The 72,089-nt window shown below is 41.9% G+C and overlaps 3 protein-coding genes across 3 annotated transcripts in view; 2 read left to right on the top strand and 1 right to left on the bottom strand.

Annotated features, from left to right (window-relative positions):
• Nucleotides 1–18,459: 18,459 nt before the first annotated feature.
• Nucleotides 18,460–52,653, top strand: vat1 (vesicle amine transport 1). Its single transcript, XM_061711527.1, has 6 exons — nt 18,460–19,073; nt 25,559–25,766; nt 41,553–41,723; nt 42,915–43,004; nt 45,710–45,951; nt 52,326–52,653. Exons 1-6 carry the CDS (start codon nt 18,645–18,647, stop codon nt 52,596–52,598), a joined length of 1,413 nt encoding a protein of 470 aa, XP_061567511.1. The 5' UTR covers nt 18,460–18,644; the 3' UTR covers nt 52,599–52,653.
• Nucleotides 52,654–58,499: 5,846 nt separating this feature from the next.
• si:busm1-163l24.3 (uncharacterized) lies at nt 58,500–64,453 on the bottom strand. Its single transcript, XM_061711507.1, has 4 exons — nt 64,252–64,453; nt 61,465–64,152; nt 59,071–59,279; nt 58,500–58,604 (listed from the first exon to the last, which is right to left on the bottom strand). The coding sequence occupies exons 1-4, from the start codon at nt 64,270–64,272 to the stop codon at nt 58,535–58,537; spliced, it is 2,988 nt and encodes a 995-aa protein (XP_061567491.1). The 5' UTR covers nt 64,273–64,453; the 3' UTR covers nt 58,500–58,534.
• A 5,485-nt stretch (nt 64,454–69,938) lies between these two features.
• Nucleotides 69,939–72,089, top strand: part of phb (prohibitin) — a 4,711-nt gene continuing 2,560 nt past the window's right edge. Inside the window, exons 1-2 of the mRNA XM_061711063.1 lie at nt 69,939–70,007; nt 70,510–70,603. Of these exons, the coding sequence (XP_061567047.1) occupies nt 70,519–70,603 (85 nt within the window). The 5' untranslated portion in view covers nt 69,939–70,007; nt 70,510–70,518. The remainder of the gene's footprint in view (nt 70,008–70,509; nt 70,604–72,089) is intronic.

Here is a 72,089-nt window from a genome sequence, read left to right as displayed (position 1 = left end):
AAAAGAGAAATACGTGCACAGGCACTGCAGAGGGCTCTGGGGAGAAATAAGTTTTTAAAAAAATAGTTAGAAAGATAATGTCACCTCTTTAACACTACAGGTAAATGAAAGTTTACTTGGCACAGCTTTTCCTAGGAAAGAAGATATCATACAAAACTGATGTCAACTGTCATTATTAATCTGTTAAATGGCTAAAACTGGTGGTGACTTCCACTAAACAGACTGTTCTGGTGTAAGTACCAAAGATACAAAGATACAGTTTGCAAGTGCAATACTGTCAGTGATGAAGTTTCTGCTGCACGCCCTGCGATGCACTGGATGGATGGATGGATGGATGGATGGATGGATGGATGGATGGATGGATGGATGGATGGATGGATGGATGGATGGATGGATGGATGGATGGATGGATGGATGGATGGATGGATGGCCCTTCAAATTATATACATAGTCAATCCATCATCTTATAATAAACAGAACAGCAGGTGGCAATGTTTGTTCCTAACCAGAACAGGCTTTTATATCTTTTAGTCCTGGATCAAACACAAAGAAAGACTGCAGGAGCTTATAGTCTCTTTTGGAGTACAATGAACAAAAAAGTCCAATAAATGCACATTTGAATTATTATTGAATTATTGAATTGTTCCCACGCCACAAACAGCTGAATACAAGAGAAACAGGCCACTTAACAGTAGACATCTGCAAACTTCCTGAACCAGTCACACAACACATATCTGCTCACACACTGCATCTGTTCTTCCAGTAAATAGTGAGGGGTTTTCACTCACACTCGTAGTGTCCTCCCCCTGCCAGCAGATGGCTGTAGTGCTTTATATTTCTCACATATCGCATATCATCCCCAGATGATTTTTTTATTTTTTTGCAGAAGGCTTTCTTTCGAGAGTAAAGTCATCTCACACGTGCACAAGAGACTTAAATCAAGATTACTACAACAATTAATGTCCCTTCAAATATTAATCAAGTGTTTTGAATTGAATTAACAGAGAAGGGTTTCTTGCAAAAAGATTAGTAAATGTTGATAATTAGGAACATGTCTAGGGAGGAGTCTGTGACTTCTAGTTTATAAACCTTTATAAACCTTTCTACACATTTAAGCCATAAAAGTCAAGAATATCCTAGATGCTATAATATTAGAATATTACTTATAAAATGGAAAAGAGCTACAAACAATTTGAGCTATTAATGCCTGTACAAGCCTTTTTTATGCAAAAAAAAATGTAATAATTAATTAAATGATTTTTCAAAAAGTACTAAATTGTCATTTGGAGAAGAGCTATCATCTGCAACACATTTAACAGGCAGGAGGGTCTGCTGGAGGAAATACGAGAAGATAATGTAAATAACTGAGATTTAGCAAATTCTACTGAGCCCCTCTGACATTTGAAAAAAATAAAATAATGCGTGGCCACGCATTAATAACTCGTGGCCAAGCATTAATAACTCGTGGCCACGAGTTAATATCTCGTGGCCACGAGATAATCAATGCGTGGCCACGCATTGATTATCTCGTGCCCACGCATTATTTTACGTGGCCACGAGATATTAACTCGTAAAATTCAGTTATTCAAGTTTTTAAGTCATTACCAGTGAAATTGCATCTCAGCCATAGCCGATAGATGTCATTAGAACAAAATTACAAAAGCAAATGAGATTGAATTGTCACTTGTTGGTTTTTCTCAGTAATGCTCTACATTCTGGTCCTGATACAGTGTTTAATTGATCTTCTCCTGTGATTGTAAACTACTTGGTGTCCTAAAACTAAAACAAAGGTGCTTCAAGGGCGAAGTTGCCACAAACCTGACTCTTTTGCATGTATAATGAGCTAAATTGTCCCCTGTCAACCCCCAAGGGGACCGGCCTGTGAAACGTGACAAGCCTGATCACTGCAAGTTCTGCAGAGTCAATGCAACCACAACGATCCGTGAGAAACAGGAAACTCGTCCTTGTTTCAGATGGTACGACTTGGCTTAGGCTGTATGCCAAATATGTTCAACAGACCTGAGGATGTGCAAACTAAATGCCTTTTTTCAAAACAACGTACGTTTGTTTCTCAGTGTCTCACAGTGAGAGTAGCTGCTTGAGAAGAGTTTGGATGTTTCTGCATTGTAAAATGTTGCAAAGAATTTGACATTACAACCAACTTCCAATTTCTAATTTTCATAAAACATTGACTGATGTACTAATTGAAAGTAAATTAGCATTACTAAACAAAAATGGTCAATGCCAGTTTATTTTGAGACATGTTTTCTTAAAAATGAAAACATATGTAATACATACACACTGGACTCTTTTAAGACTGGCCTAAAAACCTTTTTATTCAGGAAGGTGTTTTTAGGTTGAGTTTTATGACTTTATTATTGTTAGTTTTAACTATGGCTCGGTGGAACTCTGAGATTTTTGGATGAAGAAGTGCCTTACAACTAGAATGTATTATTATTATTATTATTATTATTATTATTATTATTATTATTATTATTATTATTATTATTATTATTATTATATATCCCTAGTACACTTCATCTGTTAAAATTGTCTGTTACATGGTTTTCTTTAGGTGTTCCAAGTCAAGTTGTCCAGTTAAAAATCGTATTGGTCATGAAAAAAATATAAATGACAAAGATTATTTTCCTGAATTATAAATACTCTCATTTTTCAAACCATTTCATACTTTACATTTGACTCATTTCTTGTAAAAAGTTTAGTTACACCATAAAATGAGCTGTAAATATCTGCTTCCACATGTAGGTACGACTATCATTTGTGTTGGTAAAGGCATCAATGCCTTTATGAAATGAAGTTTATATGTGCTATAATTTAACAATTCAGCATTGAATAAAATGTACACATGAAATACATAATATGTCATTTTAACTTCAAAATAAACATTTTACCTTCCATTTTCAACATCTTAATGACTCTGTTAGATAGTGACAGGTGATGAAACAATCTTTTCAGAGATACAGAGATACAAACACAATGTTTATAATCAATATTATCCATACAAATACAATACATTAGTTGTTGTTGTTGTTTTGACAATTTTTATTTATGTGCTTGCTGGAGATGTTCTGCAGTGATGGATTCTTTGAAACAGCTCCATGTTGAAGATTCAATTCAATTCAATTCAATTTTATTTGTATAGCATCTAATACAACAAATGTTGTCTCTGGGCACTTTCCAGAGACCCAGAACATGAGTCATGACCCCCGAGCAATTATTATATAAACAATGGCAGGTAAAAACTCCCCTAGTGGGAGAAAAACCTTAAGCCAAACAGTGGCAAGGAAAAACTCCCCTTTAGGAGGGAAGAAACCTTGAGCAGGACCAGGCTCATAAGGGGGGACCCTCCTGCCGAAGGCCAGACTGGGGGGGGTCGGGGACGTCAGCAGCACACAGCAGACATCCACACAGGCATAAAAAGCATCAGTGGGATGACCGGGGGTGGCAGGCATGTGGAAGCAGCAGCGGGATGACCACAGGGGGGGGGGGGGGCGCAGGCAGGTGGAAGCAGCAGCGGGATGACCAGAGAGGGGGGGACCGGGACCGCAGGCCAGCACGCAGCTCCTGAAGCTCACGCCTGCAAACATGCACAAAAGAGAAAAAAGGGGGCCAGCACAAGAAACTACAGGAACGATGGACAAAAATGATGGCTATGATTCCTATAATTCCAGCTTCACCGTCACCACCCTTTTTAAAATATTTGTGTCGAGAATCTCTGAGGCCTCTATTTTCTTCTTCTCTTCTTCTCTTTTCTCTTCTTTTCTGAGCACCGGACTTGTGCTGACTGGACATTTTGACCATTCTAATGGTTGAATTAAATGATAACATCAAATTTTGATCAGCGGCCAAACCATTTTTGTGTTGGGAGTTCTTGACCACAAGGACTAACTCCATCCATCCATCCATTCCATCCATTGTCCACCGCATTATCCGAGTCCGGGTCGCGGGGGCAGCAGTCGGAGCAGGGATCCCCAGACTTCCCTCTCCCCGGACACTTCCTCCAGCTCTTCCGGGGGGACTCCAAGGCGTTCCCAGGCCAGCCGAGTGACATAGTCACTCCAGCATGTCCTGGGTCTTCCTCGGGGCCTCCTCCCGGTGGGACATGCCCGGAACACCTCACGAGGGGGGCGTCCAGGGGGCATCCTATACAGGTGCCCGAGTCACCTCAGCTGGCTCCTCTCGATGTGGAGGAGCAGCGGCTCTACTCCGAGCTCCTCCCGGGTGACAGAGCTCCTCACCCTATCTCTAAGGGAGCGCCCCGCCACCCTGCGGAGGAAACTCATTTCGGCCGCTTGTATCCGGGATCCCGTTCTTTCGGTCATGACCCAGAGTTCATGACCATAGGTGAGGGTGGGAACGTAGATCGACCGGTAAACCGAGAGCTTTGCCTTTCGGCTCAGCTCCCTCTTCACCACGACGGACCGATACAATGGCCGCATTACTGCGGCCGCCGCACCGATCCGCCTGTCGATCTCGCGCTCCATTCTCCCCTCACTCGTGAACAAGACCCCAAGATACTTGAACTCCTCCACCTGAGGCAGGAACTCTCCCCCGACCTGGAGGGTGCAAGCCACCTTTTTCCGGTTGAGAACCATGGCCTCAGACTTAGAGGTGCTGATTCTCATCCCAGCTGCTTCACACTCGGCTGCAAACCGCCCCAGTGCATGCTGAAGGTCCTGGCTCGAGGGAGCCAACAAGACCACATCATCTGCAAAAAGCAGAGATGAAATCAAGTGGCTCCCGAACCGTACCCCCTCCGGCACTTGGCTGCGCCTAGAAATTCTGTCCATAAAAATAATGAACAGAACCGGTGACAAAGGGCAGCCCTGCCGGAGTCCAACACGCACCGGGAACAGGTCTGACTTACTGCTGGCAATGCGAACCAAGCTCCTGCTCCGGTCATACAGGGACCGTACAGCCCTCAGCAGAGGGCCTCCGACCCCATACTCTCGGAGCATCCCCCACAGGATGCCACGTGGGACACGGTCGAAAGCCTTCTCCAAGTCCACAAAACACATGTGGACTGGTTGGGCAAACTCCCATGCGCCCTCGAGCACCCTGCGGAGGGTGTAGAGCTGGTCCAGCGTTCCACGGCCAGGGCGAAAACCGCATTGTTCCTCTTGAATCCGAGGTTCGACTATCGGCCGAATTCTCCTCTCCAGCACCCTGGAATAGACTTTTTTTCATTTTGAAAAATGATTCCATAATTTAATGAGAATATATATTTTTTTTTTCAGTTCTGGGGCCCCCCCCCCTACCCTGGGCCCGGCACAACAGACCCGTTTGTCCCCCCCTATTGGCGGGCGTGGCTGCAGCTGTGACTACTGACTCTAACACACTAGAGTTTACACTAAGTAGAGATTTACTAACACCAGCTAGAGGTTTACTAAACACTAACTATAGGCTTTACTAAACAGAAAGGTTTTAAGTTTAGTTTTAAAGGTGGAGGTGGTGTCAGCCTCCGTGGTCTCTCCTGCTGATTCCTGTCAGGAATTTTTTCTGATCGTGCTTGGTTGTCCCTCCTTTTGAGTGGATTGTTTTTTGTTAAATGGTTAGTCCTTGTTGTCGTTGTTTTGTTTTTTTTTTAGGATTGTTTTGTGTTTAACAGTTTGAGTCCTTGTTTGTTAATAAAATACCTCAATTTCGTTGACACTCCCAGCCGTCATCTTTTCCCTTCCCGGGTAATTTCTACTATTACTCCTGAACCTCCTAGACTGTTCGGTGCATAACAGCTATTTTATAAACCTGATTAACATATGGTTTAAACGACAAATCCTGATAGAAAACAACACCAAGGTTTCTCACAGTTGCACTGGAAGCCATCGCAACACCATCTAATCACTTCCTAAGATGCTCTGGACCAAGAACGATAACCTCTGTTTTATCTGAATTTAGAAGCAAGACATTTCCGGACATCCAGTCCTTGCTGTTCAGGTTTAGTCCTCTCTGGTTTTGCTGCTTTTAAAGCAGACTGGTGGAAGATGTTTACTCCCTGCAGGTATATCTGTGGTGACCTGAAGACCTTGATTTTGCCTCCTGCTCTTATATTGGCGACGATGCGGTGGTGTCAAAACCTTTTTGAAACGCCGCCAAAGGGAAGGTTTCTTTTGTGTATTTGGATCTGATGTAATGTCGTCTTCTGCTTTTGGGGCAAATAAGTTGTCTGGAGGAAGTTCTTCAGGTTCCTCAGATTCTGTGACTTCTTCAATGACCTCAAGTTGGTTAATGAGAAAGTTGTTCTTTTTCTGCAGCCCGTTTCTTACAGAGGAAGTAACAGAGGAAGAAGGAGCCTCAAGTTGGTTGATGGAGACCTCCTTGAGATCAGATGCATCATCGGAGTCCAAATCCTCAGTTTGGGTGGGGATGGTCTTTGATTCAGACACACCTTCAGATACACAAGTTTCAGTTTGGGTGGAAACAGTCTCCATTTCTGTGGATTTTTCTGCTTCAGATGACTTGTGTACATCTGCAGTTTGGTCAGACTGGTGCTTGATGGTTTCTGAAGCAGACTTCATCTGTATGACGAGGTCTGCCACCTTCAACTCCAGACTCTCTATGATTTCTTCTTGTGCCTTAACTTTGGAGGCCAGTTCAATATTGGAACTGGTCTTCTCTTGCAGCTGCTTTTTCACATTTTCCAGCTCATTGAGGACCTCTGCAGGTGTTGATTCATTCTTTCCGCCAGATTTAGGTGCTTTTAAATCCAGACGTAACTCATCAACTGTGCGTTTGCACCATTTCAGCTCCTTTTCAATCACTATCCTGCGGTGGTACTCATCGTTCAAGAGACTTTCCACCTCTTGAAGTTGCTCTGATTTCATCTTCAGCTCGTTCTCTGCAGCAAGTCTCTTGTCTTTTTCCTGAGACAGAAGGATGTGGTTTTCCTGGAGCTTGTTGGTCAAATCTTGCACTTGGTTTATCAGCTGGTTCATCTGCCGCTGATTAGACTCTGATTGTTTATTTATGCCAGTGGCAGAGTCCTGGAGGCTTGTTCTTTTGTTCTCTGTTGCTTGTTCCTGTGCTCTTGGTCGGGAGGTCATTTCAGGATCAGTGTTGATCTTTTCTTGCAGCCTCTTTTCAAGTTTTTCTAGATCCTCAAGGAACAAAGTAGGGGCCTCTGCACATCTAGATGCACCTTTAATGTCTGCTTCAGGAGCTCTATTGGAGTTACGCAAGTTCTCAGCAATGCGGTTGAGCTCCGTCACACAGACTAGTCTGAGGTGACGTTCATCATCTAGACTTTTCTTCACCTCTTTCAGATTTTTTCTCCACAGGTTACAATCTTTCTCTGATGCAATTCTCTTTTCTTTTTCCTGAGTGAGAAAGTTGTTCTTTTTCTGCAGCCTGTTTCTTAAATCATCCACCTGATTGTTCAGGTAGTTCACCTGCTTGAGATGAACATCTGGTGGTTGTCCGGGGCCAGCTGTATTCTGGAAACACCCGTGGACGTACTGCGGTGTCTGGTTGTATCCAAAATGGGTAAGAGCATAGTTAGCAGAAGCTTGGGAGTAATTCCTCCGCTTCTGAACATACCCCGGGTTAGTAGTTGCATAAGTCTCTGTGTTTTTCCTCCCGTTTTTCAAGTATCTTGAGTGGGGAGTCACAGAGGAAGAAGGAGCCTGGGATTTATCCTTATTTGTTTGGATATTTTTTGGAGCTGCATCTTTGAGATGGATGGGAGGCTGCTCATTTCTATTTCCCCTGCAGGTGTCATGAGGGACATCAGGCTCATTTAGCTGTTTCTCAAACATGTTGCTCCGAAGAGTTGTACCAGAAGATGTTTCCAGTTGACTCATATCGCTTGATCAGTCAGTTATGTTCTTTCAAAGCTTGTCAAAGTGAGTTTTCAATTGCAATTTGAAAATACTCTGTGGACAGTTTTTTAGAGAGGCTTTCCAACCGGCGAGAAAACGCTAAACTGAAAGAATTCAGAAGGGCAGCTTTGACGTCATTCCTTTGATGTGTTCCATGTTAACGTCAGATTTGCGTCACGTAAATTTCCCCTGAGCGCACCAAGTCTCGCGAGAAGTCACGTTGTAAAACGAGATTCATCATTGCGACGCCCGGTCATTAAAAGTAAACAAAACATGCCCAAACTTTTTTTTGTAATTATTGAACAATAACCAGCAGCTATTTCACTGGTGATAGCTGTCTGAGACTGGAGGAATATGGGATGGAACTCCACCAGCGGGACAGAGTGACCAGAGTCCTGACTCACATCAAACACTAACTGGATTTACTGGTGAGTGCACAGATAAATAAAAGAGATGCAAGTCCAACCAGTCCCGTCTCCACCGTCACATCTGTCAATTAAAACAGGATTCTGTCATCAAATAAATTCAGTTTTATGACGATTCAAACTCCTTCAAGACCTTTGAAACAGTTCGCCTCCCACCGAGTTCTTCAGTCTTTAGTTTTGAAGTGAACAGAATCACCAAACTGGAGCAACAAAATAACAGACTATCAGAGCTATAATTATATGTACAAATATATATCATACATATGAAAGTATAAAAAAAGGATAGATGAAATATGATTATTATTTATTTTATTACTATTTATTATTTATTGGATCCCCATTAGTCTGCATAAATATGAAGACTATTCTTCCTGGGGTCCACATTAAATCATACAATTAATCAACAATACAGCATTTGTACAAAGAATTACATAGATCAATTAACCTGAAAATATTAACATAAATTTCTCAGTGCATATGAACAAATACTAATAATAATAATATGAACATTGAAAAATTAACATGAATGGATTCCTTTAACGTAGTTTTCTATTTCTATATTATGTATGTATAGCCTAATGGGAATCCACATATTTTTCATATATTAGCAAAATGTAATGACATTAATTATTATTATTAGTAATAGTAGTATTAGTATTATTATTAATTAGAAATATTAGACAAATTATCCAGCCGCCAAATTGCCATTTTATTGCTTTTAATAATCGTCACTGATCATTGACATTGACTATATTGGTTGATAGTTAATATGGACACAAATGAAAACCATATAATGTCCATGAAAAAATACCTTTTTATAAGCAAAATTCAGTATTTGGTGTGACTTATCAGTACCAATTACAGATTAAGACTTTTTAGGGAGACTGAATCATCAAATGTGGATAAATCTCCAGCTGTATAAAACATTTTCACAACTCTCCACGATGTGTGTGATATGCCAGTGCATATATGCCACTTTTTTCTTTCTTTCTTTGTCTTTGACAAGGCTTCACAAAGCACTTTACAATGTTTGTAAAGTGCAAACCTTCACACTGGCCTCTTGTTGTAAATACAAACTCTTTATACTTTACGTGATACTTTTGTCCCTACACTCAAACGCTGATGAATCTGTTCGGAGGCAACATAAGGTTCAGCGTGATTCCCAAGTTTAAGTTTTGACAGATTGATTTGAAAACATTCTGGTTGACAGCAAAAAGGATAGAAACAATAAAAACCCTCACGTGTACAATCACATGTAAACATGCCAGCTGGACACTTTTTAATAAATGTAGAAATTCAAAGGAGCTTAGCAGAAATAGAAATGGAGAAACACAGAAGATTAAAACATACGAAAGCATTAAACACAGTTATACAGATTTGAGAATACCGCAATTAAGGAAGTGCTAAGATGACCATATTAATGCATATATATGTGGTTTTGGGGGGGGGGGGGGGGGTAGAGAATTTAAATTTATTTGTGTAGGTTGAGTAAAACCTAATTGTGTTGTAGAAAAGCTTCTTTCAGGTTGTTGTGGAGGTCACTCATTTTTTATGACAAAAAGAATGAAAGCCCTCTTTAGCATCCCCTAGATCCTTCAACACAACTAAACTGCAAAAACATTGTAGAATTATTTAACTGACAAGGGCCAACAAAGTTAGAATTAACCACAAAACATTGGCCCCCGTTACAACCAGCAAATCAGAGAGAAGACTGCAAGGGAAACAATATATCCAGAGATGTTTTCTATACTGTGGGAGAGAAGGAGAACATTGCTTTGGTACACAAAAGCCTGCAAATAAACTAATCTATGTAAATATTGTTCAATATAGTGTGTAATTATGTAATTAAATCCACACTATTTTTTTTATATTTCCTCCATTTCAATAATTAAATGGAGGAAACATTGAAGATGAACATATAAATATACATAACACATACCTATACAGATTTAAGACTAATCATATAGTTCAATTAATTGATGCCACTTTTCTTTGCAAGTAAAAAAAGTGCCTAATATACTAACACAGTTGGCCAGTAGAGAGCGCTGTAGTAACAACATTTAGGTTTTTTCTAATGTCTTGGTTGTTAAAGATGATGGAAAAACTAATTTCCTCTGAATCTCAATGTGACGAAGGCCCATCAGGACAGGCAGCACATGGCATACTCAGTAACACAAAATGGTCCCTCATATTCATTATTTCCCTCTCATCATCATCAAAATCATTGTGGTGAGTGCACGCATCACAATAAAACAACAATTGAACATTTACAACATCACCTACAGTCATATATATTCCAAAAAAACATAGTCACAGTTGAGTCAAGTCAGGTTTTTTGTATTCATACTCATCCTTTTTATAGTGTACTGAAGTATAATAACTGCTGTCTCTCTCCTCCGGTCACTGAGTGAACCAGAGCTGCACAGGACAGGTGTGCTGAGAGTTGGGCATACCATGCGTGGCTGGGCTATTATTTAATTAAGTTGTGTTGTGGTATAATTTGGGGATTTATTTGATAGGAGGTATTGGTATTGTTTGTGGGGCCATTGTAGAGAACCTCTAGTGTTTTTGATGTTTGCCGGTTGCCTTTGGTTGGTTACTTTTACTTGATTTCCAATTAATTATGGTTTGGTCCAGAGGGGGGGGCTTGGCAGTTAAAGGCCTCAAGGTTTTTTTGTTTTTGTTTTTTTTGTCCATGTTGTCTTTATTTTTTCAGCTTTTCATTAAACATTCAGTACAATTTAATCCCCCCAAAAAACAACAAACTATTTATGTAGTTAAAGAAGACAGAAAGTTGGCGTAAGCATGTGCATCTGTTTAAATATGGATCAATTTAGAAAAAGTCTGAATTAAAACTGGGTAACACTAATAATGTATGAGTCAGATAATTGATTGTATTATGTTTATTTGTTCATGAATTACTGGAAACACTTGGACAAGCAGCTGTGATCTTTTCTCAGTCCTGCCATGGAAATTGTCCTGCTGCCCTGACTGGGGGACGTGTTGAGGTAAAGGTCAAATAAAACTCTGGGGTCAGTAACATCATAGTTTTGGTCAGAATCAACACTGGCTTCCAAACCCTGAAGACCTCCAAAAACCACCAAGAGACGTTTGAATGGAGACAGTGTGGTTTGGTCCTGTTGCTGCCCCTCTCCGAGGTCTCGATGGTCAGATCGTATCCTTCTTTATACGGACTTTCTTAAACGGAACTGAGACAAGATGAGACAAGATGCCAGGCGGACGGTATAGCACCAGTAAAGACCATCTTGGGTTCTCGGCACATGAGGAGCCACGGCGACTCTTTTATATAGTTTTCTTTCTGGAAAAACTGTTGTAATTTAATATAAGTTACACCATAAAAATGAGCTGTAAATATCTGCTTCCACATGTAGGTACGACTATCATTCGTGTTGGTAAAGGCATCAATGCCTTTATGAAATTAATTTTATATGTGCTATAATTTAACAAGACAGCATTAAATAAAATTTACACATGAAATACATAATATAATGTCATTTTAACTTTGAAATAAACATTTTACCTCCATTTTCAACATCTTAATGACCCTGTTAGACAGTTAACAGGTGATGAAACAGTTGACAGAGACACATGACAATAAGAGAAATCTGTTCAGAGATACAAACAATGTTTATAATCAATATTATCCATACAAATACAATACATTAGTTGTTTTTTTATTTACATGACAATTTTTATTTATGTGCTTGCTGGAGATGTTCTGCAGTGATGGATTCTTCCACTCAAGACTCTCTATGACGGATGGATGGATGGATGGATGGATGGATGGATGGATGGATGGATGGATGGATGGATGGATGGATGGATGGATGGATGGATGGATGGATGGATGGATGGATGGATGGATGGATATTCAACTTCATAGTCAAACTACCATCTTATAATAAACAGAACAACAGGTGAAAATGTTTGGTCATGACCAGAACAGGCTTTTATATATTTTAGCACTGGATTAAACACATTCTAAGACACAGACTGAAGGAGCTTTTAGTCTCTTTAGAAGCACAACAAAAAAAGTCCCATAAATGCACATTTGAATTATTATTGAATTATTGAATTGTTCCCACGCCACAAACAGCTGAATACAAGAGAAACAGGCCACTTAACAGTAGACAACAGCAGACTTCCTGAACCAGTCACACAACACATATCTGCTCACACACTGCATCTGTTCTTCCAGTAAATAGTGAATGGTTTTCACTCACACTCGTAGTCTCCTCCCCCTGCCAGCAGATGGCTGTAGTGCTTTATATTTCTCACATAGCGCATATCATCCCCAGATGATTTTTTGCACAAGAGAATTAAATCATGATTACCAGAACAGTTAATGCCCCTTCAAATATTAATCATGTGTTTTGAATTGAATTAACAGATAAGGGTTTCCTGCAAAAACATTAGTAAATGCTGACAATTAGCAACCTGTCCAGGGAGGCTTCAGTGACTTCTAGTTTATAAACCTTTATAAACCTTTCTACACATTTAAGCCATGAATATCAAGAATATCTTAAATACTGTAATATTAAAATATTACTTATAAAATGCAAAACAGCCACAAACAATTTGAGCTATTAATGTCTGTACATTAATTTTTGTTATGCTAATGAGAATAGGAATATTACAAAATAGTAATAATTAATTACCGTAAATGATTTTTTTTAAAAGACAAAATTGTAATTTTGTTAAATACACACAGAAGAGCTATCATCTGCAACACATTTAACAGGCAGGAGGGTCTGCTGGAGGAAATACGAGAAGAAAATGTAAATAACTGAGATTTAGCTGATTCAGTTGTTATTTTAAGTTATTCAATTTTATTGAGTTAAATTCAGTGCAAAGCTGAACATATGAAAATAGAAAATACGTCAAACTCATTAAATTATTATTGAATATTACCAAATTGCATCTCAGCCATAGCCGATAGATGTCATTAAAACTAAATTTTGAATTGTCACTTGTTGGTTTTTTTCAGTAATGCTCTACATTCTGGTCCTGATACAGTGTTTAAAATTCATAATTGATCTTCTCCTGTGATTGTAAACTACTTGGTGTCCTAAAACTAAAACAAAGGTGCTTCAAGGGCGAAGTTGCCACAAACCTGACTCTTTTGCATGTATAATGAGCTAAATTGTCCCCTGTCAACCCCCAAGGGGACCGGCCTGTGAAACGTGACAAGCTTGATCACTGCAAGTGCTGCAGAGTCAATGCAACCACAACGATCCGTGAGAAACAGGAAACTCGCCCTTGTTTCAGATGGTACGACTTGGCTTAGGCTGTATGCCAAATATGTTCAACAGACCTGAGGATGTGCAAACTAAATACCTTTTTTCAAAACAATGTAAGTTTTTTTTCTCAGCGTCTCACAGTGAGAGTAGCTGCTTGAGAAGAGTTTGGATGTTTCTGCGTTGTAAATGTTGCAAAGAATTTGACATTACAACTAACTTCCAAATTCAAATTTTTATAAACATTGACTGAAGTACCAATAAAAAGTAAATTAGCATTACTAAACAAAAATTGTCAAAGCCAGTTTAATTTGAGACATGTTTTATTAAAAATGAAAAGATATGTAATACAGTTTAAAGACCTGGACTCAAATGTGGAGATGGTGGAGAGGAGCATCTGGACGTATCTGTGGGGGAAGGGGAAGGAAAATGTTCACAAGAGACAGACCTTCACTATGGCATGGAGATATCAGCACTGATAAAGAAACATGAAGCAGAGCTGGAAGAGGCAGAGATGAAGATGTTGAGGTTTTCTTCGAGAGTGAAGATAATGGACAGGATTAAAAATGAGCTCATTTTCAGAACTGCCAGGATTAGAAGTCTTGATAACAGAGTAAGAGAGTCTAGAATGATGTGATTTGGACATATACAGAGAAGGGATAGTAAATATATTGGTGGAAGAATGCTGCAGAGGGAGTGACCAGGAAGGAAAACGAGGGGTATATCAAAGGGGAGATTTCTGGATGTGATGGAAGAGGAAATATTGTTGCTTGGTGTTACAGATGAAGATCCAGAACCACTATGGAAACAGCTGGTCTGCTGTGGTGACTGAAGGGAAAAGACGAAAAAAGAAGGATATTTCAAAAATATCACATATCTATGAAGATGTGCTTTTCTGAAAAGTTGTTTTGTGAAAGGAAATTTTCTATTTCAGTTTTGCATTCTTTTAGTACAGCGTTTTGTGCAATGTGACATTTCCAGAGTGTTTTTTTCTTTTTTTCAGCAACATTTTTTTGTTGTTTTTCAGAAATGTCATTGTGCTGGGAAATGTTCCAGCATTTTATTAAATCAGCAGTTTCTATGTTTCGTATTGTATACTGTTGTTGTTTCGGTAGGTCAGGGGTTCATGCTACAGCATGATAATGACCTGAAACAGAAGTCCAAGCAATGCCTGATCTGACTTAGGAAAAAATAACAAAGTAGTAAACTTGGAAATGTGGCTTACGCCAACTCAGTCTCCAGACTTCAACCCCAACACGCTGGTTTGGGATGAACTGCACAGAAGAGTGAAAGAAAAGAAACCTACAAGTTTCATACATCAGGAAAACCCTTTTGAAGATTTCAAGTGTAGAAAGAATGCCCAAGAATCAGTGTGTTCACCGGTTATCTCAGCCAAACGTGGCCTTCTTTGATTTGTCAAAAGTTTAGAAGACATTTTGGTTTATAAACGTATTCCATGATTAATTTTTTCTTTTTTAAAGTCAATGTTTATACTATATTCTTTCATTTCAGAGCAAAATGAGACATTCAAATTCATGAACTTCATTAATAAACTAGAGCACTTGAGGTGTTTCTAAAACTTTTGACTGGTAAAACAGACACACACACACACACACACACACACACACACACACACACACACACACACATATACTGTATAATATGTGTGTGTATATTGTGTATATACATATGTATACATATATATATTCAAATATATATTCAAAACTAAACTTAAAGTGTTTCTTTTTAGTAAAGTCTCTAGTTAGTGTAAACTCTAGTGTGTTAAGGCCAGTAGTCATAGCTGCAGCTACAGGACAAGACTAGAGCAGCTGGTCCTAAACAGAGCTTCATCCTAGATATGCTGCTATAGGCCTACGCTGCAGGGCAACACCAACATGATCCCCTTAGCTGTGCCACTCGCTCTCCTCTCCTTCTCTTTCCTTTCTTCAGCTCAATCGACAGTTATTATTTAGAAGTATCTTATAACCACAGTTTTGCTCCAATGTTCTTGTGGTGTATTGTGCAGGTCTGTCCCCTCCTTTTCTCTCCTGTGCATGTTTTCAGGCCAGAGCTTCAGGAGCTGCATGCTGCCCTGCAGTCCCCCCCTCTGACCATCCCACTGCTTGCTTCCATCTGTCTGTATAGATGTCTCTGTTGGATATCTACTGACTTCCTGCCCTGCAGTCCCTCCCTCTGACCACCTCAGAGTCTGCTGTCCAAATCTGTTTATAAAGTCATCTCTGTAGTACATCAACTAACCATGGATAAGTAATATGTACACAGAACTCTTAGCTCTCCTGCTCACACAGATCATTAATATTAATATATCTTATCTTGCCTTTGACAATTTATCTGTGCCTCTCCTCTCTCTGTTTTCTCTGCTTTTCTCTATTTCTGATCTCTCTTTTCCTGCTCTGCCCAGCTGGCCTTTGGCAGGACGGTCCCCCCTTATGATCCAGGTCCTGCTCAAGGTTTCTTCCCTCCTAAAGGGGAGTTTTTCTTGCCACTGTTTGGCTTAAGGTTTTTCTCCCACTAAGGGAGTTTACCTGCTGTTTTTTATGTAATAATTGCTCTGGGTCTCTATATACGCTATATAAATAAAACTGAATTGAACTGATTATAGATAGATAGATAGATAGATAGATAGATAGATAGATAGATAGATAGATAGATAGATAGATAGATAGATAGATAGATAGATAGATAGATAGATAGATAGATAGATAGATAGATAGATAGATAGATAGATAGATAGATAGATAGATAGATAGATAGATAGATAGATAGATAGAGGACTGTCTCAGAAAATTAGAATATGATAAAGTTCTTTATTTTCTGTAATGCATTTAAAAAAACAAAAATGTCATACATTCTGGATTCATTACAAATCAACTGAAATATTGCAAGCCTTTTATTATTTTAATATTGCTGATTATGGTTTACAGTTTAAGATTAAGATTCCCAGAATATTCAATTTTTTTGAGATAGGATATTTGAGTTTTCTTAAGCTGTAAGCCATGATCAGCTATATTAAAATAATAAAAGGCTTGCAATATTTCAGTTGATTTGTAATTAATCCAGAATGTATGACATTTTTGTTTTTGTAATTGCATTACAGAAAATCACAACATTCTAATTTTCTGAGACAGTCCTGTAGATGGATGGCTGGATGGATGGATGGATAGATAGATACAGTAGATGGATACGTTATTGATCCTGAAGGTGTATGTATTTCCAATCATTCATGACAGCAGATATGTGGGGGATTTGAATAAGATTTAGTTTAACATAGTTTTTTGTAAATTCCAATATTTGCCCATCTTTAGCAGAAAGGAAGTATTTGTGTGTTTGAAATTCAGACAGGCCTGTCCTCACGGACTCCCTGAGGACTCAGTCTATTTGCCAGGCAAAGTGGTGACACAGTATTCTATCCAGGCTGATTACACCACTGAGCAACATTAGATTCTGTAACCTACTTAGATGAAAGAGCAAGTCTCAGAACTACACCAGGTGTCCGAACCAGAATGTCTTCATCCAACTCTCTCCATGTGACAGTCCGAGTTCAAAACCGACTTCAGCTATTGGTACATCAGTATTCTGAAATCATCCTCCTGCTCATGCATTTTCCTGTTAGCCTCCCCTCTAATGCTTTTTTAGGCTTTATACAATCTGCAGTCCAAGACAGTTTTGTGCCTCAGTGATATATCACCACACTGTACCCGTAGGAGGAGAAGAGGACCCACCCTGTGAGCACCCACATACTGCTGTGTATTAACGGTGGCTCCGTTAGGAAGAATACAAGTCCACCTTGTAACATTTGTCTATGTCAAAGCAGCAAATCAGTCATTCCTGCATCCAACAGCATTAAGCCCCTGGGGGAAATGGACTGGGACATTGCTGACAGTGGCCTCAGGAGTGCTGAGTGGCACTTTACAACCACAAGGTGTCTCACCATCGCTGTGTTCACAGTCTGAATGGATCCGAGACTGATATCAGCTCTGTGCTTTCTGCTTTCTCTCCCTGACAAATGAAAGCAGAACTTTGAGTTGCCATCATCACGTAAAAAACAAGTAGGCCTATTTATGTTTGTCACAAGACCTGCAAGAAGTAGCACTGGATACTGAGAGCTCATCCCCTGAAGCAATAATCTGTACAGTCCATTATTTCATCTAAACTGGCATGACCTTAATGTAAACTCATATTTTTCAGAGCTGCCTGTGCAAGGAAGTTACAACAATGAGCAGGCACAAAGTTCCTGCAAGACCAGAATGGGCAGCATAAACAGACATTTCCTTTTATTCCTTGCTTGACAAACTACATGCAGCAGTAAACAGCCAGCAAATGCAGCCTGAAACCAGCCTGAAATCAACTATAATCATTAATGTAATTAGCTTGGGAGTTGGGATGCTTTACTTGTGAGAGAACCAAAACATATGAGACAAAAAAAAACAACCGAAATTAAAAAAAAAAAATACAATATTAACTATAAGTTACATTTAATGTAACTATCTTTACTTGTGGCTTTTCTTGAACCGTTTGGAAGCAACTTACTATTTATGCTCATGTGGTCTTGCAGGAATCAGCACATTTTGAGGAATGCTGTAACTTTATTTGCTTTTCAGTCTCCGTGGACATTTTTGCAAATCACTTTGATGCAATGTGGACCTAATTTATTGCCCTACCCAAACGGCCAAAGCCATCCAATCACATCAGCCAGTCCCTGAGTTTCATCAGCACTCCGTGTTTTCCAGTCTCCCTCTCTCTCGTCCCACTCAAGCCTGATTTATGGTTCCGCGTTAAAGCGACGGCGTAGGGCACGCGGCGACGCGCACCGTACGCTGGGCGTTGCCGCGTAGCTTACGCCGTATGCTCTGCGTCGGTGTAACGCGGAACCATAAAACAGCCTTCACACTGAGAGTCAGAGCGCGGCGTTGACAGCCACTGGCCACTGATCAGCCCACTTCGTCGGGGTTTGCGTCTCCGTGCAAGACTGCTGAGAAACAAGGTCCGACTCTCACATTGTCTTACTTGCAAGGCAAAGCGCAGGCAGGAAAAAATTCACAAAAAGTGAAAAAAAGCCTCTGAGCAGTGATTTTCATCTCGTTTATAACCATCACCGTCTCGAGATGTCTGGAGAGGACGCACCTGCCCAGCAGCAGCAGAACGCCGTGGACCAGAAGCAGGAGACCAAACCCACGGAAGAGCCCAAAGCCGAGTCTCCCACTAAGACGGAGTCGGCACCGGCGGCCGCAGAGGGAGGCGCGGCCCCCGCGGGGGCCCCCGAGAAGGTCCCCGAGGAGGACACCTTCTCCTACCGCTCCCTGGTGCTCACCGGCTACGGGGGGTATGATAAAGTCAAGCTGCAGGTGAAGAAGGGCAAGCCGGCTCTCAAGGCCGGCGAGGTCCAGGTGCAGGTCAAGGCTTGCGGGCTGAACTTCGCCGACCTGATGGCCAGACAAGGGCTGTACGAGCGGCTCCCGTCCCCGCCGGTCACCCCGGGGATGGAGTGCTCCGGGGTGGTGGAAGCCGTGGGGGAAGAAGTAACAGACAGAAAAGTAAGAAAACGTGTCATTAAACCTTTTTCTTACACTTTGATTCTACATTTATCCTTTTATATTGTATTGTTTAAGTGATGAAGTGATGAGTATTGTATTTTTGGGCGCTGAACAGCTTCATGTGGATATGGGCGTGTCAAGCTTCGCTCGCCTCTCAGAGAGGTGGAAGCGCTGCTTCTGTCAGGCTCATAATTGCATTATTTTAATGCATTGGCGAGGAAATTAAATGATTATCTTACGAATGATAAAATTGGATTATATATTATGATTGACATATCACGGTCGAGGCAACGCTTTTAGCCTTCTTGTGCGTAAAATAGAGACAAGTGCTCTTTGCTTTGAAAGTGAAAGCAGTGTGCCTCTTTTATTGTAATTTTTCATCCCCTACAAAAGGCATGAAAGTGTTTTAATGGCACAAGTTTAGTGTCATGTCGCCCACAGAAGCAGGCGTCGCCGCGTAACCTACGCCGTAGGCTCTGAGTTGGTGTAACGCGGAACCAAAAATCAGCCTTCAGAGAGAGATGGAAGCGCTGCTTCACTGTCAGACTCATAATTTAATTATTTTAATGCATTGGCGAGGAAATTAAATGATTATCCTACGAATGATAAAATTGGATTATATCTTATGATTGACATATCACGGTCGAGGCAACCCTTTTAGCCTTCTTTTGCGTAAAATAGAGACAAGTGCTCTTTGCTTTGAAAGTGAAAGCAGTGATGCCTCTTTTATTGTAGTTTTTTATCCTCTACAAAAGGCGTGAAAGTGTTTTAATGGCACAAGTTTAGTGTCATGTCGCCCGCAGAAGCAGGCGTCGCCCCTCTTGTCTTACCGGCTTTCAAACTGGGCTGCCGATGCGCACTTGCCACATTGAGCAACTTCAAGTGCAAAATAGTTACTATGACGAATTTCTTGTTAATACCGTGAACTGTGTTGAAAGTATAAAGCTTAAATGAGCTCATTCGATTCCGTTAACTGTGTGAAACTGTCGCTGCACCCACGCTGCTATGCGCTGTGAAGTGCGCCACGGTGTGGAGCGGTGCGTCAAGCTGTCCAGCGGAAGACGGAACTCGATTCCTTGCCTTCAAAATTAAAAACGGGGCGGGGAGGTGGGGAGCGTCTCTTGATTTATCTATTTTGCCATGGACACAAAAATATATAATTGTAAATAAGCGTGTAAATAAGCGTACAAACAAGAACAAAAACACCCCATTGTTACATGGCAGACTATATCCAGGGTTATTTTATGGTATATACTAAAGCTGCTCTATAAGTTGTGCTCCATCCTATGAGTTTAATTCTAAAAATGTAATTTTTCAATCACAGAAAAAAGCCCACCGAGAGCCAGCTCATAGCTATATATCAAGTGCCACATTGGAAATTGTAAATTGACAGTAAGGGATTTTATTTTGGAGGCTGCTGGAAAGAAGCCACAGTAAGTCATTTATCTTGACACCGGTGGCAAAGACAGGAGTCGCCGACGCCTATTGTTAAGCCTGAATTATGGTTCTGCGTTAAATCGACGGCGTGGCCTACGGCGTACGGTGCGCGTCGCCGCGTGCCCTACGGCGTAGGCTTTGCGTCGGTGTAACGCGGAACCATAAATCAGCCTTTACTCGGAGAGACGGCGCACGCACTCTTGGAGTGGAAAGGGCGAGGCGCGGCGCACCAGACACTGGGCTCATCTCCGGATATTGCATTTCTCCTTTGTATGGTTCAGAAAAAAAATATTTGCGATCAAATATCAAAAAGTTCAAACCAGACAAGATAATGAGGCAAAGTGGAATAAAGGCCCCTTTTTAATGTACACCCAGAGATAATGATGCGATTGGAGGAGGATTATAAGATCTTTCTAATATTGCATGATGAGTCACATGCCTCTCCCGGCAGCATGGCATCACCACGGTAACGCCGAGAGGCACTTTAAACTGCAAAACGTTATACAGTGATGAGTCACAATGTTTCTTGTAAGAGAGCACCACATTTTCTCACATTGGTCACTTTATATCTGTGGACAGACACAAAGTGCCGCTGATCACGTGGGCTGCAAGTGCGGAGTCAGTGGATCTGGCTGGGAGTGGCTCCTGCCTGTAAAGTGCATCTTATGGAGGGATGGGGAATCTGTGCGTGTTATATTTTAATTAAATGATGGGTCAGCTAACTGAAGCTTCAACATCCTTGAAGGTTAAGACCCTCGTGTTTCCAGGTTACTTTATTGCTTCTTTCTGCATTGTCAGTGATGTTGATTGGATTTAAAGGTCACAAGCCACACAAACAAGCTGCTCCGGATCTCACTTGCAGTCTTTTCTCTTATAGAATTAAGACCCAATCTTCCTGATGAATAGCCATGTCTAAGATCTTCTGGCCTGCTGCTTTAAGGGGATATACTGACCCTGATAGAGTTTTTTGGGACCCCCACTTGCTGCTATTTCTCTATACCCCTCACACACACATATACATACACATATGCACACATACATGCAATACTGGGTGTGTCTGAGTGTTTTCTCCTTACAAAGCTCGAAAACAATTTCTTTTAACCACATAATGCAACATGCATTAGTGACTCAGTGTGACGATTTAAATGTTATCCTTGTAAGATTTTGTTCATATGTCTCATTTTCAGACAGATAGAAGAGCATTTGTAAGGCTTCACTGAGTTAAATTATGTTTTTAATAGCATTTCTAATCATTTTTTTACATGGTCAACATCAGTAATACACTTAAATCTGTGTCAGATGGTTTCAAATAACAGACAGCACTGCACTTACGTTCCTTGATAATCCACGGCATGTCTTGTATTATGTGTCAATATTTTATTTTTTTTGCAAAACAAGATTTCCTTCAGTATGTTTGGTAAAGTGAGAATACAGTGAGCTTGCCCGAGATAACCTGAGGAGGAGAGCAAGGCATGGGGAAAGTGTAACAGTGAGTAAGTGGAAAGAGGAAATATCACAGATCGCACCAATGGTCCCCTGATGCCAAATATCAGCACTTTCTTTCTTCCTCCAGGCCTGCTTAAAATAATTAAGCCTCCCCCTTGGTAAGTTTTAGAAGGATCTCACCCATATGTTCTCAATTACCTCCCTCTGGCCCACATTGTCAGTCTGGTATTTCCTCCATCAACCCCTCCCTCCCCTGATCTATAGCTTCTTTGCTTCCATGTAATCTTATAAACCACCTTTAACCACTGGACCGTCAGTGAATCCTTCTTCCTTCTACTCATCTGTGACAGTCGGTGCAGGGTTAAAGAATACACTTCAGTCAGTGTGCTTCTCCTTCTGAAAACTGTTCAGACAAAGTGTGGATGTTTAGTCATCGTCCTGTCAGATAGTTGGAGACAAGTTCCATGTGGTGTCAACCGCAAATTTATATTTTTTGTTCAATATGAAACCCCTTGAACCATAAATCTGCAATATAAGCCACGGGAGAAATTAAGAGGATCGATAAATTCTTTATTTTTCAGGTCCTGTTTTTCTTCTTTTATTAAACATATTGTTAGATGAATGAAAATGTTTTTCAGTGTGAACAAATGTTTATAAAAAATCACTCAAAGAGCATAAAGTATATTCAACTCACATTTGTTTCTATTTGATCATGTAAATTAGGTTTGTGTAGATGACAAAGAATGAAAAAAAGAGGAAAAAAGTCAAACTTGAAGGGGAAGATTTAAAAAAAAAATGTGATTTGAATCACAGCTTTTGCTGTGTGTGCACTGAACGTGTCCTTTTATTCCAACGTTATCTAAACAGTGTTTAGATATAAATGCACTCGGGGCACCACAGTGGTATTTTTCATCACATTTACAGGAAGAACTTAAGATCTGTAAGTGCTTTACTCAGCTGTCATCTTCCTTCTCGACCTGACTCAGGACCACTGTGAGAGGAATTTTGTTCACCCTGGTGTTTTTTTTTTTTTTTTTTTTTGCTGAACTCGTCAAAGCTCCTGGCCATGAAGCGAGCTGACTTGGAGGCCTGCATACCCCAAAATTGAATCACCATCTGATTAAGTCCATTCATATACAGTTTACTGGCAGTGTCTTTGTCCGCCGCCCCCATGCTCCTGACCCCAGCTGTGACCGCATTCAATGCGGTATGAAGGTTGAGAGAGGAAATGCAAGAAGCGCCTGTGTGCTTTTGTGTCACAATGTGAAGATGTTGAAACCGACTTGTCACAAGGCTTGTTTACTTTGCCTTGGACGCTCCTGCTCCAGCGTCTGAGTGACTGACGGTAACTCACATGCTTTACACAGGCACAAGAAGAATAACTGCAGATGCGTTTGACTGTGTGAGTCATGTTTGTTTCTTGTGAAAGCCTGAGCTCCCCCGCGTATCGATTTGTACCACACTGTACCCCCGATTAAACCAGTGAGCTTGATGAGTTTGAAGCATCCAACACTAGAGCAGACCTGGGGATGGATGGAGGGGTTGGGGGGGCGAAAAGATGGTGATGCGAGAGAGTTAGTCAGCGTGACTACAAACAAGGAGCGGTAACTCAACGTAGAATAAAAGTGAAAGTGTAGTTTGAAATAAACCAAATGACTCGGCCTTAGAAAGACGAGGGGCATGAAAAGAGAGCGAGACGTGGATCTCTCTAATTGGAGTGGATAGACAGCGAGACGCATGGCTCCCTCCAGACCATTAGAGAGCCCTTGGTGGATAGGGTTTGTTCCCAGGAGGAGAGAGCCTGTTTTATGCTCAGCCATGGGGAAGAATCTGGCAGGGACGCTGATGAGTGGAGAGAAGCCAGGGGAGAAGATGGGCCCCATTGTCCTGTTTTTTGCTGATGAGGATGAGTGGACGGGGACACTCCTCGCGAAGGGAGAGAAGAAAGCGATGACAAAGACAGAATGAAAATCTGGGGGAATGAAAGAGAGAGTGTCAAAGACGCCAGACACAGACAGGATGACACCGGGGGGACTAGAGAAGGGGAAGGAAGACGTTCTAAAGTTGTAAGAGGAAAAGGAGTCAGGAAGTGAAAGAGAAAGAAGGGAAGAGAAAAAGTGAGGCGAATGGAAACGGGGTGGGAGGGTCGGATAAGGGGGAGGAAGAAAACAGGAAGAGAGTTATAATGCTGCCGTCGTCTCTGTTTCCTGAGTCCGTCGAGTAAATTGTCCTGATTGGTTAGTGAGGAGGCTGGGGGGCTCGGGGTGTGAGGGGTTATATCTTGGCTCATTCTTCTCCAAGGAGACAGTTGTGCATCCGAAGGATCCTGCTTTGATAAGGATGTGATGGGAGCATGGGCTGATAAGATGATCAGGACTTGGAGCAGGTTGCAACATGCAGCAAAGTGATTCTAAAAGATGCATAACAAAAGTCTTCCTCATTGGGCTGTGCGATTAATCGATTTTAAATCTAAATCGGATTTATTAATCAAAACGATGTTAAAAAAAGGAATATGGGAAAATCGATTTTCCTTTTTTGCAGCTGGCTGCATGCGTCTAGTCATCTTTGTTTGAAAATTGTAAATGTTGTCACTTTACTAAACTCGAGGAGGATTTACAGTATCTTTTTCAATTGCACTTCATTCCCAATAGGGAAATTTGTTTGCTATTTTTCTTTAAAAATAAAGATAAAATATTTGAAACAATTTATTCCATTGTCTTTTGTACCAAAAAAATCGAAATCGAAAATCGGGTTTTCAGAGAAAAAAATTGGGATTTTATTTTTGTCAAAAATCGCCCAGCCATACTTCCTCACGTTGTTTTCCTCATTGCTTTTGACTCCTTTAGTGCTCACAGCTGCACATGAATCAAGTAAACCACGTATCAGTCAAGTTCCAATCCTCACCAACGCCGATGTATTTTACAGGATCCAATTCTTTTATCTTTGCCCATGAATCTTGTAGCCGTCCTCGCGCTCCTGCTCGGCCGTCACTCGCCTTGTTTGCTCACACTTCTCAAGAGCAAACACTTAAGGTTCGCTGGATCAGATGGCCGGGTGTTTGCCGGCCTGCTGCTGCTGTAAGCAAAGCAGTAAACTTCACCCCTGCTGTTCCTGCCACACAATTTTAATCATTCAAGCTGCAGCACAGAAACCACGAGCAGGAGACCGGCGTGAAGACTTGTCACTTCAAGAATTCAGCTAATCAGTTGTAGCAGAGTTCTGTTAGTGGTTTAAAAACTCCCTTTTGCCCACATCGCTGAAATGCTGTCATGTACTGTGGGTATATGATTGACTTGGACACACACTTCAGCTTTGATGCAACGTAGAGTAGGAGGCTATTGTATTTTATTTCTGTCTCAAATTGAATTCACTTTCAAGCCTGTCGTATGTTAAGCATAGCTTTTCAAGATCCTGAGATATTTTAACTATATATTTAATTAAATTAGTTGGTTTCCTTGCATTGTTAAATCCAAATTATGTATTTAATCATTTTTGAATCATACGTGCTGGTTAATAATGGTCTTACAGTTCCAGTAGGTACAGACTCTCAGCGCTTTGCTTTTCTAAAGTTGATCTGACCCGTGTTGTTCTTTCTGCCCCAGGTTGGCGATAAGGTGATGGTGCTGAACCGCTTTGGGCTTTGGCAGGAGGTGGTCGTGGTGCCAGCCGGCCACACCTTCCTCATGCCAGAGGGGATGACTTTTGAAGAGGCGGCAGCCCTCCCTGTCAACTACATCACCGCCTACATGATGCTGTTTGACTTTGGAAACCTGCGGCCCAACCAGAGCGTCCTGATCCATGCTGCTGCAGGTATCCACATACACACACGGTGCACGGTCACGGTCACGACCGCATGTCATACAGAGAACCATGGATAACTGTTACTTCTATTGTAAGAAAATGTAAATAATTGTAAAAACTGGAGTTAATCGGTTTATCTTAGGCCACATTTACACATACTCACAAAAACGGATATTTCCCCCTCTACGTTTTGAAAAATACCCTCGTTTACACGAACCCGCATGAATACGCTGTTAAGGTGCTATGAGCATCCAAACCTGCAGGGGGCAGTGTAACGAGAAGATAAAGTCATGCTAGCCAATCGGAAAAAAACGTCAACAAATGACACGTGTCAAGCCTGAATAATATGGCTCCGCGTTAAATCGACGCCGTAGCCTACGTACGGTGGGCGTCGCCGCGTACCCTACGCCGTAGGCTCTGCGTTGGTGTAACGTGGAACCATAAATCAGCCTTGACTGCCAGTTACTTCCAAGACGGAACGAGAGTCTTTCGTTTGGAGTGACAGAGAAGTGGAGTTACTTTTAAGTGTGACTTTACAATATAAAACAGGTAAAATACAAGAAAATATTGATGGTGGCCAAACAAATTGTAAACACAGGTCGAGCACATGACGCTGGTGACTTTTCTGTTGCATAAGTAGTAGTAAGTAGTAGTAGTAAATATTTATTTCGGTCAATCACAAACAAAAATCAACAAACAAGATAACACAGGTTTTTCCCTGGTCAACATTGTGATTATTTGACCGAAAAGGTCTGGGCTTGAAGCATAAAGCTTATCTTGCCCACCTTTTAACAGAATAGAATATACAAAAAAACAAATGAAGTATCATAAGTCTACACATAATAATAATAATAATAATAATAATAATAATAATAATAATAATAATAATAATAATAATAATAATAATAATAATAATAATAATAATAATAACAATAATGATGATGATGATGATGATAATAATAATAGTAATAATAATAATAATAGCAATAATATAATAATAATAATAATAATAATAATGATAGCTCTGAAAACAGAAAGTGAAAAGATGGTTGTCATTTCATCTCATGCATGTGTACATTCTTCTTTGTTTGCTTATTATTATTAAAAATAATGTGACATTCTGAAGCCTAAATCTCCGTTTCCCTCCGTTTACAAGCAAACGTGAAAACGGAGTTTTTGAAAATCTCCACTTTGGCCGGAGTCTTCAGAAATTATCGTTTTTGGTGACTTTGAGCTTCGTTTCCGTGTAAACGAACGGCCAAAACGCATGAAAACGCCACCGTTTTTGCTCCGTGTAAACGGGGCCTCAGAAAGCAGCAGCCTCATATTGACCTCAATTTGGTATTCAGAGTCTCACAACTGAAATAATCATTAAGTCATACTTTGAAAAATTTTAAATTCTCTGCAAAAACACAAAAAACAGCTCATATTCTCCCTTTCAGGAACATCCTTGAATATTTCCACTACTAGCCTCATTCCTTTCTGCCTATGCACCCCCCTTAAATGACTTATGGCTGTTGGAGAAGGTCCAACTCTTCATTTGTGTGAGATAAAGCTCCGTGCTTTGCTCTCACCAGAACTGCAGCCCTGCTAGCACACCTGGCACCTGGGCTGTGAGGTCAGAGTTCAGAGTGAGTGGGTGGGTGGGAGAAGGATGGGGATCGAGGGAGGAAAGGCACCTGTTTTTGGGTGTCATGCACAGAGCCTGAGAGCACTTGATTATGCTGTGTTTAGTCAGTCGGGGCCAGCTGGAGAGAACTGGACAACATTTGCCAGAAGAAATTGTTCCCCTCCGCACGGGGAGAAAGTAAGAAAGTGATCCTGTACATTTGGGATGGTATGTGGGTGGAAATGGCTCACAGGAGTCGTCACGTCATGAAACGTGGCCCTATTGTCGCTGGGAGACCCAGAAAAATGACAAAAAGTTTTGGGAGCCGGCCATGCAGGTGCATGCATCCCTCGACATTTACACTAAATAAATGGAAATGTAACACGGGGAGGGGGGGGTGTAGTTTGTGCACAGCTGACAGCTAACAGCATCACATCTGTGGGGCCGGCGGTCTACAGAGGAATCCCAAATGTTTGCCTTCATCTTCATCACATCCACCCCGTTGATGTCACTCAAACATGTGTCGTCCAAAGTTTCCTCTGCAGAGTATTTTTTGCTAAAAGAGGAATGTTGCGGACATGCGGTGGGAGACGCTTCTTTTCCTGCCGGTCTAGTCGAGATGGCACCTCGTATTTGTCGAGGAAAAGCTGCCAGTCTTGGTTGGGCAGCTGTCTGCACCTTGCTGAAGCTGAGAAGGGAGAGGTGGGGGGGGCGGGGGGTGCTGAACAGTCACGCTTGGATTCTTTGCATGTGTAAATGATTTTCATGCAGTAAGCTCTACGGCAACATGCTCCGGTGAGCCATTTAGAGCTTTGTTGATCAAAGCCGTGGCACCACCCAGCAGTGGAAAAACATATAAGACACATCATCTCCCCATATCATGTGAATGCATGTCTCACATGGTGCTGTGTGTGTGTGTGTGTGTGTGTGTGTGTGTGTGTGTGTGTGTGTGTGTGTGTCCCACCCAGAAGTCTGTCAAAATTGTCCCTGATGTTCATTGATTAGACAGATCAAAGGTATCTGCGGTGACAGGGCCAGATGAGGTGGGGGTGGAGGGGCCGTCTGCACTGTCCTTTCAAGTCTGATATCCTCTAAAACTATCAAGGAGGCCTGCTTGAATATGTTTTCCTCCACAGAGATTTGCTGTATATTTTTTCCACAACTTGTCACACAAAAAATGATATTTGTATTATATTGAGTGGTTGTAATTCACCCATATGAGCCCCCTAAATGTAAATATTTGCTACATTTTCTATTTATGTTTCTTATATTAAAGAAAGTTGGTCATTGGTCTTCATAAATGTATACATTTAGCTTGTAGCTTCAACAATAAGCTTTTAAGGCTGAAAATAAAGAAAATGGTGTAAAATCTGTTACAGAGTGGATTGTAAAAGGCTATTTGTCAGTAAGAAAATACCCTTAAATGACAGACGGAAGGCAGGCTTGCAAATGAAAAGTAAAGTTTTAATGTGGTTCCAGGCCTGGACAACTTAAATCTATAAACAAAAACCAAGCAACTCAAAAAAACCAGAAATCACAATTAAGCAGAGGTGTTGGCATCAACCTCTCCCCATGGCAGCCCTCTTCTGTACTGAACCATTTCCCCTTTATATTTGCTCCTGACTCCACCCCTGGCTAAGCAATCAGCAAATCACAACATCACTACAATATACACAAGGTGCTCCCCATAAAGCCATCAGAGCTCCTCTCAGGCAATCATGGCCGCTCCCAAATTACTGATAGACACAAGTAAAGTAGTTAAATTACATGTCACAGCAGAATGTGCACCTTCTGTGGGACTGAAATCCAACTCCTAACTTACCTCTTCGTTTGCTCATGAAAACAATAAAAGAAACTACTCTGACAGAGTCTGCTCTGTCACAAAATCCATCACCAGATTTAATCAGGAGTCAAAGTATAAGTAACTTTTTTTAAGCTGAAAACAAATAAAATCTTCATATCACCAATTAGAGTTGAAAGCTTAAACATCTGTGAGTATAAATCATTTATAGTTTAAACAAGAGATGAAGAATGAGCAGACTATTTGTGGGAAAAGTGCTAATTTCCGTGACTGTTTTGTTTGCTGTAAAGGGGGTTTTCTCCTCCTGTGGTTTGGAGCTGCTGATCTAAAGTATCGCCAGTTCTCAATAATGGTACTTTTATTCCCGCGCTGGCTTGGATGACACGATGACCCGGAGTACTCCACAATATCCGTCAGTCCGAATTCCACAAATTCCTCTTTCATTACAAAAGCTTTCTAGGAATGTGCCTCCTTTTTTAATGGAGCCAACGAGTTTTGTAATGTTATGAAACTGTAATTACGCGTCAGAGGAACTGTGTTACAACTCGGCCTCGCCCACAACTTCAGCAAACAATTTCACCACTTCCAACATCACTGGTGTGATTAAGGCACTTGAGACTAATGAGATGAGACTTTGCAGCCAAAGATTCCACCATTTAGTTTTATATCCAACCAGCCATATTCCTGATGGATCTTTATTATGTTGAATAAAGATAAAATGGCCAGCTTTTACATGCGATGAGCCGGCGTCGATTTGCCCGTATGAAGAGTTATGGCGATCTAAGACATCTAGCGTTTTGCTTTACAGCCTCAGTCACAGTGTGCAGTGGTAATTATGATTTAAAGCAGTGCGACCTTCCTCCGAGCCCGAGATCAACAGCTTCTTATCACAGCAGCCACACAATCTGATGAGTAAATCTGCTTCTGCTTTTCAGAAAATGGTTTAAGGGGTTCGTACTACCTATCTCTCAAGGCTGACCTCTTTAGTCCAACGAGGATTTAATACGCAGATTTAATCGCTTTTAGAAAATAATCAGGCTGAATTACTTTAAGTTTTCTATGCCCGCCGGGGCTTGTTGTTAAGCTGCAGCGCATTAGAAGTAGAATAGAAAATGGTATCTTCATCTAATGATGTTGTTTCCAAAGGATTTCAGTGGAGATGCGTAGGATAATTCCTAATTTTGCGAACGTAGATGATTTCTTTATTACAGAAGTGCAGAAATGGAAATTAGCATTTCCTTCACTGAAAAGGAACCCGAAGATTTGAGAGAGAGAATTGAAATTTTAGGGTTGAGCTACATATTTGCTGTACTTTTTTTTTTCTTTACTAAGATACTTGACTAAAATCTTGTTGCGTAGAGGCGGCATGAAGACTTTGAGTTGGTCTTACTGACATAAAAAGCTCTAAACTGCAAAGATCCCATTGAAGGATGACAGGTAGTGAATCTGTTCCCTTCGGCCTATCATTGTTCCATTGTGCAGGTTAAAATAAAGAGCATCCTTTCCTGAAAAGTACGGTGACCCATGCCCATCAGGATCAGGCGACCACTCGAGAATGTCTGGCTGGTGTTTTGCATGAACGTGAAAGCGAACTAATCCTCAGCTGCCTCTCTCGTGGCTCCATTGCTGTCCTTTCTCTCCAAACAATAGCTTGTTGTATTTCCTCCCATCGTGCCTCTCCTCTTCAGCGCACCGCACATCTGCATCCTCCGTTGTCCTCCTCCCCCTCCGGCCCTCCGTAACCTCCTCTCCCTCCGCGTGACCTCGCTACATCCGCGCTCCAGTCCTCGTCATCGGGGAACATGTGCATGCTTCCCCTTTTGTTTTCCCCGGGTGGCCTGGGAGGAGGAGGGGGGGGAAGCTCGGTGACATTTGGATATATCTCGTGGGTCTTCCACTGTACCCGGCCAACTGCTTTTCCTCTGACCTCTCCCTGAACTGGCCCTAATGTTTATGAACCTCGGCCAGCCGACCCTCCACCACACCCACGCCACACATTGCTGCATATTGTATGTAATGGGCTCCGCTGCTCGCAGTGATGACGTCTACTTGTTTTATTTATGAGCTCCGGAGTGAGTGCGGGGCCGCCGTTAAGTGTCACGCATTGTGTCGCAGATGTGGAATGCATAATATGATTAGGTGGTGTTGTGGGAGTGTGCATCCCCCTTCAGGTCAACACTTTTGACATTTTGGCACAAACATCGCCAGAATTGAAACTCTCAATCTGCGCAAACCTCAAGAATGACTAACAACGTGTTTCAGCTACTCTCTTAAAGCTCCACAACACGTTTGAGGTTTGATTCTTCCCACCAGACAATTATGGAAACGTCTAAACTCCTGCAGCTGCTTGGTTCTGGAGCGCCTGCGTGTGGGACGGACTTGCACCAGGTTATGATGAGGACTAGCTGGCGAGAGCTGAAGTGGGAGGTTTTTCAGCTGTTTCTTGTGGGGGGAAATGCAGCCTTGAGAGTAACGAGTGCTGCAGTTGAAGAGTTAAATCCTCGTAAATGGAAATCTGCAGAGCTCAGCGACTGTTTTTTTTATCTTAAATTATTGTTTGAGAGTTGTCTTAATCTTCAGGATCAAAATGAAATTCTCTTCTGGATCATTTCAAATGTCTAACACAGGGGTCGGCAACCCGCGGCTCTAGAGCCGCATGCGGCTCTTTAGCGCCGCCCTAGTGGCTCCTGGAGCTTTTTCAAAAATGTTTGACCTTTTTTTTTTTTCCTTTTTTTCCTTTTTTTTTCTTTTTTCCCTTTTTTCTTCTTTTTTTCCTTTATTTCTCTTTTTTTCTTTCTTCTTTTCTTTCTTCTTTTTAATCTCGACATTTTGACTTTTTAACTTTTTTCTCGAAATTTTGACTTTTTTCTCAACATTTTGACTTTTTTCTTGACATTCCAGCTTTTTCTCAACATTTTGACTTTTTTCTCAACATTTCGACTTTTTTCTCAAATTGTACTTCAAAATTAATCTTGACATTTCGCCTTTTTTCTCGACATTTCGACTTTTTTCTCGAAGTGCATAATGAAAAAAAAATCTTCCCCAAGTTATAACTAATATAGAAAAATGCAGCATGTGTTGTCTTCATTCTAAGGCTGATACAAGACTTTTCATTTTTCATTCATTGCGGCTCCAGACATTAGGGCTGCACGATTCTGGACAAAATGAGAATCACGATTTTTTTGCTTAAAATTGAGATCACGATTCTCTCACGATTTTTTTCCAATATAAAATGTATTGCACTTATTACTTTAACTTTGCAACAGCTGAACAAAAATATAATAACAATAAACATCTCTTGTCTTCTTTACACAAACCTTTGAATAATTTAAACAATAATAACAATTTTGAACAATATTTGTTCCTCCCTGAGTTGAACACCCTTTCAGAAAAGGGACTTGTAACAGATCCTGTAGTTCTGAGGCAACAAATGATTCCTCTGGCTGGGATGAACCCCCCATTGCCTTTTGCTGCTATTAAGAAGCTGCCGATACAAAAGGTAAACGTTACAAAAAATATGATGGTGCCTGATAAAAGACTGGCATCAACTTTGTAACAGCTGACATTGAACATAAAAACAATAAACATCTCTCTTGTCTTTAAATAATTTAAACAATAATAACAATTTAACAATATTTGTTCCTCCCTGAGTTGAACACCCTTTCAGAAAGGGGACTTGTAACAGATCCTGTAGTTCTGAGGCAACAAATTATTCCTCTGGCTGCTTTTTGCTGTAACAGCTGACATTGAACATAAAAACAATAAACATCTCTCTTGTCTTTAAATAATTTTAACAATAACAATTTTAACAATATTTATGTGCAATATGTGTCAGGTGATGAGAAAGGTAGATGTTTCTCCAAATGTAATCCACAATCATTAACAAAATATAACAAACATGACAACATGATAGTTGACCATGACAGGACTACAACAACCTAGAACATAGGCCTAGTCCTTTTTTTATGCAGCCATCTTTAAAAAAATTTTTTTTTTTTTTTTTTTTTTTTTTTTTAAATCGTCGTCATTTGGAAATGAGATCGCGTTCAAGCATGAATCGAGATCGCGATTTTTTAACGATTAATCGTGCAGCCCTACCAGACATATTAGTTTTTTGTGTTTTTGGTCCAATATGGCTCTTTCAACATTTTGGGTTGCCGACCCCTGGTCTAACATAAAGACAACTATTCAAAACTTCTGGGAAACATTTCTTTTCTTCTTCTTTTCCCCATTTGACAAACTTTAGCCAGCGTAAACAGCAAAATGTTAATCTGTCTGTTTGGACCTTTTTTTTCCCCCTCCCTTCAGCGTTTCCTGCAACGTGTAATGAAAAAAGCAGGTTACATTTTTAACCCAGTTGCCGTATTTTCTTGCTGCCTTTGAAACCCGTCTGCTCTCGTAACATGAAAACGGCTCTCACTTGGAGAACGACGTGCTGAATTTTTTCAAAGAAGGTACTTTTCCAGCTCTAACTGCATCTGTCACCACCTTACTGTAAATGAACTCTGGATGTGTAAAGTGAGTGAAACAGGTGGTCGGATCTCTCGGGTGTAGGGAATGAGAATCCCATCCTGGTGCAGATCATCAGTCAAGCCTGCGAGCGGGGTCTCGTGAGTGTGCAGCTGATTGCAGCCGGGGCGGAAAATCACAAGCAGAGACTGATTTTTGAGGCTTGATGATTGTAAGAGACTTGAACTGTAAGGGGAGAAAAAAAATACTTCTATGTGTCTTATTCCTCCCTGGACTCCCTCCCAGATTCTTGTTCCTATGCACAATTTAGTCCCCCGACTGTTTAAGTATCAGCTCATTTGTACTTAACAGTATTTCTCTGGTAAGTCTGTGCTTTTTAAAATGATTTCTTTGATGTCGCCTGAAGCAGTTTCAGTCTAGTTTAGAGAATGCTAATTCGCTCCGACCACTGAGCGGGAGTCTGAGCCGCGTGGTTAGGCCGTCTCTGTTCCCTGGGCCTGGCGTCGCCGGCGGCAGATCGCTGCACCGATAATAGAAGGAAACCGGGGCAACCTCCACCCTCACCCGCCAATCGCATGGCTTGTTTGCAGTCTCATCCCTGCAGCCGTTGACGGATGACCCCGTCTACCCCGTCTACCCTGTCTACCCCGTCTACCCCAGCCACCACGAGCACTCGCAGGTGGATGGGAAGCTTTCGCTGGGACACCTGTTTTTGTGTGGCACGGCAGATTGAGCGTGCACCAGCTTTTATTTCATTTTGCAACAAGGTTTATGATTGGTGTGTGTAGGTGCATGACACATTTTCAGTGTAGTGTGGTTTTTATTTGTTTGTTAGCACTGTACGAGTCCTTACTCGGAAATCACATGGACTTCCTTCACACATGAGCAAATTCACTCAGTCAGTAACTAAAAACGGGCCTCCTCTATGAAATTCACCACCAGAGAGCACATTAAAATACTCTCCAAGCCCACCATGTGTGTACACACACACACACACACACACACACACACACACACACACTGCACAGTCATCCTAGAAAAACACGAATGTTACATAATACGGCGTAATACCTCAGGAGTACACGTTCACAGCCAACCACAGCTCCTCCAAACATTACAGGACTCGGATCTGAACTGTGACGGAGCTTCTAAAAGTTCAAGTAAAATGTTAATTCATTGCTTGTTGACTTAGCTCACATCGCTTTGTGGTTCTCGGTTAAAAAGAGATGCGTGGCTCCACGTTAGTATTCCATTCTTTCGTCGGCCCCCGCCACAGTGTAATGATAGGTTAGTGGAGAAGTGAGTCCTTGAGGAAATGTGCACATATGTCGAAGAAATCTAAGCAAAAAAAAAAACCCAAGATGTCCAGGAGACGAAGGAGCGGTCGTAACCGTACGGCCGCCGTCTACCCCCGTACCTCAGACGAGGTCCCGGCTCGTGCACCGCGCTGGGATGCAAGGTTTATTTAACCAATAAACACAGATATAGACGTAACTTTTGAAGTGGACTGACATGTTTTCATACATGGAATCCATTCCTGTTGTCCCCACCCACCCCTGTTGCTGAACTCTGGGTGTGGAGCAATAATAGTGGCCTCAGTGTCAGTCTGGATTCCACTGTGTTTTGAGGAAAATTCCTCTTCGCTCCTAACAGCCGTGCTACGGAAGCCAAGTGCAATTTATGCCAAAATCCGATTCCGAGAGAGACAAAACCCTACTGTGTATCAGTTTCCCCTAGAAAAGAGTAACCCAGAGCAGATAGACGGACGTTTTTGACATTTTCCTTGTTTGCAAGTGTAAACAATTCAATTGAATCTTGATGAGAACAAATGCAATTAGCAGCAAGAATTTGCTTACCCTCGCGGTTTCTTCACCAAGTATTTGTGCCGGGTCTCAAGTCACTTGAAAAAAAGACATATCTCTTCTAAAGAAGCTGACATACCAGGAGAAAATGTAAATCAAGAGAGCACGAGAGCTAAGGGTTAATGAAAAGCTAATATTTTAATCTTTGCATATTTGTGCAGATTAGCAGATACCAGCAGCAGTTGGGACTCCTGAGGGGTGCAGCCCCGCTCCTCTCTCCTTTGTGGTCCATATGTATGGATGTTTGTGTGTGTGATCAGAGGTGGGGTGCGGTAAGGGGTTCTTGGCACGGCTCGGCAGTCTTGTGATGGGAGATCAGGAGTTTGCGCTCATGGGATCCAAAATTTGTACCTTTTTTCTTGCTCTTTGACTGAAAGACATATTTTTTCCCACTTAAAACCCATTTAGTAACAGATTTATTATTCTGCCTTTTGTCAAAAGGAACGATTTTAATCTTTGGAAGTGTAAATGGGGTTGAGGAGGGGACGTCGACCCGTGTTTTCGTATTGCTGCTTGATTTTTATTAGGCTGCAACAGAAGGAAGATCGTATTTGTTCAGTATTAAAATGTGAGTGGATGCTTTCGAGCATGTGGGATTAATTGACGCATTGTCTTGTTTGAGATATCACTTCCGGTATTTATGTGGAACCAAAAGTAAACAGATGCACATTGCATGCGTCAAAATGTGCCTGCAAGTTTGAAATGAATCAGAATTTGTTGTCAAAGATCACCATCAGTTGTCCTTAAGGACAATAAGTAAAACAACGTCCTCGCACGTAGTTTCCCATCCAACACTTGTTGACTCCTAAGACACAGAAGTGACACAGTCTGTCAAATACGAGATGATTTAAAAACATGTTACCAAGCGAGTCTTACATGCCCAAAGGGAGAGCAGTCAATGAAACAAAATGGCTCCCTTTGCTCAGTCATTGGTGGCAATTTGGCTGACGTTACCTTGGCAACACAAACTTGGTTTCTCACTGAGGAAACAGGAGAGATGGTTACTGTTATAAAACAGCCACAACAGCACTCGCATCCAACAAACAACGGCCTAGATTCTGTGCTGTAATCATCCCGGGCCTCAGTGTCGGCAGGCGTGATTACAGCGATGCAAACGGGCCTGTTTGTCTCACGTGGACCGAAGCTGTCAGGAGAGCAAAGCCAAATGGAAATGGTCCCCCCCCCCCCCGGAGACCTTTTTTGATTCTCATTCAGTATGAAGCCTGCACATAAATGATGATTTGAATCTGCATCAGTGTCATTAGTGAGCTTGGTTTTTTCTTTTTTTCTCTTTTTCAAGAGCAGTTTTTTGATGTTTCAACCATACAGAAGACGTACCTGACTGTTATTAAGGAGATTGTGCTTTTAAACAGCGTCATGGCCTCGGACTCGGAGCATATTCTGGATGTGTTGGAGCACCACAGATCCCCACGTTGTTGGGAGCAGCTCAGTTTTCCATCATGGCTGAGGGGATAACTTGTCTGCACCTTTTTGGATCAGGAACACAAGCTCCAAGTCCTGCGTGTCAAATGAAAGTTCAGACCTGCCTTACTGGAGTCTCCGTGTGCAGTGATCACCACCTGGTGGCAGCTGGGACCGGTAGGTGCTGGAGAGTCTCATGAGACCGTTGGCAGATGTCTCCACCCAGGAATTATGAGGTGGCTGGTGCCTGTCGTGGGAGAAAACCCAGAATTCACCTTATCTAGGGGGATCGCATACATAAGGGGGTCCTACAGAGTAGGAATGGGTGATATTTTACCGTTCACGATTTACCGTCAAAAAAATTCCCCACGGTAAGAATTTGTCATATAGCGGTAAAAACGATAAATTCCCATTAATGATGTTTTTGTGTAAAGCCGGATTTATGGTTCTGCGTTAAATCCACGTAAAACGTACGTGAAGGAAGAAAGGAAGGAAGGAAGAAAGAAAGAAAGAAAGAAAGAAAGAAAGAAAGAAAGAAAGAAAGAAAGAAAGAAAGAAAGAAAGAAAGAAAGAAAGAAAGAAAGAAAGAAAGAAAGAAAGAAAGAAAGAAAGAAAGAAAGAAAGAAAGAAAGAAAGAAAGAAAGAAAGATAGATATGAGCCAGAAAGAAAGAAAGAAAGAAAGAAAGAAAGAAAGAAAGAAAGAAAGAAAGAAAGAAAGAAAGAAAGAAAGAAAGAAAGAAAGAAAGAAAGAAAGAAAGAAAGAAAGAAAGAAAGAAAGAAAGAAAGAAAGATAAATTCCCTCTGATGACGTTTAGTAGTATTTAGTATTCTTTTAGAGCAGATAGATTTATATTTAAAAAGGGGGAGTTGAATGGTATTTTTTTTTATCGGGATAAATGCCAGAAATTATCGTGATAAATATTTTAGTCCATACCGCCCATCCCTACTACAGAGCTTGGTTGGATTGGTGAGACTAAATGACTGACAAGTAGCCTGCAGAAAAAGAGAAACGTGGCTCAGGTGATGGCAGGAGCAAATCCTCGGATCTGCAAGGAGTTTGACGCTAACATCATATCTATCTGCTTTTGAAGATTTGCCGACAAACCTACACTTTAGGAGTCAGTGTTTCACCAGCACTGTTTAAAGTGGGAAACGTAGTCTCTGCGGATTCAACCGACTATCCTTCGTGGACAGAGGTGTCAAGTAACAAAGTACAAATACTTTGTTACCTTACTTAAGTAGAAATTTTGGTTATCTATACTTCACTGGAGTAATTTTTTTTCAGACGACTTTTTACTTTTACTCCTTACATTTTCACACAATTATCTGTACTTTTTACTCCTTACATTTAAAAAACAGCCTCGTTACTCTATTTCATTTCGGCCTTTAAAAAAAAACTATCCAGTTAAATTGCTCCATCCGGATAGAGTGAATTTGGTTGTGGTTGTTTCAGATGTTCTTGTCCAGTTTTGTTCTTACATCCGTTCCCTCAGATTCCTGCAACTAAACTTGGATGTACATTCCAATAAAGGTTAGGATAAATGATAACATGCCTCTGAAGTTTGACTTTTTGCACCATTACAATACTTATAGGCAACTAGTCATCATATCTCCTGCTCTCTGAAACACATGTTAATGCTCAATAGTACACATATATGGTTCTTTAATATATTTGCATTATACTAAGATGCATTCATTTTCAATGGCTTTTGTCCTTAATGGCTTTTTCCCCCTTACATTACTTTTACTTTTATACTTTGAGTAGTTTTGAAACCAGTACTTTTATACTTTTACTTAAGTGAAAAACTTGAGTTGATACTTCAACTTCTACAGGAGTATTTTTAAACTCTAGTATCTATACTTCTACCTGAGTAATGAATGTGAATACTTTTGACACCTCTGTTCGTGGACTGTCTCGATCCAGCTGGTCACCTTCCAAAACTGAAATGCAGGCCAGGGAGGGGGAACTCGTGCATTACCGGGGATGAGGCTACCGAGGAAAGTGGACAACTGTGTCGCAGTAGGGCCCCAGAGGTGGAAGAGATTTAAGTTCCTTAATACTCTCGCTGCGTGATTGTGGGAAAGTGGAGGGAGACGCCTCTGGCTGGACACATCAGGGTGGTCTTGAGATGTTTTCCCTTGTGATCCTCTAGAAAAGACAATCTGGCCAATAGTAAAACCAAAAATTCAGAGCAGCAATGGGGATTTAGTCTTTATTGTGGAACCCAAGAGCAGCTCCCGACGCCTCAGATCATACAGAAGTGTGCTCGGGGGAATGTCCACGCAGTCTTGGTGTGTGTGGACTTGAAGAAGTCTTAAAATGATGTCCCTATATGTGTTGGACAGGAGAATTGAGTATCGAGCACTTTTCTAAAGGCCATCAAGTCCCTGTACAGCTTTAGACATCTTGATTCACAATTGTGCTAATTTCCAGTAGATGATGGACTCCGCCAGATTATTTCCACCTCCTAAGGGAGGTGTTTAATACATGTTTTGCTGGGAGGAGGCTTTGGAGTGGAGAAAGGATTCTCTGGCAAGATAATGAAGTAAATTTACTGCAGCTTTGCAGCTGGTGGCTGTGTTTTGGAATTAAAGAAAGAGGAAAAAGATGTGCCGTGGCAGTCTCACACCTGACGTGTGTGGAGACAGAGATATCACATCCAGCCATGATGCTTTTGTAGTTTATGAAAGTTTTCATTCCAGACTGGAAAATCTGGTGTAAGCATTATTTCACTAAAAATTCTGTGCTTGCAATTCACTGCCAATCGTGTCATTATTTACAACTGGAGGGGAAAAAAAAGTAAGAGACGGTCTTAAATTTTGAGCTTGACGTAGCTGGACAGTTGCTGGAAGGAGGATGCACATGTGTTGCGCAACAGTTACAGGAAGACACGAGTTATAACAGTTCAGATCCCCCATTTATGTCCATTTATGTGGAATGATGGAGCAACATTATCAGGGTGCAGCAACTGCCAAGCTGCATTACTCTTAAGACTCAGTGAACTCTAAAATAACCTTAACTATTATATTAGGCTATATTTTACTGGGACTATACTAACTACTAATATGTGGCACCAGACCAGCTGCACTTGGAACCTTTGATAGGTTTTACATTTTAAGCTTCAATGGCTTTTCTTATTTCATGTGCCCTGTTGGATCCAGAGCCAACAACATATTTGAAAGAAGTTAAAAAGAGTCTTTCTCATAGGCCACATGTGATGAGCAGTATCTTTAAGGCTCCCTCTTATCAACAGGTCTCTTTGTTGGCAACTCCGCACTAATGTGAGCTGCTCTTCCTGCTGCTCCAGTGGCTACTGAAGTGAATAACCTGTGTTTGTGAGCTGATGCAGTTCTCAGCCTTGCTCACAGAACCGGAGTCTCCCATGGGTGCTGTTTTATGATTTGCAGCCACGCGCTAATTTGCCCAGGATAGTAAGTCCGCCTCTGCACTTCTCAACCGGCTTGGGAGTGCCTGGTGTGCCCCAGAAGAGCGGGAGGTGGTGGCTCGGGATCTCTGCACAGATTGTTGCCCCAAGGACCCGGATAAGTGGAAGAGAAGAGATGGATGCGGGAAACAAATTGCAAAGGGAGCAATGCAACTTCCAATCTGTTTGTTCACTGCAATAACAATAACATGAACTGAAATCAACAGATTCAAAACTCTTCCATATGGTTAATTGCATAAATCTAATAAACGATATGGTCTTTGTGTATTTTATCTGCCTACTTGGTAGCTTTGGTGCGTTTTCAAGCAATCATTTCAGTTCCTCCAAAGCTCTCAAACAGCCCGTTCTGTTATTCAACTGAACCCTGTGCTTTGTGTTGCTTTCATTCTCTCATATCATGTGCTGCACTCCTTTGTTGGTCAAGCACGGATGACCTTTACGGTTGCCTTTCAGCTCCAGGCCTGCAGTCAGACTCCATTTCAAACAAACCTCTGCTTATCAGTAACCTATTACTTCTTGCTCTGGCTCCCTCCGCAAACACTGGCGGCGGCATTTGCCACAACTATGTACACGCGTTCCAACCCGGCGGGGGGAGAGAAAAGCATATGTTCAAAACATCTACTTTGTATTTAATGTCACGGACAGTGAAGCACAATTGTTACTTAATCATCTCCTTTCCTGACAAACAGAATCTTGGCAACTTTTGTGGAATTTTAGTTTATCTTGAAAAAATGGAAGCGAAGGAGTCTTATTGGGTAACAATTGCTACTTTCTCTTGGGTTGTGTGCGTATGTGTGCATGTGTGTGCATGTGTGTGTATGTGTGTGTATGTGTGTGCATGTGTGTGCATGTGTGTGTGTGGGTGTCTAATTTCCCCAGGCCAGCTGGGGTAATGTGATTGTGTTTAATGCGCTCCTTACATACCCCTGAGAAAAACACATCCACCGTGTTATTGACTTGCTTGTTATATGAAAATAAATAATGCAAATCACATTTAGCTGGCGATGAAAATACGTGTTCTTGTCAAGGCGCATTTCATGCCAGTCTTGACGCCTAAAACTGTGTTCAGACGGTCTTAAATCATCATCGGCGCTCTTGCCGCTCGGCCTCATCACAAGTCCCGTCCTTCAACTTTTTCATTTTTCACGCGTCCACCTGTATTAATCCGTGTGTTCTTCCTGCAGGTGGTGTGGGTATCGCAGCCACTCAGCTGTGCAAGACTGTGAAGGATGTGACCGTGTTCGGCACTGCGTCGGCCAGCAAACATGAGACCATCAGCGCAGGTGGCGTCACGCACACCATCGACTATCGCACCAAGGACTACGTAGAGGAAGTCCGCAAGATCAGTCCGAAAGGTGGGAAAATGATCCATCTGCAATGATCTGATGAGTTCACAGATAGATGTGTTTTTTAGATGCCTAATGAGTGGTCCAACTATAAATGAAGTCTTTTTAAATGCTTGTTCTGTGAGACTGTCTCATAAGGTGAAGGGCCCGGGTCGATAACGCCTCACTGGCACAAAGCAATACTGTGCGTCTGCAGCATTTGTTGATCAATTGTGAATAAAACGCAGACCGTCAGATGTTTCCTTACAGTTTTCTCAGCAGAGCTGGCTGTCATTTGCACTAGACTGATGGCACATGGGGAGTCATTTTCCCCGAACAAGCAAAGTCATTTTTATTCCAACAGTGACTCCAACTGCCACAAATAATGCCCCCGCATAGTTTTACGTAGATGGATTTGCTGCTGGGACGTGTGCAGAAATGATGCTTCTCAGCAACGTGAAACAAAGTCCAGTTCCTGTTTTTCTTTTTTTTTTTGGTTTTATTTTTGTTTCTTCCCCATCTTTGCTGTGTTCCTAGCCGGATGCTATTATGCCGGAGGCTCATTTCAAAGCCGCCTCTCTATCCTGCTTCTGTTCTACGTAGCGTAGACTGAGATGGAGAGACAGTGCAGAGACGGAAACATCGAGAGCGAGCGCTGACACTTTAGACAGAATGTACCTAATTAGAAGCCTGGATCGATGTGAAGCCCCGGCTCACGACCAATCTTTCTGTCTTTGGCTCTCTGCACGTTCATCTGTACTCCGGTCAAGGAAGAGTCCTGCTGTGAACCCCCTACGATCAATAGGCCCTGGGTTTACCGGAGCAAAGAGGGCCGGTCTAATTTAAAAGTCCCCTCTGGCAGAAAGGCACATCATTAAGTCGGAGCCTGCATGGTTGGGTATTAATAAACCACAAAGAAACCTTCCCGATGGGTTGCTGTATTTTACCATCTGCCGAGTTGGTTGCTCTGTTATCCGGATATGGACAGTGACGGGGCGGCCCTCTCACCTTATTAGCAACAAGAAAGATCTTGCATTGTCTTCCGTCTGTCCTCCTTGATGGGAACCATTTTGTGTAAATATGACACAACTTGGCTGCACTCACTTCTCCTGCTGAAACTCTGGCACGCACGCACACGGGCCCATTTAGGAGCTTTGGCAAGCGCCTGCCTCCCAACTCGCAGCAGTGATAAGTTCCCCCCTCGTCTTTCTTCTGCTCCAGGGCTGGACGTCATCCTGGACCCGCTCGGAGGATCTGACACCCATAAGGCCTACAACCTCCTGAAGCCAATGGGCAAACTCATTACCTATGGTAAGTGGAAATACATGTCAACTACCAGAGAAATAATCAACAGTTTTATGTTTGCATCCATGACTTTAGAATTTTTCATGACATAGACGGCCATAGGCTAGAACAGGGGTCGGCAACCCAAAATGTTGAAAGAGCCATATTGGACCGAAAATTAAAAAAAACAAATATGTCTGGAGCCGCAAAAAATGAAAAGTCTTGTATCAGCCTTAGAATGAAGACAAGACATGATTCATGTATCTATATTAGTTATAACTGGGTCCTCGGCTGCAAATGTAGCTAATGTCTTTCCACGTGACTCTTTTTGTTATTGGACAACGAATGCAAATGATTCACTCCAAGAAACGTTGAATCCTCTACGGAAGAGTATCAGGGTCATGCAGGAGAAAAAATATTTGAGAGGGGAAGATTTTTTTTTATTGTGCACTTCGAGAAAAAAGTTGAAATGTTGAGAAAAAAGGCAAAATTTCGACTTTTTTCTCGAAATTGTATTTCAACATAAATCTCGACATTTCGACTTTTTTCTCGACATTTTGACTTTTTTCTCGGCATTTTGACTTTTTTCTCGAAATTATATTTCAACATTAATCTCAAAATTTCGACTTTTTTCTCAACATTCCAACTTTTTTCTCGACATTTAAACTTTTTTCTCGAAGTGCACAATAAAAAAAATCTTCCCCTCTCAAATATCTTTTCTCCTGCATGAACCCGATACTCTTCAGCATTGGAAAACGTTCAGAATGTTTGTGTCATGTTTGTCCTACAGGAACCATTTGATGAAAACAAAAAATATATTTCCCTCCCCTATCTATTTCCATTTTCAAACATTTTTGAAAAAGCTCCAGGAGCCACTAGGGCGGCGCTAAAGAGCCGCATGCGGCTTTAAAGCCGCGGGTTGCCGACCCCTGGGCTAGAAAGTACATTAACTATTTTATTCCCTATTATATTAGATCCATAAAATCCCTCTTATGTGGATAGATATTAGGCGGGGGTGGGGAAGGCGAGATATTTTCACAGCCATTGTTAGCAGGGCATTCCTTCCTGGAACACTTTAGTTACATATTAATATTATCAGGTGAAATTCTTCACATGCTTTTCATCCTACTTCTGCAAAATATTTCATTTTATTTTATTTGAGCAACTGGGGGCTGGGAGTTGTAGTACTTCGTGACAGAAAGAAAGCCCTATCCTTGAGAAAGTAAGAGAAGAATAGCCTTGAGGAAAGAGTTGTGGGTTTCACGCTTTCTCGCTGCAGAGTAAAGCTGCTCTCCGGCGGGCTGGGTGACCTCCCTGCTCGTCAGACTCACGTCCTCAGCGAGCTGCGTGTCATCCGTGGGAAGTCTCTTACGCTCGCTCCGCTGCAGAGCTGCACGGAGTGGGCTGGGTCGGCATCCCTGGAGAACAGGGCCCCGACTCTGCGCGTCACTCAGAAAACTACGAGCCGCAGCGCGATGCCCTCCAGCCTCCACCCTCACCCACTCGCCCTCTCCGGTCCCTCCGCGCGGGCCGCTGCTCCTCCAGCTAATCAGACAGTAGGCATGGCGGAACAATGGGCATTTTTATCCGCACCAAACCTGGAATGTGTCTGAATGTAGCAGCCTGGGTCCCTCTGTTCTCTCAGAGCAAGCTTTGTTTCCCCCCCCAGAGAGATGGAGATGGAAAGCACTGGCAGCTATCCGGAGATGTGTGGAGGGGGTTTGGGATGTGGTGACAGTGACAGATGTAGTGCTAAAGAGGTTTTTTACTGTGCAAGGATAGGTGAGGGTGTGAGAAACACAGGGAGACGCAGGGGAGACAAAAGAACCAGAGCAGGCAAAGCAGAGGTGCTTGACACAGTTTGATCTTAACATGTCACTCATGTTCATTATTTTGCAAATAAATATTAATCCTAAAGTTTCCTTTTTCCAGACAAATTCCCACTCCTTACCTTCAATCTGACAGTTTCGGCGGTTCTCCCGCCTTCCTCAAAGTGGTGACTTTGAGGAACTTTGAGGAAGGCGGGAGAACCGCCGAAACTGTCAGATTGAAGGTAAGGAGTTTCGTTTTCGTTTTGTTTCATTATTTATTCAAACAGGTTAAAACAAAAACAAAACAAAAATAATCAGAATACATCAAATTTATATACCGAAAAAAAAAAAAAAAAAAAAACCATTAGCAAAACAAAGCAAATTAAAGAGACAAATCTATATGTAAATAAATATTTCCTGTTTGAAAGGGTGTAGGATGAAGTTTCAAAAAACTTTTCTAGTCCTACCCCTTCTAATGTTCTGTTTTTACCATTTCTTCATTTCACAGAACTTCTAAAAGAAAAGCATAAAAGAAAAGAAAAAGTGGTTCAGCTGAGCAAGGCACTTTGGTCATTCGCTGTCAGTTCATGTGTCCATTTCCGTTTTGTATCCATAAAGAGTATTGATTCAAAACGGAAATGGACACATGAACTGACAGCCAATGCATGTGCGAATTTGAGTGAGAATTTGTCTGGAAAAAAGAAACTTTAGGATATCTATCTGAAGACAAAATGAACACAATAGAACTAAATAAATATTAAGGCTATGAGGATGTTGGTGTTTTGGGGGGGTTGCTTTTTGCCAACCTTACAGGTGGTAAATGGTGAAAGATTTAACAAACGTATGTAACATACACTGTATAAAATCACCAAAGTAGAGATTTTAAAGTCTTTCCCGTGACTTGACTCCCCTCCCTGTCAGGTGCGGCTAACATGCTGGCAGGCCAGAGGAAGAACCTGATCGCTGTAGCCAAGAACTGGTACCACCAGTTCTCCATCCACACGCTCAGCCTGATCCAGGGCAACAAGTCGGTATGCGGCTTCCACCTGGGCTACCTGGACGGGGAGATGGAGCTCATCAGCCAGGCCATGAACACCATCCTGGATCTGTACAAGCAGGAAAAAATCAAGCCCCGCATCGACTCCACCTGGCATCTGGAGCAGGTTTGTGTCCGTTTCTCTCACTTCCACCTGAAAATCATCATTTGTCAAACGCAAGACCAATTTGAAAGCAAAGTAAACATGCGAGGCTGAACCAGGAGAGACGGCTGCTAATCTGCCGGTGGAGATTAGGCTAATTTTCTTAGTCTTTCATAGTGAAACCTTATTATTGCAGCACAAAATCATGAGATAAAGTGGAATATGACATGTTCTGCATAGGGGCTTGTTCTTTAAACAACGTTTGTCGTTGGCCGATGAAGCAAAGCTTGGTAAAAAGTGCAAAAGTGTGCACATGTAAGTAAAAAAAGAAGACGTGTATAAGATATGTTTGCTGTGCATCTCATCATATAGGTGGAAACTACTGTTTACTGTCGGGCAGCATCCACATGAGATTACACTATTACGCCTCCACCCATGAATAGTGAGACATGTAACCACGAGCCATGTGTTCTGCAGCTTCTACAGTTAGTCATGTATATTAAATCCAACCATAACCATGCCTGAAAGATAATCAGAAAAGTGACAGGACTCTGGATGATGTCTGATGTCTGACTCTGATGTCTGAAGCCACTGTCTCCAATAATTGTCAATCTCCGGGTCTCTGGGACGGAGGTCACTGAAGCAGCGCCGTCCTCCACCATCCCGACTAACAACTGTCCAAATCAACAGTGTCAAATGTGCACATCGTCACGTAACGTCTGTGTCATCACAACCAGATGCTGCACGAGAAATTCCTCGTCTTTGTATTCGTCGTCTACCAGCGACGTCACGCGTGCATGTCCTCATGACGTACTGTATGCATGAGGAGCAACTTTAAGTGTTTTTTTTCCCACAGATGGACAGTTTCAGCAAAAGGCAAAGTCGTTTTTTTCAGGTTACCAAAGTATGCATGTCTGGTCCTGCAAAGCAAAAACATTTTTGATATTTGTTAGGGTTGGGACGATACGGGTAACTCACGATTCAATACTGTGGCGATATGTGGCCCACGATACACGATATCTCCGATATTTGATATATTGTAGGAAATTGATATATTGTTTCATCATTATATCACGATATATGTGACCAAAAAAGAAAAATACCCATAAAAAGGAAAACGTCTGTAGTTATGCATTCATTCAATGCCAAAACTTAGAATGTACAAAAGAAAGTGCATATATATATATATATATATATATATAATAGTACCTCACTGCCTCCTAGTCTTGTAAATGTAAACTGAACAGCTGGACACATTAGTGCATGAACAATAGTGCGGGGACAACCGCGTAAATCCATTATGTGTGTTGTAATAAAATATCAATATTTGGGGTCAGTTTATCGATTATTTATTCCGACAGAGAGCGCAACAATACATTGCAATATCGATTTTTTTCCCCCACCACTAATATTTGTGCATATCTGCACTTTATTTGGTGTCTTCGACTGAACAAGAATAAATGTAATTAAAGCTGCAAGCAGCGATGAACGGGCCCTCGCACTCACGTCCACCGCCCCCCATAAGCATATCAGAAATGACACCACCCACGACTCTCTATGTCAAACCATTCAAAAGTTATAGCAGAAAAAAGGAACAACCAATCAGAAGAAGGGGCAGGGCTAATTCAGGCCAATGAAGGTCAAGGACTCCATACAGAGTCTGATGACACCACCCACGACTCTCTATGTCAAACCATTCAAAAGTTATGGCAGAAAATCGGGACAACCAATCAGAAGAAGGGGCGGGGCTAATTCAGGCCAACGAAGCTTAAGGACTTATTACAGAGTCCCATGACACCACCCACAACTTCCTATGTCAAACCATTCAAAAGTTATGGCAGAGAAAAGTATTCTAGGGGGCGCTGTTGAGCCGTTAGGCCACGCCCATTAATGCAAACCATTAAATATCAAATTTATCGCCAAGTCTGTCTTGCATGCAAAATTTGGTGACTTTTGGAGAACTATCAAATATGGACCAATCAGATTTCAAAATGGCCGACTTCCTGTTCGGTTTCGGCCATGGCTCCAAGAGACTTTTGTTTAAGTTGCGCCATGATACAGGTGTGTACCGATTTTCGTGCATGTACATCAAACCGTATTGTGGGGCTTGAGGCACAAAGTTTTCCGGGGGGCGCTGTTGAGCCATTTTGCCACGCCCATTAATGCAAACCATGAAATATCAAATTTATCGCCAGGCCTGGCTTGCGTGCCAAATTTGGTGCCTTTTGGGGAACTATCAAATATGGACCAATCAGATGAAGGGGGGGTGCGCTTGTTGGCGTCTAGCGTCGCCACGGTAACACTTTTGAAAGAGAAAAGTAATGCGGGTGGTCGCAGGATGGAGACGCACATTTTGATGTATAACACACCTGGATGCACGTTACGGTTCGGGCCGTATTAATTCTCGAAGGAATGGCATGTATTGCTCCAAAATTACGTGATTAATTCGGAATGTTCAAAATGGCCGACTTCCTGTTCGGTTTTGGCCATGGCGCCAAGAGACTTTTCTTTTAGTTGCGACATGATAAAGAAGTGTACCGATTTTCGTTCATGTACGTCACACCGCATTGTGGGGCTTGAGGCACAAAGTTTTTTCTGCCTGAACCAATCAGATGAAGGGCGGGCGCGCTTTTTGGCGTCTAGCGTCGTCACGGTAACGCTTTTGAAAGAGAAAAGTAATGCGTGGTGTCGGAGGATGGAGACGCATATTTTGATGTATAACACACCTGGGTGCTCGTTACGGTTCGGGCCGTATTAACTGCCGAAGGAATGGCATGAATTTCGCCAAAATGACACGATTAATTCAAAATGGCTGACATCCTGTTCGGTTTCGGGCATGACTCCAAGAGACTTTTCTTTAAGTTGTGCAATGATACAGGTGTGTACTGATTTTCGTGCATGTACGTCAAACCGTATCGTGGGGCTTGAGGCACAAAGTTTTCCGGGGGGCGCTGTTGAGCCATTTTGCCACGCCCATTAATGCAAACCATAAAATATCAAATTTTTCGCCAGGCCTGGTTTGCGTGCAAAATTTGGTGACTTTTTGGGCACGTTTAGGGGGGCAAAAAGGCCTTCCTTTTGTCAGAACAATAAGAAGAAGAAGAAGAAGAATAATTCCTGCAATTACAATAGGGCCTTCGCACTGCAAGTGCTCGGGCCCTAATTAGGATACAGTGAACTAAAAGAAATGTAAGGTGCTAGTGAGCCCTTGGGATTAAGTCTGGGTTCATTATTTTCATATCATGCCACCCTTCATGCCACTGATGAGGCATGTTTTCATCATCGCTTCATGTTTAGTTTTAATGTTCCTAGTTAAAGCTCCTCTGAAGAGCAAGTCCCATCCATGTTCCTCTTGCTGATAGTGTGACTAAAGCCATTATCGTGCACCTCCCTCTGAATGACCAGATGATTCATTGTGAGTCAGGTGCATTTACAACTGGATTACAATGCTCTCCACCGTCTTACAAGCGCTTACGACTCCCAGCGTGCGTGTGGCTGCCAGGTGAGTTAGTGTCTGCGCGTGTTGCGTCTTTGTGTGTCTGCAGCAGCTGGGCGTGGCCCCCGAGGCTCGCGCTCAACAGGCCCAGTTTGTCCTAAAGAAGCTCTGTGTCTTTTGTCGTATACGTGTCACTCGGGGCGACAGACTCGGATTGTCGCTGACAAAATTAACGCAGCTAAAAGACATGAATGGAGAGAGTGTGAAACCCCGGTTAGAAAGGCGGCCTCAGAGCCTGACATCCTCTGTTGTCAAAGTCTGAGCCGGTCAGTATTTTGGCTGTGTTGACTGTGGCCGGAGAGAAACGCCCGCTGTCTCTCTCTCCCCCATCTGACGCTCTTTCTTTGCCTCTCCATCTGTCTGCTCTTTATATCAGATTCCTCTTTGCCATCTTTAGGTTATTAACTCTCGCTCCGTCTCTGTCTATCTAGCGTCATTCTTTCTCCTCTTCACTGTGTCTGTCTGTGTGGTTTTCTTTTTTTCCCTTTTTTTTTTTTACCCTTTCTCTCTTGTTGCTATGGCGACATCCTTTAGTCAGCATGTGCGTCTGTCTCAGGGAGGGGCCTTGAAAGAGGCATGAAGGAGTGTGAAGATTAAGAGGAGAGATGAAGGTATATGTTAGTCTATCTTGGGAGCTTAGGTTTATGACGGCGACTGCAAACATTGCTGCTGCCGTTTCTGGTAGCGGCGAACACAGAAAAGCTGCTGGGGGAGAGCAGCGGATGGAGCACGGATGCCACGCCCTGGCCCCCATTTATCACCCCCGCCCCATGCCGCTCTTTGCTGTTCGTCAAGAAATCAATAGACGTGCTTGAACAATATTTAGAAATTAGCAGGGCGATTTCCTCCTGCAGATTCATTATCTGCATCTGCACTGATACCCAAGAGGATAATGATCATGTCAGAAGCCACAAATGGCACAATCTTGTCCGAGATGCCTCAGGGGGGGGTGTGTTGTTTGAGCTTGAGAAAGTGGAAGTGGGTGGAGTTGACAGAGGAGCCTCAGCCCCTCTCACTTTCATTCACATTTAAAATGAATCTTTTAATTCTTGCTCTCTCTTCCAGCGCACGCTCTTCATCTCAGGGATACCAGTTGCTCTCTCCGCCCCCCTCCTACTTCCAACTCCCACACTCTGCCTCTTTCCCATGTGTCTGAGACGTCAGAGCCACGTTTCAGCCGGGCTTTACGTTGCTAGGAGATGGCCCTGTTGCCGTGGCACTGGTCGTTAGGTGGTCTGCCTGCCTCGCGCAAATAAGGGGGGGGGTTGGAGGACGGAGGGAGGGAGGGATGTGATGGCGACGGGAACAGACAGTGGACAGAGCTCAGTGCTCAAGAGGAGGGTGGGGCAGGTCTTGGCCGGGATCCTCCACTCATCATTATGATGGAGAGGCCACCGCTGAGAGAGTTCAGGGGTTCAATATTACAGTCTAATCTGGAGTGTAAAATATGGGGCTTGATAAGAGAAAGTACTTTCTTTGGATACAGACAAAAAAAAACATGCAGGGTTATGCTCCATCAACCTAACGAGCATTTTTGGGGAGAGGAAAGCTTGCAGGGATCATGACAATTTAAATCCACACCTGAGATGTGAACCTGGTGCTAATCAACACACGCACGTGCTTAACCCTCTCCACTGATCAGTTTTCAATAAATCTGCAATATCTTTATATATATACATATATATATCCTTTATTTAACCAGGTGAAAGACTCATTGAGATTAAAACCTCTTTTTCAAGAGTGACCTGGCCAAAATGGCAGCATAAAAAGAATAAAACAATACATACAAACACAGTCAGTCACACATTCCGGGGAAACAATAAAAACAATAGTAAAATTTACACAACGGGGCAGTTGCAAGAATCGAGAGAGCTAATTTCTCTGTCTTTTAAAATGGATTTAAATTTACCCAAGGATACAAGCTCAACCAATTTCAAGTCCTTCTGCGCATCATTCCAAGTTGAGGGGGCAGAAAACCTGAACGCCTTTTTTACCCAGTTCAGTTCTGGCTCTCGGGACCTGCATCTGAATAAAGTTCTGTGAGCGCAGGCCATAATGGCTGATGTTTCTACACATGTGCACGCACAAATATGTAGGGAGACGTCCCAAAATGGATTTGTAAATAAAAGTCAGCTACGGACAGGCAAAGAAGGACAATTGGCAGCAGCATACAAAAAACAGTGATGTACCTGATAGCTGCAGCCGGTGATAAAGCGCAAAGCACAAATGATACACGGTATCTTTCTTTATTTAGAATACACAGCGGCAAACATTTAACGTAGGAGCAATAAACTTTCAAATGTTTTGCATTTTTGCAGCATTTGGACATCAGATAAAATCATGGGAAACGTTTCTGCCTAATTGGTTTTGAGGAATTTTTGACTCCTTTTTACTTCATTTGCACTGGTCAAAACCACTTTGTGGCCGGGTGGAGAGGTTGACGGGACACGCACCTGTGTCCCATCCACCTGAGTGGCTGCCACGCCTCCACCCGGCCTGCCTTTATAACGCAGAGCTGGAGAGCAGAGAGGGGTCGGAGGAGCTGCTGTCATGCAGAGGTGCTTGTGCACTGTGTGTGGGTGGTCTGGGTGTTTAATTGAGAAATAAAAAGGGTCTGCACAAGCTTCGTGTCTCTCCATCCTTCGGGCGGGCCCCCGTGGCACGCACCCTGCCACACACTTAATTTTTACTTCAAAGACTTTTTAAGTCATATCTAAACCAGTATCATTTCTCGTATACTGCCCATTAAAATAATAATTGACGACCAGCCTGGAGGATTTGTGTTTAGACTGGTATTAGATCAGTGGACAAGGAGCAGGCGTCTGCACTTTCCCCGGATATTTGTGTCTTGCACTCGTCCTGCCCGCCATAATTGCCTTATCTTCCTCCGTCTCTCCCCCAGGTCGGTGATGCCATGAGGAAGATGCAGGAGAGGAACAACATCGGCAAAGTGATCCTCACCACAGAGCCCATGCCCGAGGAAGAGAAGAAGGAGGAGGCCAAGAAAGAGGAGAAGAAGGAGGAGAAGAAGAAGGAAGACAAGAAGAAGGATGACAAGAAGAAGGACGATGGAAAGAAGGAGGAGAAGAAGGATGACAAGAAGAAAGAGGAACCTAAGAAGGAGGAGAAAAAGGAGGAGGAGAAGAAAGAGGAGCCTAAGAAGGAGGAGAAGTGAGGGGGGATAGATGGATAGTCAAGCAGACCAGCAGGGAGTTAGTGTCCTGGGAGCAGGGGGTGTGGTGGGAACGAGCATCATCGGGGGAGGAGATGTGGAGGGGTGGGGGTGGAGGGTTAGCAGGGAGGGGAAGGATTTGGGGTAGATTTGAAAAAGATCATGTCATTATCAGTGTTTCACCTTCACCTCCAGTCCACCGTCATTTCTCAGGCGTGGCTCCACCCACCTCACCAAAACTGTTTCCTCATTTTGTCTAAATTTCTCACCGTCCCTCATGAGATCCATTCTTTTTTCCATCAATTGCTTGTTTGTTTGTTAGTTTTTTTTTTGCTTATGGGAATAGAGACGAGAGAGCTATGGAGTGATGGCGTGTACGATCCGGGCCTCAGGCAAATTACCGTCTCCTTGGCGACCCTAATCCCCGCTAGCGCCGCCGCCCCTCCCTCGAACCCTGTGCCCCTACGCACCTCAACTCCCACTGTGTTAAATTGTTCTGCTCTGACTTCCACTTGCACCCTCCCCCTCCCGTCCTCACCCCCCCCCCCCAACCCCCCCTTTACACACCTCCCACACCGTCACTACGAATCACCCCAATGCACCCACGGGCCAGACCCACAGACAGGACGCAAAGACAGGCAGAGCCACGGCGAGCCACACCCACCCACACGTCGCTCTCGCTGACCACTTCTTGGTTATGTCACTGACGGATGAGTCAGTCTCGCCTCTGATTGGCTGACGCACCTCACCTCCCCAGGAGACGATCCCATCGTGATTTTGATCATGCAGATCGATTTCTTGTGTCAATGCCGCGGGGCATTGACACATATATATGGCCTTATCCTCGTCGGAGGAGGAGGGGGGAAACGGCTCCATAACGCATCCTTTCCCACCAGATATTCAGCTAGGTTTGCAGACCCGGCTCCAGTTTTGCACTTGCCTGAATATGAATTTTCCCTCATAATGAGCCTTTTTGTGCTGCTTTGAATGGGGAGGCTGAAATTATTGCTGAGCTTCCTTCTCCTTAGTTACAGATTTTTCTAGCTGACCAACTGTTGGCAAGAAGTGCACAGTGCCAATTAAGAGAGAATTTGTTTCAGTTCAAACGAGCAACAAATACACACACCAACATGCACACTCTGAATGTGATGAAAGGGGCACTGTCATCACATAGACAGTGAAGCGCCTGAAGTGAGCAAGTTAAGAATGTGAATACAAGTTCTTTTTTTTTTTCCCCTCCGCATCAGGCCTTTTTTTGTGCCCTCCCTGATCCTCCTCGAGGCATTCCACGACATTCTCCTCCTTTCACAGCGACCACTTGCCTGTCGATCACCGTGACCCGAGAGAGAGGAGATTCAGCCGGAGCTGGTGTCCATTCTTTGCTTCGCCACTCCGCTCTTTCTTTCTCTCTCTCTCGCCCTCCTTCTCTGTTTCCCTCTCGATGGTCGGCATAGCAACAGGCGTCAGGCTTGTCAGAGATGGCCCCGTGGTTCATTTCTCTGACTCCCTCTCCCCGTGCGCCTCTTTTTCCGCTCTCCTAACTCCACGTCTGCCAAACGGCCGGTGCTTTTTACCCATGTTAAACATGGAGAACATGTATTGATAATCTAAAAAAAAAAGGGGAGGTGGAGCAGCTTTAAAGGTTATCTGTGCTGCTTTACTAGACTGTAATTTCAAGTGAGCCTGAAATTCAAATCTTTACATTGACAACGTGTGCAATTCCTAGCATGCTGCAAACATAGCGCACCACTCCCCCTAATGGACATTATGCATCTTGTCTCATTCATGAGAAATCTTTCAACTTCAAACGTCGGCTCTGCCTGCCGGTGCCTGCCTGTCTTTGTGTCCAGCTTCACTGTTGAGACTCAGATGGTGACTAGTGACTTTGTTTAAAAAAGAAAAAAAAAAAAAAGGAAAAAAATGTGTTAGCATGAGTGGCCTCCCTCATGTGCTGTGTGTGGTGCGCCATTGTGTGTGAAGACGTGTGTGTCCTCAGGTCATTTGTCAGGTTTTAAAAGCAGCCAACCCTACCTACTCCTACCACTTTTCCACCTTCTCTGCCACCTTACACTACTCTGCTACAGCGCTACGTAGCTCCAAACCAACCCTCCCTTCCTACTATCTCTCTCCCTCCTGTCTGATAAGAGGCCTGTGTTACGAGGACACTTTGGTATTAGTATTTTTGCACTCTGCTCGGTGATCTTAATGCACTTGCGAGCATGGCAGTCGCACTCCGGGCCCCGCGCAGGCTTTGATTACGGCTTCAGGTTTGTGGTCTGTTTCCCATCGTCCGCTGCATCTGTTGAGGCAGCACAGGTGGCAGACGCACAAACACTCGCGGGAAAAGGTCCCTCTCATTTTCGAGCTTGCCAGTTCCTGCTTTTTTGGCCGACTTCTCCTGGGTGGCAGCTAAAAATCAAAGCATTCATCCATCCTTGACTGTGGGAAGTGAAATGTGGAACAGGGTGATCTGGGCCGGAGTGCGAGCGCCACGCTGGTGTGGGGAGTGATTGTGTCCCGTCAGCCTCTGGTTAGTGTTCTGTTCTAATCTGTTGGGCTCCCTTCGTGAACCTGTGGACAGTGCTTCTGTTCCGAGTGCCATGTGAGAATCAAATGCTTCAGTAAAAGAAAAAAAAAGAATTAAAAGAGATGTTTTACATGCTATGTTATTTTGATTTACCTTTATATTTTCATTTGTTTCGTTTTGTTATCCAAGGGTTTAAAGTTCAAAGCGCATACAGTACGCTACGGTATGTGGGGACCTGCCAACCTGCACTCCTTTTTAAATGTGATGAAGTTTTTCTGTTGGTCCAAATGTGTGCCAAATTGTATGTATATTCCTCTGTCGATGCTTTGAATATTAACAGTGCATAAAAATATATAAAGAAAATTCTGCTTTTGGATGCATTTCCGTCAACCTTGAAGAGGAAAGAAAATGCTAAATGAGATGTGACAGTGTATCAGATTTGTATTCCAAATGCTCATGGGTGCTGACAGTTTTGTTTTGTTTGTTTATTTGTTTGTTTTTTTTAGTCTTGCAGTTTACAGTTTACAATTTTTGATTGGTTGCAGTCTTGCTCATGCATAGGTCCGTGCTGTGCCTCCCACCTTGCACAAAGCTTACCTCAATCCGAGGCCCCATCCTTTTGTATTTATATCATTTCCACTGTGTTTTTACCAGCTCAAGCATCATCTCAGCCACAACTAGTAGAGCTCTCCCATGTGTTTGCAACTATAAATATAATGAAGGTCCATTTAAGACACAAGAGTTCCACCGAAAGATGAAAGTTTAGGAAGGTCTGCGATTTTCCTCCAAACCCAAGGTTTCACAGTATTCCTTTCTGTTTACGTTTCTTTCAGTACGTTTTGCAAATGGTCCATGAAACAAGTTAGGGAAACAGATGTGCTCACACAGCTGTGCAGGAATGCCAATGCTGTAACACAGCTGAACAAAACCCCAACTTATTGGCCGATAACACCTCAGCCCTGGCCTGCCCCAGACACAACATATCCGCTTTACAGCTGGTTGCGGTTCACTCGAGGATTGCTAGTCGTTCCTCTTTTCCTGTGCTGCATCTGCAGAGCCTCTTGGCTGGTGCAGCGGTCGAGCAGCGAGCCAAACCCCCCTCTCCGTATCGGCCCCCTTTCTCTACATACACATTCGCTGAGAATTAAACATCACTTTGACATCTGGAATTTGACATCGCATGCGTTCATCTGCATGTGGAAAACAGATTAGAAGCAGGTTTTTTTTTTTCTTCTTTTGTAATTTCCCTTTGGTCCATTTGAGCTAATGCCTTTGAGATGAACTCAGCAGGCCGGGTGCTTGGTGTCTGGGTTTGGGGTTCAAACGGATCCACTGGTTCAACTTAAGCCCACCCATTCCAACTCTGGCCTGCTGTCTGAGAGCTTTTCCATCACAGCGAGGCAGGACTGTATGTCATTTTAAAATGGTTTCCCAGTCATCCCAGACACTTATGCAAGAGCAACTGAAGAGATGCACAGGAAAAACAGTTACAATGTGAGGAAAAAAAAGAATAAAACAGAGGTAATTCTTTTTTTTTTTCAATTTTAGATTTGATAGTACTAACTAACCCTTAGTCTGGTCAGAAAAACACGAGTGCAATTTTTCCGATAGCTTCTCTTCCGTTTGTCTTGGCTTGCACCTCACGTCTCCCACAGGCACCGCTGTTCAACTTTGAGGCGAATTTTTGTTTTAAATGGATTCTCAGGTCATTCCAGTTTTCTTCATGCAGGAAACCATTTAACCGAGCATTTACTGAGACACACACACTCACCCATCATGGTTCCTGAGAGTTCACAACACAAACTTTTTGAGCCATTCATCTCTTAAGACCCTCTTTGATCTAAAGGGAGCATACGTCAGTGGCTTACAGTATTTAAAAGTTCAGTGCCCCTGTGTTCACTCATCCACACTGACAACCTAAACACCCACATCTGCTTGCAGCCACTTTTGAGGTATGGCAAAGCTGACGCTTCGCTGAGATGCTGAGGAAGTGCAATCTGCTTGGGCTTACCATGTACAGTACTAGGATGCATGTTTAGCCAACCATTAAAGAAACCGTGTTTGTATAGATGGCCGTTAGTTTCATGTAGTGGTGTGAGGGAAGAGAGTGCCAGTCTGCCGCCGCCCCCCCCCCCATGCATCCCGAGTACCTGTTCTCACCATCAGCATGGGCACTGCCAAGGCTCAGCTGGTGAATATATGAGACATCTTAACCTATCTCTGGGAATGCTTCAGGAACTCGCTTCACTTCCATCCCGCCACGCCACACATCACCTGTTAGACACCTATCTTCTACAAGGCATACACAACAGGTTGATTTCTCAGTCTCCTTCACTCTGTCCATCCATGGCTTCTTTTTTTTTTCTTCCCACCCCCTCCTGGTTGCAAACACACTTCTCGTCTTTGTTTTTTAAACCCTTTGAATTGATGCTGCTTCTGTGCTTGACTATGGGTTTACTGTGTGGTGCCATGTTGTCCACATGGCTTTTAGAGCTTGTAATGCTTCAGTGTGTAATGTTACCATATGCCTTACATGTTTTCCAGGACTAATAAAAAAGGAAAAAAAGAAGAAAAAAAAAGCATAACAAAAAAAGTCAGGAAATGTTCTCTTTTATTTCTGTGCCAGCTCTAATCCAGGACAGAATTACCTGACCTGGATGTATTTACTGTCTCATTTCTTACAAATAACTGCCTAATTTTCCAAAACTGAATGAAAGGACGGTTTAAAATATCTTTCCATATAGCAGTAGTCAGACAACACGGTATAAATTGACGTGTTTACAACAAATATAGTGAAAGAATAGAAAAATATTTAAACATATACACATATTTCTTTAAGATAATTATGCAAGGTCATTAAAAAAAACATTTAAGATTGAAAAACCTTTAAAAACCAAAAAACAGTAAGGCAGCCAAGTCAGCCAAATATATAAATCAGATTAGCATAACAATTTCTGTTAAAGTGTAAATAATCAAACACTGTACAACAAAATAACCTGAAATTAATCAAATGCAGTGCAAATTGCATAAAACGAAAAATATGTATGTGTGCGTATTCATATATATATATATATATATATATATACACACACATATATATATATATATATATATATATATATATATATATATATATATATATATATGTGTGTGTATATATATATATATATATACACACACATATATATATATATATATATATATATATATATATATATATATATATATATATATATATATATATATATGTGTGTGTATATATATATATATATATATATATATATATATATATATATATATATATATATATATATATATATATATATATATATATATATATATACACACATATATATGTATATATATACATATATATATTCCTTCTCTTCGTTGTTTTCTTTGTGGAACCTGGCTACTCAATCCCATACTTGTTCAGGACTGCAGACAAGCGCGTCAGGTAACTGGAGTCTGGGTAGCCTTTCCTGAAAAAAAAGCAAAAAAACAAGATATTTCATCTTAGATTTAAGGTCTTCTGATCTGCAACCTCATGTGAAAGTAAGCAATGGTTATGTTTGTCCACAGTACAGAACATAGAGGTTTCACGACCCTAAGTAACCATGAGATGCTTTTGTGTTGAGCATCTTTGAGATGACTGGAACACCAGCCCAGGAATATAAAAGCATCTAACCATATGTAAATGAACCAACATGCAAACATAATGTTTTAATTCTAACTGTAATGAGGAGTTTAACTCTTAATTATAACCCTTTGTGAATGCAAAATAGAAAAGTGTTACGACCAGTGAAATCAGTGTACGGTCACTTCCCAATTTTGAAACCTTTTGTTTAACTGCAACCTTTTGTGCTGTTGACCAACACAGCCATAGTTCATGTTCAAAATAAGATGTGGCTGGCAGTCCTGTTAAACATTCAGACCAGGTTAACTCACTCTGCTTTGCCTCCAATTGTGCTGGTCTTATGTGGGATGCAACCCCAGATGACGGTGGCTTCTTCACCCTGGCCTGTCACCGTGAAGGTGAGTCCCTGCTTGAAGGCTTTCAGCAGTCTGGGAATAAGCTTCTTCGCATTGGCAGAGTCGGGGAGATAGGCCTCGAATAGACCTCCTTTAAATGGTTTTCCAGGAGATGGGTGATTGTCCTGATAATGAAAAAAACAGAATAAACTTTTTTTTTATACTTTACAAATCAAAAAGTGAAAGTACTTTTCTTTCACATAGCCACGAGAGTTACCGGTATATTTCAACACCAGCAGTCTGCTTGGCATGCTGGGTAAGAATTTGCTTTTTTTCTTTTGACAATAAATAAGTAAAGAATTGTGGGAAATATTTAACATGTAGCTTTATTATGCCTTAACATGCAGTCATGTGAAAAATAATGCATTCCCTTCACTTAGGACATTAAAAATGTCATTTTTCTTACTTGGTCTCAAAACTAATTAAAAATGCAAAACATGTTTGTGAAAAAGTACGCCCTTTCAGGTATTCAGAGAACAAGTATTGGTCCTCTATAAGAGCAGACAGACTGCTCTGGAACATTCAGGTGTGTGTTAACACAATTACACGGAGGAACAACATCAGCCAACATCTTAGAGAAGCTATAGTTTCTACCTAGCTATCTCAAAAAGGCTGAAAAGAAATTTCCACATAATTTGGAGTCCACAACTTCACAGTAATTGCACTACAAAGATATAATAGAGACCCCCTCTTCGCTCCACCTCCACACTCCAGCTGTGCATTCCTAGGAGTAAATTCCCTCCCCAGTGTATGCATTCACAAAGCAGTATGACATTCCTCAGTCTGTGGACGGTCCCTTTCCTCTACTTCATGGTCCACAATCAGTCTCTAATGTCTCCGGCTGCTTTATTCAGTCATTCAGTCAAACACAGAATGGTGGTGAAAAGAATTCCAATAAAAAAAATAAAACTTCTACCTAGTAGTTCCTGAGAAACTCATACAGCTGCACAGGCCTTATTCCCAGTCGCTGACGGAGTTTGCCAATACCAAACCAAATTACCAAAACTGTCCACAGCTGGAGGAGGACACGTCTGCTGCTGAGGGACCATGGCCCGGCTTCAGCACAACACGTGGAGGCAAAAGGGTTCTCTGAGTAGCTCCGGCCCCAAGTCGGATGACAAAGCTCAAAATACAGCCTTCAAGCCAAAGCCTACCTCTCTAGTCTCCTTATTTTTTTTTGGGGGGGGGGGCTCTGAACACCGCTGTCAGATGGCGACAGAGGTGAAAAAAACTTGCTGTGTGACTGAGGCTCGAGAAATAGAAAACATGTGCGGCCATAACTTACAATGTCACGTTTAGAGAAAAGCAAACACAGCATATCAGCAAAAACATCCCATAACACATGTTAAGCATGGCGATGGGGGGGAGTATTTGGGCTTGTTTTGCAGCCACTGGACCTGGACGCCTTACAGCCAATGAGTCAACCATGAACTACAAAAACGATTCTGAGTCGAGGCCATCAGTCGGACAGTAAAGAAAGGTAGAAGTCCTGACCTCAACCTCAGTGGAATATCATAGTTGGGACCTTAAAAAAACTGTCAACAAACTGAAGAAACATTTTAAAGACAATTTGGCCAAAAGTTCCTCCCTGATAAAGTGAAATATTGATGACATCATACAGAAAACAATTACTTCAAGTTGTTTCTGCTAAATGTGGCTTGAACTTTAAATCAAAGAGTGTTTTTTTTTGTTGTTTTTTTTACCCCATTCAATCTTTTTCCTCATTTATGCTTCCTTATATCATCAGTAAACTATGGCACGGACTAATATGAATTTCTCAGGATCAGAGTTTTTTTTATCCATCCATCCATCCATCCATCCATTATCTATACCGCTTTATCCTTTGTAGGGTCACGGGGGGTCTGCTGGAGCCTATCCCAGCTATTTTCAGGTGAGAGGCAGGGGTTACACCCTGGACAGGTCACCAGTCCATCGCAGGGCCACATATAAATACACAAACCATGCACACTCACGCTCACACCTACGGGCAATTTAGAATCATCAATTAACCTAATATGCATGTTTTTGGACTGTGGGAGGAAGCCGGAGTAACCGGAGGGAACCCACGCAAGCACGGGGAGAACATGCAAACTCCACACAGAAAGGCCCCTGCCTAGTTTTTTTTATTATGTTCTTATACACACAACATTAGAAGTGAAAGAGTGTGTCATTTACTTTTCTCACAATTGTTACAAGTGTGAACATCAGGTACTCAAGACAACCTGACTGGCACTGCAGCTTAAACAACAGAAAAACACCCTCCATTGGATATAACATCTATCAGTGTGAAGCTTTAAGTGAGCTACTCACCCCTTGGATCCCATCGGGAATACGGTAAGTGATCTTTATGACTAAGTCCTTGATGTGACCCGGTAAACTGATCTGTAATCTGGACGTCTTCATGTCGCCACGCAGGCCACGAGGTGTTTGGTCCGTCTCATGACAAACGCTGCAGTTGTGATGCTGTGTTTCCAGGCACCTTGGGCACATGCTAAGCCCACACTTCGTCAATATCGCCATGCTCTGCTCACAGTTACAGATGGCCTGACCTCCCTGACCTAACCTGGATTCCTCTGGATGGTTCGGGATTTCCGCATGCCTTTGCCGTGTGCTATCTCCCTTGGTCGCATGCGTGGTTCTCTCTTTCTTGGTTGCTTTTGGAGTGGTGCCATTCACAGGACTCGGACCTGCATCATTTCTTGTCATAGAGTGATTACTCAATGGCTGAAGCTTCTGTCCATATGCCCCCGCTTTAGCTGTAATATTCACTTTCTCCTTAATAACAGGCTCTTTCCTCACTGATGATTGACTAACAGATCCATTTACAACCTCCTTCTCCCCAAAGTCACTTCTGTAGGTTGTTTTCCAATCCTGGCTCACGCTGTTCCCCGCAGCTTTACCTGACTGGGTCTCTTGCATCACCTGAGATTCACCGTGTAAATGCAATCCAGTTGTTAGGTCCGCGCTCATTCGTACAGAACCGGGAGAATAGTCGTAAGGGGGGTTAGAGAAGAGGTGTTGCCCCGGTTCCCCTTTAAATACTTCCCGAAGTGAAGCACCAACCTTGGAACACAACTGTTTTGGTCCAACAAGATATAACACTTCCTTCGAAATGTGGACGGTAACCTTCTTAAAGCGGCTCCTTATCTCAGAGCAACAAGCCTGGAGGGTTGCATCTGCTTCATCAGTGACGCCGAGCTCTGAAAAACGTAGTCCAACAATATAGAAGTCTTCACTAACCGAGTCAACTAGCTTCTGTAAACTTTGCTGGCATGAAGTCAATTTGGCCGAGTTTGCCCCTTTTAGGACAATAGTCAGATCCTTACTACTACCCTCTTTGCCACTCTCTTTCACCTGAACATCAGAGGTAAGGTCCTCCACTCGGGTTTGGTAGGCATCCTTTATGTAATCCCACATAACACTGGAAACAGAAATCTCTGCGTTGTGGACTTCGTGCTTGTCTCTTCCTGTTAGGCTACTGAAGCTAGAGGATCTCCCCCGGGCCCTGACTGATGACTTGCTGGCATCGCCGAGGCTTTTCTGACCCGCAACTTGAGTCTTCTGCTGAAGCGTTCCTGAGAAACTGCTGGCCCGCTTCAAGGTGGAACCAGACCCTGGAGGTGGAAGTGAAGCGCTTTCGGGCGGCTTGGAATGAGAAGTACTAAACGGGGGCACTGTATTCTTGGGTTTAGTATCCATTTCTTTGTTCAAAGAGGTTTTATTCTGCATGGCGGTAGGTGGAACTAATGCATAGTTTGGTCTAAACAATATGTCCTCTCCAGTGTTTTGGGCTACTGCTGACGGTCCATCATACCCTAACAATGGACTGAGACCTGTTTGCCTACTGGGCGATGGGTTTGTTCTGAAGGAGAAGTCGGTTGGAAATCGAGAGCCCAACGCAGGCATCCCCGAATCTTTAAACCGTGCCGCAAGTTTATACTTTTTGGCTCCATCAGCTCTACCTTCATCTTCCAAATCCCAAGATCCCACGGTTGAGGTCACACCATGAGGGACTTGTTCTTCATGAGCTTGCGATGAAGACGCTGAACCTGAATCATACAAAGGGTACCGAAGAAGGCTACCTTCATCCTTCCTTGTATCTCTCTCTCTATCACAGTCCAGAAGAAGGAGCTTTGCTTCAGACACATCACTACTCCTCCCAATGATGTAAATATTTTTCTCGTCCTCATTCAGAAGAAGTTTGGGAAGTTTGAGACGTAAATTCTCCACAGCCAGTTGCAGTCCTCCTCTGGGGGACAAGCTAGACTTAGAGACCTGAGATCGACGGATCATCGTCTCGTTTTCCTGATAAAGCTGACTTATTGCCTCACTAGCCAGCTTCAAACACTCCTGCTGCTGCCTCTCCCCCATCCCTGCCGTTTCTGCAACTTTAAGAAACAGGGTGGTCACGCCCTGGTTCGTCTCAGGTATGACCTCAGTGTTATAGCGACTGAGGATATGATGGTACTCCGTCCTGCAGTGTCTCTCCAGGTACTGGAACAAGTCTGCATCCACAATTAAAGTGAAGTCCTCTACGAACGTGGGAGGGGGCTGTAAGGCTCCAGCCTCCGTGTTGCTTCCATCCTCCCAGCCATAACCCCCAGGTGTCAGATCCCTTTTTGAGCCCAAGTCCTTCTTAGTAGATGTCCTGCCAGTGTCATTATTTTCTTCTTGTTTCTTTTCCTTGTGTGGTTTTCTCCTCGTATTGTCAGACACTTGAGCTTGATGCTTCTGTGAGGGCTGAACAGACCAGGACCCATTGGCGGCACTTTGACCAGGCTCTTTGTTGTCTGCTGACCCTGGATCTTGAGGAAGATGGTCGAGTAGTTGAGCCAAGACAGCCTGAACTTGTGAATAGGAACCGGACAGTGTACAGAGTGGCTCGGTAGCAGCGTAGGTTATCTGGACCTTTGGGTAGCTCTCACAAAAGCTCTCCAATGCAGTGATTCCACAAGGAAGGTGGTGGTAGTTAATAGTTGCTGATAACCTTAAGACAACCTAAGATTATGGAGACAGAGGAGCAACCAACAGTCATTAATGTTGCACTATAATTCAGTGTTCATTTATAAATTGTGCATAAACTACAGCCAAACATACCTGGTCTGGATCTAAGCTCATACGAGGCTGCGTTACAGTGAGTTTGTACTTCCTTTCATCCACTTCCAGAATGTGTTGGCTGAGCTGAATTACTCTCTGTGCCACTGTGTGAGAGGGGTCATTGGAGGGAAATCAATCACAGTCTGTGAAGCACCCTGACTAAGCGTTTCTGCCATTGGCCACTCCATTGACTTGCCTGCCAGCAACAAGCTCAATGTAAATCATTGGCGACGGCAGACATAATGCAATACTTTACTAATACTAAATGCAAATAACTGCTGGCGTGTCAGCGGGGGAAAGTGCGAGGCGTTTTTCGATTGAGTTGTGAGAGTCGGTGATAATTAAAAGCATTTCCACAACGCAATGTCAATAATGGAAGAAGTAAATTATTCAAAAATATCCACATGCATCGACCCCACTGACCTATGCCGTCCTCGAAGGTGATGAGCGCAGACACAGGCGTTTCCTTGACGATGGTGACAGAGTCTATTTCCCCTCCTCCATTCCTGCATCTAAGAAAGTGGATGAATAACTTGTCTTTCAGCCTTTTCTCCTCAATGTCTGTGGGCAGGCCAGTCACCCTGACAGTCCTGCCCGGCTCTGCCATCTGCTGGAGGAAACACAATCACTGCTCAGTGGGACCAACTCTCCAAGTCACCGGTGGGCACAAACACAAAAAAGGGCACAATTTTGCAGAGATGGTTAATTAAAATATGAGGATCATGATCACAGAAACCTAAAAATGAGACGCCACCATATGAATACATTGTTTTAGACAACCATGCGAGGACCCCACCCTTTTAAACAGAAACAAAGACATTATTGATGATATAACACCCTCTATTGGGCGTCACTATGACACTACATCAGGAATACAAAAATACAATCATTTCATTTCATGGATTCAACTTTGAACTGAAACATTGAGAAAATAAAAGCCACCCTAAAATATATATATATATATATTTTTTTTTTCTAAAACCAATCTGGAGGTGGTTATGGAAAAATAACAACCTGCAATATGAATAGGTTTTGACCATTTACATTTATTTATCTTCACACCACATTCACTGAGACATTTCCTGTGTTGTTAAATCACACTCCTGTAGTAATCCCCTTATAAACATATAGGTACACAATAAAAAAAAACAATGTTGTGACAGATGGCCTTTCTTCCTCCTTCCAACTGACTGGTAACCTATACATGTTTTGACACAGGGATTCATTGTAAATGTATGCTTAATTTGAAGCTGCTTTTCACGGACGCCTAATAGTATTTGCAGTTGTTTCCAACAAGTGCATTGATTTTTGACACTTGTCTGATCAAATCTGGCGGATAAGTGCAGTTTATCGCGGCTACATGAGCAGAGGAAGCACATTTGCGGAGTCGAGGGACGAGGAAGTGAATAAATCAGACGCAGCTCAAAGGACGTTATTTATCGCTCAATCCACCCCCCCAAATTACTCCGACCCCTCTGGATACCGCTCATATTTAAGCATTACTGACCTCGCAAATGTTGCACGGTTGTTTCTCGTTTCTGGCTAACTTTCGTTATAAGGTCGTCACTCTTTACAAGAACAGGAAGGAAAGTGAAACTGTCCACGTGTAGTTTCTTCTTCCGTCGCCAGGGGGCGACCGAGTGTCACCACAACACGTGTGCAGGTGTCTGGTTTGCTGTGTTTGTTTGTTTGTGTTTGTTTAAATTCATATTTTCATCACATAATATATTAAAAGTGAAAGAATAACATGTTGATGTTGTTGTAATATTCATCCCATGAGAATATGATAAAATATGACATAACCCAAGCTGGACCCAGTTTATGACCTTTAGACCACATGTGGCCCACATAAGACTTGCAGGTGTGACAGCTGAGGCAGTGGTGCCCAAAGTTGTTCTAAATATGTTATATGACCTGGAAAAAGATGATAGGAGAAAAGACATCCTTACTAAATTTTCCTGCAACGGCCACAATAGGAGCCATCCTTCCATCCATCCATCCATCCTTCCATCCATCCATCCATTATTAATTATTCCTACTCAGGGTCATGGATATCTGCCAGGGCCTTTCCCAGTTCTCTTTTAGCAAAAATCAAGGGTACACCTTGGATAGGTTGCCACTCAATCGCAGGGACACATGTAGACAGTACTCGAGTTGTAAAAAAAAAATCGGGGGGATGGTGGATTTTATCATATGGGGACAGATCATTTGTGCTGATTACAAATAATATAATATATTACAAATAATAGCACTGACCAAAACACCTGCAGAAATACTGCAGGAATGACATAGCAGCAGTTAAATGCAGCCTTCTGTAAGCTTTAAATATCCACTGGGCTTACATCAAATACATCAAAACACAACAATAAAAAACAGTTTTCTGAACTTATCAATATGACTCTGTCCTTCACAGGATAAGTCAAATGGATCACTGCAAAAACTCAAAATTTTAACAAGAATATTTGTCTTATTTCTAGTTAAAATGTCTCATTTTAGTAAAAAAAATCTCATTACACTTAAAACAAGACTCATCACTGGAAAAAACAACAATTGTCACCTGTTTCAAGTAGATTGTCACTTGAAATAAGTAAAACAATCTGCCAGTGGAACAAGATTTTTTTGCTTGTAATAAGAAGATAAATCTTGTCCCACTGGCAGATTTTCCTACTTATTTCAAGTGAAAATTTACTTGAAACAGGTGAAAATTGTCAAATAAGTTACTTTTCTGGTGTTATTTTTCTGGTGATGACTCTAAATGTTGAAATAGCAGTAAAACCACATTCATTGATGAAATGACATAAGGGATGGAAAGGAGGGATGGCAGTTTTACAGGGGGGATGATTTGGACCGTTTTATTTCAGGGGGGATGCCATCCCCCCTCATCCCCCCTCAACTCCAGTACTGCCTGTAAATAAACAGAATATGGACCAATACAGTGTGGACTAGTTTGTCAGTTGGTCCAGTTTATTGTTTACTCTGTCTAAAGCTGTATATCATGCAGATGTTTTAAAACATTTAGCATTTCTTAGTGTGTATGTCTTTAATTTAGTGAGTCATTCTTGTCTATTTTTTTCTGTCTCTCATTATGGTCATTTTCTGTGCCATATCAGTCATGATGTGGTTGTTTTTGTTTGTTATTTTGTTGGGTTTTGTTTTGGTGGGGGGTCATAAGTAAGCATCTTGTAATGATGAGTTGTGTCACAGACTGGCAGCGGTTATATTTCTTTGTGATCATTTGCATGTAGTTTGGTTGTTGTGCATCTTCTATTTTTGGTGAGTTTGCATAATTTAATTTTATGTACTGTATGAGTCCTCTTGCTCATGTACTTAAGCTTGGCTTAAGTACAAATAAATAAAACAGGGACCATCTGATTGACTCTTGGGCATGTCCTTGCAGGTCTGGTCTGTGAAATATCCCTGATATTTTTTTTAAATGAATGCATTTGATGCAGCTGGTCTGAACTTCAAAGACAAGCGGTGTGTCCAATTCTGACAGCATTATGGACAGACACAAACACAGGAAAGGGTCTTCGGCATGAGGATCTATATCAAATCAAACTTTATTTATACAGCAATTTTCATACTTAGTAGCCCAAAGTGCTTTAAATAATAAATTCAACACCAACATATAAAAACTGACACACTGATGCTTAAAAACACACATCAGGTCATGTTGACATAATAGAATAGAATAGAATAGAATAGAATAGAATAGAATAGAATAGAATAGAATAGAATAGAATAGAATAGAATAGGCTTTATTGGCCAAGTATGAACATGCCCGACAGGGAATTTGTTTTCGTTTTTTTTACAAGCCACTGACCCTAGATTTAAATAGTTACAAACAGTAATAGACAAATGATCATAATAATCATAAACATCTGGCTTGACGTTGAGGTGAGGAACGATATCTTGGGGATCTATCCACACCAGGAGCCCTCCCTACCAGTAACCAATGAGGACTTCACCAGTCATAGAAGGACATCATAATCATAATCAGGTTTATTGGCCAAGTCAGATCAAACAAGACAGGGAATTTGACTCGGTTATTTTCGCTCACTTTACACTAAATAGACAAATGGCTCTTATTAACACATATACAATTTAAAAAAGTGAAAGGTTCAGCAGTATGAGGTAGACATGGTTATTGAAAATTGTTACAGCATATGATTGTGGTTATTATTATTATTATTATTGCAGTTATTGATTGATTACTCTGAGACATAACCATAAAGACTTTAGAAATACTACTATTACTACTACTACTACTACTACTACTGTCATTTAGCAGACACTTTTATCCAAAGCGACTTACATCTGAGAGAACAACACAAGCACAAAATCACATAGTAGGTCCAGCTGTATCAGTGCTGGTCAGACTGCTGAGAGTCCAGTTGGACACAGGTGCTGTCATGCCAGTGCTAGAATTTCTTTTTTTCTTTCTTTATATATAAGAAAGCTATGTCTAAAAATGTGTGCAGCTACTAGATGCAGAAGTGCTCCTTAAAGAGCTGTCTTTAGCTTGCTCTTAAAAGTAGGTACAGACCATACAGATCATAAATAGAAAAATGGCTCTTATTAACATATATACCTTTTTTTTTAAGTGAAAGGTGCAGCAGTATGAGCTGGAGATTGTGATTGAGAGGTGCATTGTTACAGCACATGATTGAGGTTATTATTATTATTATTGAGCAGTTTTTGATTGATTACTCTGAGACATAACCATAAAGACTGTATAAATGCTATAAATGGAGTGGTGTGCTCAGTTTAACTCATTTGTTTGTCTTGTTTATTCAATACTTTTTTTTATTAAACTTTATTTAACATTTCAAAGCACAAAATTCCTTTGAGGAAACATTTGCTTGCATCTGAAACATAACAAGCTCACAACACACAAGCGAATATGTATACCTATACATTTGTTTTCTAAGATAATCTTCTAAGATTAAATAAAATAAAATAAATAAATAAATAAAATAATAACAAAATAAAATAATCACAGGGGTTGACATTTCAACAAAAGTGTTTAAGTGTAGCAAGATTGTAACTTAAAGAGTAAGAGACTGACATGGTTTCACATAAATCATGTATAGACTGATTTTCTTTTGATAGTACCTTTATGGATGTTATATAATTTTTTTTTTTTTTTTTTAAAACAGACTATGGAGGGTTTGCTGGTTTTCCATTTATTTTTATGTATATGATATTTTCCCAAAATTAGAATTATGTTCACCATCTTGGATACCTTCTTTGGCAGACCATCCATATAAATTATGACCTGAAGCTTGCTAAACATACAGTTGTTGATCCCAATATTTAACCAGCGATAAACATCTTGCCAAAAAAGCATTGTGACCGAACAAGAAAAGAATAAGTGTTCAATGGTTTCGTGTTCTGTCTTACAAAATACACAAGGATCTACTTCAAAATTGAACCTTCTCCTTAGGGTTTCAGCAGCAGGATAAATATTGTGTATTATTTCAAACTGAATTTCTTTTGCTTTGGGTGAAATTGGCCATTTAAGGTAGCAGCTGGTTTATTCAATACTTCAGTTACAAAATCCCTTGAAGATCCCTGCAGAAACAGGTGGTGGCACTGGGATGTTATTATCTTGAATATCCAGACGTAGAAGAAGAAGTCTGTGTTCCAGCCAATCAGAGGCGACGTTGCATTGTCCAGTGCGCAGGCGCAGTGAGGCAGGCACTTCATGTGTTCGTCGTCGTCGGTGGAGGTCACAGACATCCGAGCAGGTTCAGGTGAGTTACGAGACATGCTGCATGCTCCTGACACCCTAAATGCGCAAGCTTTGAGAAGCATCACTTTGGTAACCTTGACTGTACGATACGGGAATGATGTTGTGTTTTATTTACGGAGAATGAGTCAACTAAGAGTTGAGTAACACGAGTGCCAGTGTGCACGTCCACCAGGAAAAGCTAAGCTGCACGCCGCCCCTCGGCGCAGCGCTGGGGTTTAGGTGATGTAAGGCGTAAAACTGCTTTTAATATACCGTTTTGGATGTGGTGCAGGTCTCATCGCAGCATTGAGGCTCATAGCTGTGTCCTCCCGTGACATGCCATGCTAATGCTAGATTAGCTCAGCCTTGGCATCCCTCAAGGCCAAAGTAACTCTTCCTGGGACAAAGGGTTTAAACTGGCTTTTGCAAACACGGCTACTAAGATTTAAAGGGGCATGTGTTTTACTGTGTTGGTGGTGTGTGGAATTAAGATTAAACTATTTTTTTTCCTTGAATGCCTTCAGGTTGCTGTCATGGCAAAGTTATTTGAGTCCATTGGGAAGTTGGGGCTCGCCCTGGCCATCGGTGGGAGTGTGGTGAACTCTGCCCTCTTCAACGGTGAGCTGCACACCTGCACATCACCACAGGAGCTTTTCGCTTCCACTGCAACATGTTTGATGTCCTCATGCTCCTAGACACATTTTAAATATGAAGTTAAGATGATTGTGGCAGCGTGCAACTTTTTTTCTTTTTTAATTGTTATTATTATTTGTTATATTCTGTGGTTTAAAGTCCAGGACAGTGCTTGTAACTCATTACAAATAGCAATGCATTCTGCAGGTCTCTCATCTGTTTCCAAAAGCAGGAGTGTTCTCGCTGAAAATTGTGTGAATACCAGCACAAATAGTTTAGTTTATTTATTTAGCAATATAAGACAAATTGAACAAAAAATGAGAAAACAATGAAATAATATGCAAGGAAAGGAAGAAGCCTGTGGGCTTATATAGAATCCTTTCCATATATGAATAAAAAACAAAACAAAAGCTACACACGGGGGAGTAAAAAAAACTAAAGAAAATGTAACTCAGATCAAATAATGAACATTACAAAGATGAAACAATAAGAAAGTTCTTTAAATGTTTTTTGAATATTGGCAAGGATGGTGATGATTTAAGAGATTTATTAAGTGAATTCCACAAGTGGGGGCTTCTGAAAGTGATGAAAGATTGATGTTTACATGTTCTACAAAATGATAAATTAAAATCCTCTTTGTGCCTTGTGGCATAAGAATGAATATCGGAATTAACACAAAAGAAATTATGAAAAGAAGAAGGAAGATCTTGTATATAATTTTTAAATTTGAACATTAATAAACATGTTTGAAAAATGTTAATTTTATTGACGGGTCATAATGAATATTTAATGAAAAGGGGAGCAGAGGGCTCATATCTGTTTGCATGCGATATCATTCTGAGAAACCTTTTTTGAATTATCAATAATGTATGTCTAATAGGCGCACTGATTAAATATTAACATTCTACTGGTTTCGAATCTTAACTCCTTTACTAATGGATACATTATTAAGCAAAAGACAGCGTAATGTTTATTAAAAAAATGTTTTAATGTAATTACTAGTACTGTCATTTAGCAAATGCTTTTATCCAAATCCGACCTAAATCTGACTTGCATCTAATTAAATGGAAAAATATTAAGGTGAAGTAGTGCCTATATGAAGGAAACTTTCTGTAAATGTAACTGTTGAAGGAGCTGTATACTTCCCCATGTGGAAGAGATTTAATGCATCAAGCTTGATCCATTTCTTTGCACACTAAATAGGAATGTCCCAAGACAAAATAATACAGATCCTTGTGAAACAAATTATTTGTTCCAAAAAAAGACTATTTGGTACAAGCAGCCATAAATAATTGTGCATTACTATAGAATAAAACATAGAATTTAGATGTAGTGGCTGAACTTGAACATACATTGAAACTAAATCTATGAATATGTTGTACATCAGTAACAAACTTGGGAATCAGAAAATTAAACCGATCCAATCTATATATTTTTTTAGTATCGGGAAGATATCTGACCCCAATGTCAG

This window comes from Cololabis saira, chromosome 21 (genome assembly GCF_033807715.1).
Source record: "Cololabis saira isolate AMF1-May2022 chromosome 21, fColSai1.1, whole genome shotgun sequence".
In the NCBI taxonomy this organism is placed as follows: Eukaryota; Metazoa; Chordata; class Actinopteri; order Beloniformes; family Belonidae; genus Cololabis; species Cololabis saira.
The sequence above is the reverse complement of the archived record's forward strand: the minus strand, read 5'-3'. Positions and strand labels throughout refer to the sequence as shown.

Coding starts and splice junctions, on each gene's coding strand:
- vat1 (XM_061711527.1), top strand. CDS start 18,645: ATGTCTGGAGAGGACGCACCTGCCCAGCAGCAGCAGAACGCCGTGGAC. Junction 19,074..25,558: donor AAGAAGTAACAGACAGAAAA/GTAAGAAAACGT, acceptor TTTCTGCCCCAG/GTTGGCGATAAGGTGATGGT. Junction 25,767..41,552: donor CCTGATCCATGCTGCTGCAG/GTATCCACATAC, acceptor TTCTTCCTGCAG/GTGGTGTGGGTATCGCAGCC.
- si:busm1-163l24.3 (XM_061711507.1), bottom strand. CDS start 64,272: ATGAGCTTAGATCCAGACCAG. Junction 64,153..64,251: donor TGAGCTTAGATCCAGACCAG/GTATGTTTGGCT, acceptor CCATAATCTTAG/GTTGTCTTAAGGTTATCAGC. Junction 58,605..59,070: donor ACAATTGGAGGCAAAGCAGA/GTGAGTTAACCT, acceptor CTTTTTTTTCAG/GAAAGGCTACCCAGACTCCA.